At 39.5% G+C, this 72,089-nt stretch overlaps 1 long non-coding RNA gene and 2 pseudogenes across 1 annotated transcript; 2 read left to right on the forward strand and 1 right to left on the reverse strand.

Moving 5' to 3' along the window:
• Positions 1-19,256: 19,256 nt before the first annotated feature.
• LOC120417753 (uncharacterized) lies at positions 19,257-22,188 on the forward strand (annotated as a pseudogene).
• An 8,718-nt stretch (positions 22,189-30,906) lies between these two features.
• On the forward strand, positions 30,907-32,218 carry LOC120417775 (uncharacterized). Its single transcript, XR_005605506.1, has 3 exons — positions 30,907-31,175; positions 31,282-31,414; positions 31,513-32,218. It is a non-coding gene; the product is annotated as an uncharacterized LOC120417775 (long non-coding RNA).
• A 13,440-nt stretch (positions 32,219-45,658) lies between these two features.
• LOC120417771 (40S ribosomal protein S14-like) lies at positions 45,659-49,339 on the reverse strand (annotated as a pseudogene).
• Between the last annotated feature and the right edge of the window lie 22,750 nt (positions 49,340-72,089).

Here is a 72,089-nt window from a genome sequence, read left to right on the forward strand (position 1 = left end):
ATTTGAATCCAAATTTATTTTCAATAAATTTCTTCATGACGCATTGAAAGTTTTGTACATTGTTGTGTTGAGGAAATTGAACTTAAAGAAACTTGCATGGACCAATGAAATTTGAATGTTTCTAAAGTTAACACCCAATCGGTGGTCACATGATTGTAATACATGGCGGCATGAAAGTCAAGACCAACATTTCAAACGGGCCAAACATTCAATATTACACCCATTTGAAATGTTAGTCTTGATTAAAAAATTTTGAAAATATTTTTTTCGAAAAGATCGGAAAATTTTACGAATGTTTCATGTTTTATCATTGTAAATCGGATTTATAGTTGCTGAGATATCGACATTAGAAAATGGCGGGTTATTTGGGTGAGACTTAGAAAACATCAATTTTTTTTTGCATGGCAATATCTCAGCAACTATGGGTCGTATCAACAAAGTTCCATAAAGCAAAATATAGAGAATTTTCTCAGCTTTTCAAAAATATTTTTTTCAAAGGTGGGCAAACATGGGCACTAATTAAAAAAAAGGTGCAGGTGGTTATGTTCTAAATGACCAATATGACAAAGAACTTTGTACAAAACTCTTAAAATCATGCTATTTTTATTTATATTTTTTAATTCTTTGCCTATTTATTTAATCCTGATTAATTAATTCTAATTAAATTTATTCAATCAATGGCACCGGTAGAACCTTCCCTCAGGGCCATGGCAACTCCGGGTGTGGCCAATCCTGTCAAAATGGCCATTTTCATCACCAGGATCAAAAACCATGAATTTTGATACCCATATTGCCCCAAGTCGTATGGTTCAATAAATGTCCCCCGGTAGAACCTTCCCTCAGGGCCATAGCCACTCCAGGTGTGGCCAATCCTGTCAAAATGGCCATTTTCATCACCAGTATCAAAAACCATGAATATTGATACCCATATTGCCCTAAGTCGTATGGTTCGATAAATGTCCCCCCGGTAGAACCTTCCCTCAGGGCCATGGCCACTTCGGGTGTGGCCAATATCCTACCAGTTTGGTCCAAACCCCATTGCCTGAAATCATTCTGGTTTTCGAGTGTCCGATCTAACAATATTCGTTAGAACAGAATTCCTCCCTAGTTGGTGCACAACCTGTGTCTTTCAATGTGTGTATGTGTGTGTGAGCAATGAAATTACCACCGTCGATCCGTCTCTGACGGATTTTCGGTCAAAACTAACTGTTCAGAGGCTATCTGTTAGCTTATATAGCTCGCATGAAATGTGGCAACATGGTGCAAATTTTGCCTCGTCTCCTGCTTTCTTGGAACTGTCACGCGAGAATGCGAGAATGTTGCACCATTATTGCCACATTTCATGCGAGCTATATAAGCTAACAGATAGCCTCTGAACAGTTAGTTTTGACCGAAAATCCGTCAGAGACGGATCGACGGTGGTAATTTTATTGCTCACACACACATACACACATTGAAAGACACAGGTTGTTCACCACCTTGGGAGGAATTCTGTTCTAAAGAACATTGTTAGAACGGTCACTCGGAAACCAGAATGATTCAAGGCAATGGGGTTGGGACCAAACTGGTAGGATATTGGCCACACCCGGAGTGGCCATGGCCCTGAGGGAAGGTTCTACCGGGGGGACATTTATCGAACCATACGACTTGGGGCAATATGAGTGTCAAAATTCATGGTTTTTTATACTGGTGATGAAAATGGCCATTTTGACAGGATTGGCCACACCCGGAGTGGCCATGGCCCTGAGGGAAGGTTCCACCGGGGGGACGTTTATCGAACCATACGACTTGGGGCAATATGGGTATCAAAATTCATTGTTTTTGATACTGGTGATGAAAATGGCCATTTTGACAGGATTGGCCACACCCGGAGTGGCCATTGCACAGTGTTTGGAATGGCAAAATTAAGTGGAATAAATTGATAACTCTTTTATTTGACGTCCTAGCCAAATGGTGTCTTCGGAAGAGTTGTTGAACTTGATAAGTGCTATCTTTTGAAGTTATTGACATACAGGGTGACGACCTTCCAGGGTGTCAACCATAATTAACTTTGTTGGATGACGTTGTAGGGCTTTGGTGTCTTGGGCAAAGTTGTAGAGGAGAAAAAATCATGAAGGTTGGCCCAAGGCGCCAAATTTGTAGTTCTTAATCTACTCGAGATATACGCCAGTTTTGCAAAAATGGTCCAAAAAGCACTTTTTTGTGATAACTTAAAATGTTAGCGTTTTAGCGGCCTACTATGTTCTTATGACATGAGTTGTTTATGACATAAAATTACATATCTTTGCCGAAAACAGCAAAATGTTTGGAGCCTTTATTTAGGAGTTATAACCATTTTTAAGTGATTTTGAGCCTATTTTCAAGTTGCAATGTTTTCAAAATGGCGCATTTTGACGTAAAACCGAACAATGCACCTGAAAGTACACACTTTCAACTACATTTCCTGAAAATATCTCCGTGTATATATTTTTAGATATCTCAATTTGAATTTGCCGATTTTTAATCAATTCATTTATAAATGTTATTCGAAATCATAATGAATACAAGGTGAAAATCGGCAAATTGAAGGGTTAATTGATCGATTTTTATGGAAATTACATTGTCTATGAAAAACGACAACCTTTCCAGAGTGACCACATATAAAAGGAAATACTTAATTTTAAATACGAACAATTATTTAAAATTTTCACTTACATTATTTTTGGGAAAAACATGTATTTATTCAAAATTTTAAAATGTGTATCATAATTTTAAGCATGAACAATGTTTTACTGCGGGCGTCAATAATTAGAGTTCACGTGCGGTGATACGACCGCAAGATAATGGTCGCATGACAGCCGCAAGACAACCGCAGAACACATTTTTGGCTGTTGTCAAAGGTTGCCTTGAGTTTTGAGCTGACTTTTTGAAAAATATTCAAAACAAACCAAGTTGACAGCCAAATCAACCAGAATTTCAGTTCAACTTGCTGATTTTTACACTGCGGTAATAAGGCGGCAATAATCTCCTGTCACTCACAGCGAAGGAGAAACGTGATTTTATCTCGCAATAAGCAATATTAAAATCGATCAATTTACCCTTTCAATTTACCGATTATTACCACGTTTCAATAAGATTCCGCTTAAAAATTATAAATAAATTGATTAAAAACCGTCAAATTCAAATTCAGATACAGTGAACTCTTTTCGATATTGAAGGGACCGTCGAGAGCAGGAGTTATGAAATTATAGAACAAAAAATCAAAGCAATCTATTTGAAGGGACTGAAAAATTTATTGACAGCTGGAGTAATATTGATATCGAGAAGATCGACAACGAGAGAGTCCACTGTATCTCTAAATCGACACCGATAGACACGGAGATATTTTCAGAAAATGTAGTTGAAAGTGTGTACTTTCATGTGCATTGTTCGGTTTTGCGACAAAATTCGCCATTTCGAAAACATTGCAACTTAAAAATATGCTCAAAATCACTTACAAATGGTTATAACTCCTCAATAAAGGCTCACAACATTTTGCTGTCTTGGGCAAAGATGTTTAATTTTATGTCATAAACAACTCTTCAGAACATAGTAGGCCGCTAAAATGCTAACATTTTAAGTTATCACAAAAAAAGTGCTTTTTTACCATTTTTGCAAAAATGAAGTAGTAGATTAAGAGCTACAAATTTGGCGCCTTTGACAAACTTTCATGAATTTTTCTCCTCTACAACTTTGCGCAATACACCAAAGCCCTACAACGTCATCCAACAGAGTTAGTTTTTGGTTGACACCCTGGAAGGTCGTCACCCTGTATGTCAATAACTTTAAAAGATAGCCCTTATCAAGTACAACAACTCTTCCGAAGACACCATTTGGCTAGGAGGTCAAATAAAGGAGTAATCAATTTATTCAATTGCCCTGAGGGAAGGTTTTACCGGGGGGATATTTATCGAACCATATAAATTGGGGCAATATGGGTATCAAAATTCATGGTTTGTGATACTGGTAATGAAAATGGACATTTTGGCAGGATTGGCCTCAACCGAAGTGCCCATGGCCCTGGGGAAGGTTCTACAGGGGACATTTATCGAACCATACGACTTGGGACGGTACCAATTTTGATACCCATATTGCCCCAAGTCGTATGGTTCGATAAATGTCCCCCCGGTAGAACCTTCCCTCAGGGCCATGGCCAGTATCAAAAACCATGAATTTTGATACCCATATTGTCCCAAGTCGTATGGTTCGATAAATGTGTCCCCGGTAGAACCATCCCCAAGGCACTGCCCACTCCGGGTGTGGCCAATCCTGTCAAAATGGCCATTTTCATTACCAGTATCAAAAACCATGAATTTTGATACCCATATTGCCCCAAGTCGTATGGTTCGATAAATGTCCCCCCGGTAGAACCTTCCCTCAGGGCCATGGCCACTCCGGGTGTGGCCAATCCTGTCAAAACGGCCATTTTCATCACCAGTATCAAAAACCATGAATTTTGATACCCATATTGCCCCAAGTCGTATGGTTCGATAAATGTCCCCCCGGTAGAACCTTCCCTCAGGGCCATGGCCACTCCGGGTGTGGCTAATCCTATCAAAATGGCCATTTTCATCACCAGTATCAAAAACCATGAATTTTGATACCCATATTGCCCCAAGTCGTATGGTTCGATAAATGTCCCCCGGTAGAACCTTCCCTCAGGGCCATGGCCACTCCGGGTGTGGCCAATCCTGTCAAAACGGCCATTTTCATCACCAGTATCAAAAACCATGAATTTTGATACCCATATTGCCCCAAGTCGTATGGTTCGATAAATGTCCCCCCGGTAGAACCTTCCCTCAGGGCCATGGCCACTCCGGGTGTGGCCAATCCTGTCAAAACGGCCATTTTCATCACCAGTATCAAAAACCATGAATTTTGATACCCATATTGCCCCAAGTCGTATGGTTCGATAAATGTCCCCCCGGTAGAACCTTCCATCAGGGCCATGGCCACTCCGGGTGTGGCCAATCCTGTCAAAATGGCCATTTTCATCACCAGTATCAAAAACCATGAATTTTGATACCCATATTGCCCCAAGTCGTATGGTTCGATAAATGTCTCCCCGGTAGAACCTTCCCTCAGGGCCATGGCCACTCCGGGTGTGGCCAATATCCTACCAGTTTGGTCCCAACCCCATTGCCTTGAATCATTCTGGTTTCCGAGTGACCGTTCTAACAATGTTCTTTAGAACAGAATTCCTCCCTAGTTGGTGCACAACCTGTGTCTTTCAATGTGTGTATGTGTGTGTGAGCAATAAAATTACCACCGTCGATCCGTCTCTGACGGATTTTCGGTCAAAACTAACTGTTCAGAGGCTATCTGTTAGCTTATATAGTCCGCATGAAATGTGGCAACATGGTGCAAATTTTGCCTCATCTCCTGCTTTCTTGGAACTGTCACGCGAGAATGTTGCACCATTGTTGCCACACTTCATTCGTTGCTGACCCCTTCCGCAGTACCAAGCATGCAACATTTTCGTAACGCGCGACATTTTTCGTTTTCTGGATTGACACCTCACCAGAATAGAGCCCTTAGGACAAAGTTCTTTGTCAAAAATGAAAAACTGAGACTATTTTCAAAACAGTTCAGTTAAAATGGTTATAACTTGAAAACGGTGCACTTTATCCAAAATTCACTACAGTACTTTTTGATTGCAAATTCGATTTTACATCGAAAAATGAAGTTGAAAAATTTTTGCGACCGATATTTTGATTTTTTGATAAAATCTGTATTGATTCAAAAAATCATAACTCGGTCAAAGATTTTTTGCCCATTCTGGAAATTTCTGAAAAGTTGGCATTTTATGTCCTCTAAAACATATAAAAAAAAATGTTTTTTTTTTGCAAATCAAATTTTAGTGACATAAAGTTAAATTAAAAATCACCAAAAAAAATTTTACCGTGTATCATTTTTTTCAGTGTAGTCCATATCCATACCTACAACTTTGACGAAGACACCAAACCGATCAAAAAATTCCTTCAAAAGATACAGATTTTTGAATTTTCACATATCATTTTTGTATGGACAGCTGCCAAATTTGTATGGAAAATTATATGGACAAACTAATGATGCAAAATAGCTTTTTTTGGCATACCAAAGGCACCAAAAAAGTTTCAGCCGGATAAAAAAATACAAAAAAATCGAATGACCGAAATCTCAGAGAATTGCTCAGTTTGTCTTTGACCACTTTTTAATACGAAGCAACGGCTCCGAGATGCAGCAATATTTATAGTACGAATTACAAAAACATTGAAAACACTTACGCCCTTCCCAAATGGCATTATCGAGTGAAACTGACTTCATATACACAAAAATAGCTTATATAAGCGTAGGACAACATGTCTACAAAGTTTTACTGAAATCGGAAAGGGTCGGGTACAACCGATCCCCTATTTGACACGGAATTGCCCTGTAAACGCATTTTTGGACATTTCAAAAGTTAGGTCAGATTTCATAGATACCCCCAAGGGTATTATCCCGTAATTCATGGATTGTCCCCATCCATGTTATACCGTGATTTTTCTGTAAATATTTTTCTTTCTTTTAAAATCCAACATTTTTTTCATACCTTCCAAATCGCAAGTAAAAATCCCACAAATTTGATTTATGCACGGCCATCTGAATTTGAAATGCATTAATATCTCACGCGCTCTTTTACTTCATGGAAAAGAAGGCAACCCCACGTGGATTTATCCCTACTCTCGGGGTGGCACACAAAAAGAAGACAGCCTTCTGGCCGCTGTCTGCTTCAGGGCTGCACGCGGCTGGCCGGGTATAAGTCCCGGTAATCTACGTGTTCTCCATAATTCTTATTTTCTACGCGCTTTAATGAAGGGAACCTTATTTGCATATCTACCGGGTGGTTTTGAGTTGGTTTTTCACGCGGTTTTGGTTGAAAATTTCTTTTATTTGGATTTTCAGTAAGATGCAGTAGAGTCTTGGTGAGCATTTTCTGTCATGAATTTTAGCTCGAGTAGATTGAACTGTTAGGTGTCTCAGATGAACTGAAAAATATTCAAAAATATCCCAACTCTTAATTTAAAAAAATGATTGGAAATTTGAAAGACGTTGAAAAAAGTAATTCAAACACATAATTTAACACAAACCAAAATATATCAAAAATATATCTTTAAGAATTTTGTTTGTATTTTGAGAGTTTGAAAATTTCAAAAACGTCTCATTTCCACCATCCAGTTCAAAAAAGCAAATATAAATTAAAGCAAAAATACCGCTGCAATTCCCAAAAGATCCTCGAAATCGAGATGTCCTTCCGCGGATTCCCACTGGAGACGCTGCTCGCAAGTGCGTAAATAACCGTTAACGATGGTCCGCAGGTCCGCCCAGGAGGGAGGACCCCGGGTCGTCCAAAGTCCTCGTTCCGGCCAATTCATCGCGATACGGCGATGGCGTTCCGGGCGCAGCACAGCGGGAAGGCGTTTTTAATAACGGCAGTTAATCTGATTAGGTGCTTTGTTTTGTTGATTTTTTTTTTCTCTGTAGCTGTGAGTCTAGAGGACTTTGGGAAACAGGAAAAAATGGTGAACCAGCTTCCCATATTTAAATGTAATTTAAGTACTTTACCGTGTGCTATCAAGATGCGGGATTTTTTTTTTTTTGCTTTAGAGGGAAAAAGGTTTTCTGTTTTGTGATAAAATGAGGTTGTCTTAAATTTAAATGAACCAGAACGCGCTGATATCGATCTGGGGCAGAAGTTACAGAAGATTTAGGCAATAAAGCTGTCTTAAAGAGTGGCAGGGAAAGGAAACAAGAGCTGAATCATTTTCAGGTGTACATATAAAACAGCTTAAGCAGTTGTAGAGATATAATCGATTTCACATTTAATTTACATCGTTTATACAATGTTGAAAACAATTAGAAGATCTTTAGCATAATTGTGAAAAAAAAAAAACAAATTGCGGGGAAGGAAGGGGCAAGTTCGACAAGCTAAGGAAACGCTCGTTAAAACATTTTAAAACCGTAAAAATGAGATTTTGATAATCATCTTATTCTAGGTTTTGACAAAGACTTTGATAGAACAATTTTCTTTAAAAAAATGTTTTATCATAAAAAAATATTTTAAAATGATTGATATCCAGTACGTTTTAGTCAACTAGTTGGGCAAGACAAACAATTCGTTGAGGCAATTTGTTAACAATTGAACTGTTATCACTTAGATACGTCCGCTTTGAATATACTTGAACCCTTAATTTTGAGATTAAACAATAATATTTTAATCCTTCATTTTGGCATTCGTGTAATGTGTAATCAAAGCATACTCTTAAGTCCTTTTTATGTATACTAGCCTGTCCCATTTTGAGGTCATGTCGAGGAATTTTAGGTGCTCACTTCTTTAATGATAGATTATGATGTTAGGAACAATGTTTTCTCAGTCAATAAAAAAATAATAAAATACTTTCTCGCTTAAAAATCTGAAGCATTTTTTGATGGTTGTTACATATATTTTTTATGAAAAATGTTCGGAAATGTCTTCTACAACTTATTTCAATGCAATTTTCCAAACAAATAAATCCGAATGCAGCCACTTTTCCTAAAGTTGTCTCTCGTATTCTTTTTTTTATAAATCCATATTAGCTTAAGCCCCCGCCAAACAAAAATATGCGAATTCCAAATTATTTTAAAAAACATAGAACATAAAGAGTTCTTTGAGTCAAATATCAATCAAAGTGGAACGAAAACGATAAAAATAAGACCGAACTTGCAAGCGATTTAAACCTTTAAGATATATGTTTGCAACTTCGTGTAATGAGTAGGCCATGCTTCTGAATTCTGAGAAATGTTGTAAATTGGCATTTTTTCATTCACTAAAACTGAAATATCCCGGCACTGGAGGGTCGAAAATGCATTTTCTCAGAGAGAAAAATGTTTGCCGTGAAATTTTCTACAAACTACATGTATTGGTTTTACTGGGAAAAATAGGCTACCCTAAATTAAATGAGCATTTCTGAAAAATGTTTTAAAAAAATGCGATTTTTTCAGCATAAATCTGCCTGGGAGAGTGGGTGTAATATGGTTGTATGGAAAAAAAAGTTGTGTTTTTGAATTTTGATATTTATAAAATCCACGTTTCATGCTGTACTAAAACCGGTTTCATATTCGGATATTCTGGAAGGTGCTCTACAACTTTCCCGAAGAGAGTATGGTGCTAAAAACAACGTTTGACGAGTTTTAAGGACGCTGTATCTTCTTTCAGGGGCAAGCCAGCACCATACTCTCTTGGAGAAAGTTGTAGAGCACTTTCCAGAACATTCGAATATGAGTCCGGCTTTAGTACAGCATGAAACGTGGATTTTATAAATATCAAAATCCAAAAAAAAAATGTTTTTCCCATTCAAATTTCCATAGAAAATTGAATCGCTTTGCGCAAAGTGAGGATTAAACAATATTCCAAAACCTTGGGGAGTTGTTTAGGAACCCAAAACGAACTGAAAAAGTGCTGTGCTGGAAAATCGATTTTGATATTACACCCTACTCGGAGAGTCCAAAAACTGAAGTGTTGGTCCAATATTGATAGTTCATCTTAATCTATGGACAAAACCCTATCGTTTGAAGATAATACACACCTGATTGAAAAAGTTTTTGAATTGATTTCAAACAATTTTAGAAAATTTGCTAAAGAAAGTGACATTTTTTAGTAAATAGAAGAAAGGGTGCGAGAAAGTATTTTATTATTTTTTCTTGTCTATGAAAACATTGTTCCTAACAACATAATCTGTCCTTTAAGTAGTGAGCACCTTAAATTCCTCTACATGACCTCAAAATGGGACAGGCTAATGTATACGCGTTGTATTGAAATAATTGATTACATTAACTAGTGAGCATGAATTTTGGCCATCCCAAGTACTCCAGGTCATTGTACTCAGGCGGCCAGTGAGTTTGACAGGCTACTGTTCATAGCGATAAAAACATTCTGGGATGCTCTAGGTCATCCAAGAACTTCCAAGAATCCGCCAACCAATTTCTTGGTATACACTCAGATCGTACCTCCAGGGAAAACTTTCAGATTTCCTGATAATTGATTATTGTTCAAAGGAACGAAAAAAAAAAATACAAATATAATTCAATAATTCCCACTCTTTCCGCCACAAATCGCATTCGCCCTAAACCTCTCAAATTGATTGAATCAATTCAAATTTGGCTTTGTTTTCCTGTTAACCCAAAACCCAAACACCGGCGCGGTGTCGTCACCCCAAGAGAGCGCAGCCATAAAATATCAATCTTGCCGCGATTTCCCCCAGCACACACCGCGGCACGTGGAAACGCGAATCTCTCTCTCCCGTCGCTGATTGATTACAATCAATTTTTCATCAATCGCGAGCACTTCCCTCGCGGCGGTTGCCAAAATCGCGATTCCCTTCAAGTATTTATTTTTCCGGTAGGGTGGTGGGTTGTGATTTTGGAATAAGCTAACAATCCTTATTTTATTAAACTTTTTTTTGTATAACAAAATATATTTAAAAAAAATGCAGAAATGACAACCCTTCATCCTTACATTTCCATTTTCACAACCTAAAATTTGTAGATCGGTATCACTTTAAGTGCGATTTTGTTTGCACGCGCATGTTTTTTTTTCGCGTTTATAATCCTATCAAAACAAATTCTAATCTTGCTTTATTTTTCCTCTCTGAACCCGGTGAGGTGGCGCCAAATTGAGATGAATCACGCGGAAGCGAAATCTGCTTCTGGGGAGCGATGAAAAATTGAATTTGGCACTCATCGTACGGTGGGTGTCAGGTTAAGGTGTTTGTCTGGTAATTTGCATATTATCTCGTTAAGGGAGGAAGGGTAACGAAAACAGGATTAATTGGGAGTTTTAGATAGGATTTGGGAGCATGTGTTGGAATTTTTCATGATTTAATATTGAGATGTAAATTTTCTGTGTAGATCTTTTTTTTTATAGGACAGAATCTGGAAAAATAATCATATAGTTCCATTTTTTTCGGTTAATGTAACGCTCATAAATATATAAAACTTTATGTATTTTTTGTAAACTATCATTTCTTGGTATAACTTTGCCACAATTAATCGGCAGACTGGAATCAGTTAAATCAAAACGGTTAATTTCTATTTCTTCGGCTCTAATATGTATGGCGTTGTGATCATTAGAAATCCAATTCAAAAAATATAATAATTTTTTTCATTAAAATATTTCCGTGTGGAAATTAATTTGTAATTCTAAATTACTCTACATTTCGATGCATCTGTGCTCTTTTGTACAGTCATCCCACATATTCGAAACAGTTTACAGATCAGCCAATGTCAAAAAATCATTGAAAATTGATGATTCAACATAATGATTTGCTTTAACCTTCATGTGAAAGCATTCCTAGTATTTTTTTCCGATTGATGAATCGACTAACTGAATTTTTTTAACGTTTATATCGAGTATTTAAAGAAAATCATTGACTCTTGAAATCCACAAATTTGGATCATTTTTTTATGTGAACAAACTTTGGTTCTCTCCAGGAGTATATATTCTTGCAAAATAATGAGGCCGTTGCAAATATTTTTAAAAGTTTATGTCCCTCGACTCTGACCAAAGTCGAGGGGGGGGGGGAAGGGCAAAAAAATTAGAAAAGTATAAAAATTTAAATAACGAGCCCTGGTTTCAACACTTTCATGAAAAAAGTGTTTTAAAATGCATTATACACCTGTCCAGTTGTTTTGCCATCATTAGTTTCCAAAATATCTAAGTATTGACGAAAATTAGATTTTTTACGAAAAATATTTTTTTGCGGTGCTGTACATTGGAGTTTCATAAAAATTCAAAACATTTTTAAACAAGCCCAAACATGCTTAATATGACATTCAATGCAGAAAAATGCATTCTTGATTAGACTTCTATTTTCATGGAAATTTTGATTTTTTTTTGAATTTTTTTTGAATTTTTTTTTGCCCCCTTATTTTTTAGACCAATTTTGAAAGGGGGGGCAATTGCTTCAACTACTAACCACAAACCTAATTTTTCTTTTTCATTTTTAAATGTTTTTCCTAGCAACTCCTCAGGGTCTACAATGTCTAAGCCTAGTTTTCTAATTACGCTATTCCAAACTAATCTACTACTGCTACATAACTTTATCCGATGCTTTGATGTATCTAACTTATTACAATATTCACACAAATTTGTTTTAGTATCCCTAACCTTATGGCGAATAAGTTTTGCTTTTGTTGCATGATGAATAGCGAATGTATTTCTTCAGAGGAAATGAAATTCGATTGTATATTCTGCCAATGATTATGCCACGGAAATTCAGGGAATTTGGTTGCGATTTTGATTTTAATATTTTGCTTACTAATCAACAAACGGTAGATTTGTTTGCTTGTGTTGAACTAACATTTACTATAGAGCAATTCCAGCTCAAATCAGGAATTTTTCTGATACTTTTGTACCCGACCCTCTCCGATTTCAATGAAACTTTGTAGACATGTTATCCTAGGCCTATATAAGCCATTTTTGTGCATATGGAGCAAATAGTACTCGAGAATAACATTTGAGAAGGGCGTAAGGTATTTAAATATTTTTGTATTCTGTAATTTAAAAATTACTGTATCTCGAAGCCGTTGCGTCGTATCAAAAAGTGGTCAAAGACAAACTTGTAGGAAATTGGAGAATATTTTTTTCAGTGTGGTAGAAACCAGGATAGTAAATTTGATTACGTAAATATAAAAACGATATAAATCAAAAAGCTGTCAAAGGCAAACTTATGGGAAATTGGACGAGCTTTCCGGTAAAAATATTTACGAGACTAAAAAACCAAGTCTGTCATATAGAAAATGCCAAAAACCACCAAAAATCCAGTTTTTTCAACATTTTTATTTTTAAAACCGCTGTATCTTTCCAAGGATTGGACATAGGACAATGGTCAATATGGAGACTTTTATGTAAAATTATCTGGGGAATCGATTTTCACTACCGGTTTTTTTTTTAAATTTTGACGTTTAGACCACTTTTTAAAAAAACAGTTTTAGTAAATGATTTTTGTATTTTTTTCAGGAGAGACATACCATTCTGCATTTTTCGTTAGCCTTTTGGTAACATCTTAGGGTATTTCCTCAAAAATTTTGAGCGAAAAAAAATCGTGACATCACCTTCAAATTTATCTTTTAAACTTAAAAATTGAAAAATGACATAAAAGTGGCGTGTATTTTTGTTTCAGTGTATTTTTTTCAGAAATTCAAAAAATTGGACGGGCTAATTTCCTACAAGATTGTCTTGGACCACTTTTTGATAGGACGCAACGGCTTCGAGATACAGTAATTTTTAAATTACAGAATACAAAAAATATTTAAATAACTTACGCCCTTCTCAAATGTTATTCTCGAGTACTATTTGCTCCATCTGCACAAAAATGACTTATATAGGCCTAGGATAACATGTCTACAAAGTTTCATTGAAATCGGAGAGGGTCGGGTACAAAAGTCACAGAAAAAATCCTGATTTGAGCTGGAATTGCTCTATACACATGCTAGAGCCTTGAAATTTTCTGACATTAAATTTATAGTATAAATACACATTTCATAAAACAAATAAACCTTGGACGACCCCTAGGGGAGCGTCCATAACAAAAGTTACTTTAAAGGTATTGGGGTCCTTTTCGACCCCAAACTTTAAAAAATCGTCAAAAATCAAATTTTGACCGATTCCTGTTCTTTTGGTCACAAATGAAAGCTTAGAACGTCCCCTTTCCGAAACCAACCTGGAAAACCGGATTTGGTCACTGTGGCCACCGGGAATCGGCTACAACAGAAAAAAGGCCTTTTTGAGACCCCATCTTTGACGACCTCTATCTCTGGCAAATTCTAACCAATCAGGATGCTCTAGGTTGCATTCGACAGGTATTTACCTGTACTTTGACCACAAATATTAATATCAGGGCCAGGTGGCCTACCGGTTCCGAAAATCCGGAATATCCGAAAAGTTCATATTTTGCTGTTTTTCACGAATATGTGATACCAATACTCTCATGATAGTTTAAATTGATACATAAAACTCACTAAAAACACAATACACGATTGCCAGAACCACTCTGGAGTGTTAGTGGCCACTTCCGGGTAACCTGGAACCGGTTCCCGGGTACCCGATGAACGGCCAATTTGATTTTTTTTGTTGAAAACCCATCATGTTGCATATCAAACTTCATGAAATTGAAAGATATGTCCATCTTTGATAATGCCGTTATTCGCTGAGCCATCCTGGCTAATCTGGAACCAGTTACCGGTGGCCCCTTGGGGACACTTCCGGAATATAAGAGAATTCCTATCATCCGACATATCAAACTTCATGAAATTGAAATTTATGTCAATCTACGGTCATTCCGTTGTTCGCTGACCGTTGGTTGACATATCTTTCAATTTCATGAAGTTTGATGCGTCGGATGATAGGGTTTCTCTCATATTCCTGGAATGTCCCCAAGGGGCCACCGGGAACCAGTTTCAGACTTGCCAGAAAAGTTCAGCAAACAACGGCATGACCGTAGATTGACATAAATTTCAATTTCATGAAGTTTGATATGTCGGAAGAAGGGGTTTTCTCATATTCCGGAAATGTCCCCAAGGGGCCACCGGTAACCGGTTCCAGATTGGCCAGGATGGCTCAGCAAATAATGGCATGATCGTAGATTGACATATATTTCAATTTCATGAAGCTTGATAAGTCGGAAGAAGGGGTTCTCTCATAATCCGGAAGTGTCCCCAAGGGGCCACCGGTAACCGGTTACAGATTGGCCAGGATGGGTCAACGAACATTGGCATGACTGTAGATTGACATATCTGCTGTCTAAGATTTAATCATTTGTTCTTAATCAACACCAAATAACCGGGAATAGTCTCATCCGCATCATCCGACTGTTTGCCTTGAGAATTCATAATCCATGACACTATTAAACAAAATTTATTGATTATTGGGTCGCATCATCATCCTCTATGATGAATCCTGGCCATTACCCATACCCACTAACAAAATCCCAAGTATAAGTAGTTTTTCCTGCACACGTGGAGGTGTGCACTTCGTATAGAACCCACCCTTGGTAGCAACCTGTGCTAACTAACATTCCCGTCCCAATCCCCCGAGATCTACAAACTGACATGGCGGGTGCCGTTGATGACCAAAGACTGTTACATATTTGCTCCAGTTCTGGTTTTGCTGATATTGATGTTTTATCTTTTCAGCGCATTTATACATGCTGTTGATAAGTGAAACACCATTAGATCATGCTCATGCTCATATAAAAATAACCCGTAGGAAATTATGGCATTTTAAGATATTGACGAAAAACACCAAATTAGGGGTAAACGAAACTATTGGCACTACGCCCCCCGGGGCATGGCCTTCCTCTAACGTGGGATTTCTGCTCCAGCGCCTCTGACGAGACAGGAGAAACCGGGACCGACGTTTTACTTCACCATCCGATAGAAGCTCAGTGGATAAGGCGGGAATCGAACCCGCGTCTCATAGCATCATCGGGATCGGCAGCCGAAGCCGCTACCCCTGCGCCACGAGACCCACATAAAATTAAATTAGGGGTAAATGGGACAAAATGCGATCAATAAAGATGTCACCAATCGATTTTGCGTGATTTTTCATATTAAACAACATACTTTAAAACTGTAGGAAACTACATCAATTCAAGATGTAAAAGAAAATCAAATATAAAAGAGGTAATTGTAGCAAAATGGGCCCTTGCCGTCATTTGCTGCCAATAAAGATGCCACCAATCGATTTCTTATGACTTTTTACATAAAATAACATACTTGAAATCTGTAGGAAATAACAGCAATTTAAGATTTTAAAGAAAAACAATTGAAAATGGTAACTGGGACAAAATGGACCTTTGCCGTCATTTGTCGCCATGAAAATGTCACCAATCAATTTGTCGTGATTTTTTTTTGCGGCAGACTACGGCAGCTGAAGATATTCAAGAAAAAAAACCCTAAAAAAGGCTAAATGGGTTAAAATTGATCACTTCCCTGTCGTAGATTTAGAGCGCCGCAGCTCTATCTGCGATATTCCCGTCATTTGCCGCTAACAAGAGTACCACCAATCGATTCCTAAAAAAATACATTAAAAGTTATACTTTTGATAGGTGGAAACTAACGGCAAAAGACAACTCCAGTACTTCTAACTAACGTGAAATTTTCCGAGGATTCCGAATATGAAAAAAATGAGACCAAAAGGTGCCGCTATAGAAGCCTACAGGGCAAAAACTAACGTTGTGAAAAGTTTGTTATAGAAAAATCGAAAAACTATGAGAAAAACTGCGATTGGCCAAAACGTTATTACCGTAGGCTTATAGTCCATGAAATTCCCTAACTTTTGACCTATGGGAGTATAGGTGTTGGAGGCTGTTGCAAAAAGATATGAAGGTTTTAAAAAAATCCATTTTTAACAGTAATTTGCAAAAGCTATGAGAAAAAGTTAAGCCAATCCTGGATGTCTATGGCTCATTTTGAAGTGCTTCAAAAGACCTTTCGAATGCATCTAAGATAGTTGGAAATGATGGAGTTTTACTGAAATGCGAGCAATTTTAAGATTTTTTATGTTTTTTGGACCTCAAATTTCAATGTCCGTTTTACCCCACTTCCCTTTGTCGTAGAGGGCTCATATTTGGCATGAGTTCATCTCATGTATAGACAAACAAATGCTGAAAGTTTCATCCAAATCGGAGCACCTCGATACGACCTCTAGAACAAACCGAGCAATATTTACAAATACTGCCTCTTAAATAATTATTTCAAAAATATATACATTTGGTTTTTCGAGGTTCATTATTTCGTATGAAAATAACCAGAAATTTCAAAGAATTCAGCCATTCTCGGAACCCATCCGGCTTCATCCCTCTTTAATTAGTCCATATCACGATGGCGGTTGAACAAACTTTTGCATCCCTTCCCCTCTTACCACCCCCAAAAACTGCCATCAAGAGTGACAAGTGCCAAAAAAGTGTGAACAAAAATCGATTCCCTACTAAAGACGCTCCTTCTGTGCAAGAAATCAGCTGATTTCTACCAAACCGGCTCATCTCGGCGACTCTCTTAAAATTTTGTTTGAAAACAATTTAAGTTTTCGCATAAATTTTAACAACTGCCACCGGATTTTCGCTGAATGGCGGCGCTGTATTAGTGAGCAAGTGAGAGAGGCGAGGACTTTCCGGCGGCGGAGTCGGTCTCACTCACTCACTCTCACTCTGGTGAGACTGTCGGCGGCGGCGGTGACTTTCAAAAGTTTTGATATATTTGCCCAAACGTTGAAAGTTTTTGTGTTAAATTTAAAATTGAAACTTTTTCGGGGGCCGGCTTTATTAAACCCGTAAAACTTTGGATCAGACGCTACTGGAAAAGGGAGGGGGGGGCTTGGCCGGTTTGGGTGAAAGTTAGTAATAATAATAGAAACTTGCTAGACAACTCGCTCAACTTTGGCGCGAAGCCCATCGCTCTCTCATTCTCTCTGGAGGAGGAAACAAAGTTTAGGGAAAGTAATCATATTATTTCCGATGACTTCGGCACACTTTTCAAGGTCGCCACGTGGCTGCGATGTGTACTTGAAAAAGTGGGTTAGAAACCCTTGTTTTTGCCACCCCCTTTGGTGAGTTGGTGTTTGCGACAGGGGGGTGAAAATGAGACTAAAGTTTATTTTTAGCCCTAATAACGGCAGTTTTAACCTGGAAAGAAATTAAAGTAGAGTTGAGACACCTTTAAGAAATGTCTGCTACCAAAGCGGAAACTTTGAGGAAACAACACTCGATTTCCCCTTTCGATTAAATCGTTTCGTAAAGTTTGATTGCACTGCAAGGGGTTGACAGCTCTGAAACTACCCTCTTGGTGGCAGGAGAAAAAAAAAGAAGAAGTTTACACGAGTCATCATCGTTCGCTTCATAAATCTTCTATTCTCAGATCCGTACGATGTGTTAAGCTCAATTGCCATTAAAATCGAATAAAAATACAAATGTTATCAATAAAATGTTCCCCCATAACCAGTAGTTGCTAGAATCGATTCAGGCGCCTTTTGTCTAGTGCGGAAAACTCGAAGAGGAAATTTTCCCCGATAAAGTACAAGGGAAATTGCCAACCATTCACATGTGCTGCACACGATTGAGAGAGGATGCGATATGTGCCGATAGACAGGAAATGCATAAATCATGTATCTCAACTTCGGGATGGAACCACTTCCGCTGGTTTTGCAGCGGTCGGGCGGGGAACGAGGCTACTTTATTGAAAGAATTTGAATGGAATTTGTTGTATATTTTTTGTTGTTTTGGGCATTTTGTTTAGTTTTAATGCAATTTAGTTTAACAATATGCAATATTGTCTCGTATGGAATCAAAACAAATCAATTCATTTGGCAACTCATTTTGTTATTCCGGAGCCGATTGCCCATTACCCTGACCAGAAAAATTGTTTTTTTTTTTATCTCAAGTGGTACCCCCTGGTTTGATTCTCTAGGCCAGTGGTCACCAAACTGCGGCCCGCGGGATGGTTTTAAATTGCTATGTGATCCGGGCCACTTAAAAATCATCATGCCAAGCTCTCTAAAAAAAACTTGATGAACTAGTTTTCTTCAATAAAAACAGGGCTGCGGAGTCGGGTCATATTTCAAACGACTCCGACTCCGGCTTTCTGAGATTTACTGACTCCGACTCCGACTTTACTTTACTGACTCCGGCTTTCAGCTCCAACCAACTCCGACTCCGACTCCAGCTTTAAACAAATGGTTGGCTCCGACTCCGACTCCACACATTTTTAAATACTAGACAATTTTTTTTAAAACATGGATAAATAGTATAACCGTCACCTGGGGCGAATCGGGACTACAGTCTGAATAGGGACAGTATGTTTTAGAACACTTAAAAGTTTAAAATTTGGGAATGAATGAACACATTTTGTTACTCTGAATATTGCTTCAACTGCTGTCCCAATTCGACCCATGTGTCCTTCCATCGGATGAGGAAGTAAAATGTCGGTCCCGGCCTTGGTTGTTAGGCCGTTAAGTCATTCCAGGTGTAGGAGTCGTCTCCATGCCATAAGTACAAACAACACACCAAACTAAGCCCACTCCGGTGGAATCGCTGGCGGTGGTTGGACTCGCAATCCAAAGGTCGTCAGTTCAAACACTGGGGTGGAAGGTTCCTTGGAGTAGAAAGAGGTTTGGGTGCTCTCCCCATTCAAGCCTTCGGACTCCTAGGTTCGAGCAGAAACTTGCAATAGAGACCACAAAAGACCCGGGGGCTAGGGGGTGGACATATAGGTTAATAGACCATTAACATATTAAAATAGATGGTTAAAGTATTGATATTTCGTTAATTTATTGACGCAAACCCACCTTTTCATTTTCACCGTTTTGACAAATCTTGGTTTCCCATCCTAATTCTTTGAGCGTGTGCGAAAAAATGAATGCGTGTGGGACGCCATATTCCATTGTTGTTGTTGTGCTCGGGCGGTAAAGAAGTGTAAAATTGTTCGGTGTTGTTTTTCTTCAAAAAAATAAGTTTGAGTTTGATGTTTCCGCAGAGATGGTGAGTAAATTTGTGTGCCAGCAAGGAAAAATATATATTCATAAGTCCTTGTACCAAATTTAATCCTACTAGCCACGGTCAGCCCGGCCGGAAGATTCCGGGAATCAACAAACCCGCGAATGGTTGTAAGAAACAGAACCAGCGATGGGTGTCCGAAAGCGGCCCACGGAAAAGGAGCAGTTGCTGGAACCGGTGCCGGTGTTTTGCCACGATGAGGACAAACACGAATGGAGCGACCTGCGCGTTGACTGGGGCAACATTGCCATCCTGTTCTTTCTGTACCTGCTGCAGGGTATTCTAATGATGCTGGTGGCGGCCTTCCTGATGATGTTGCAGAATCGCGGCGCCAGCTACAAACAACAGGTGCATGTTGAATGTTGGGCCGGTGATGCGTCTTATCTCGATGAGGTTGTTGAGATGAGTTGCAGGCATAACGCGTCGCGATAACAATTGTTAAACATTTCAGGCCGAGTTCAGCTTTGCGCACTAGTCGTTCAGTATGAAGCTGCTGTGGGCGCCGATCGTCGACTCGCTGTACTGGTCGCGCTTTGGCCGGCGCGTCCCTGCTCATCCCGACGCAGTACCTGATGGAGTTGTTTATGCTGATTCTCAGCCTGCACGGTGATCTTTTTGGCACTGCGGCCGTCGTCTGGTTCACCCCGGCCATGATCTACGACCTCCACGTTCCGTACTACTACTATCTGATCCTGCTGACCAAGTACGGTCTGTATCAGATCGCTCTCTACAGTATGTTTGTTGCGGTGCTGGCGTTCTTTACGCGAACTAGCGGCTGTCGGCGGAACGTACATGACACTGCTCAACACGCTAAGCAATCTGGGCGGAAACTGGCCCACCACCGTGTGCTGTGGATGGTCGACGTGCTGACGTAGCCGCTACTGCTGGTGAGGAGGGGAAGAAGGAGGAACCGCCTACGGCCGGCAACCAGTGGCGACAGGGTAGTGGCCGGAGCCGGAGTACGCGTATGCGACTCGGTTTGGACTGCTGCTGCAGGTTGCGTCGGAAGACACCGAAAACGAGCAAGTTTCTGAGCTTGACGGATCGAACCGGGGTGACGGTGTCGATGATCCGTCGACAGATGGGTTGGACCGATAGTGAGGAGCAGATTAAGGCGACGCCGTCACCGATCAACCGATCCGTGGCGATTGAAGCCGTTGATGAATTTGCGGATGGTTTGCTAACGAAGCCAATTCAGTGGAAGAACATTACGACTCGGCTGCATATTCTGGCTCAAACGGCTAAGCAACCGTTCACGGTAAAAAGTTCTACCCGCACACAATCTTCTCTTGATCAAGCGATCCCTCCGGTGTCGTCAGTGCGACCACAACGCGACCAAGTCCGAGTACAACCCGAGCTCGATCGAGTACCGCATTGCGAAGTTCTCCGCGCTTCATCCGGTGCGAGCCGCTCATGTTCAACCAGAAGGCCATCCTTTTGCTGAATCTAATCAATCCAACCATCAAAGACATGACCATCACGATAATGGAACCGAACCAACCGACGAGGAGGAACGTCGCATGATCGAAGAGCTCAAACTGTCCGCGGACCATCTCATCGTTGTCCTCTTCGCTGATGCTGGTCGGCCGCGGGGTCGAATAGCAGACAAAGAAAAAAGCCAGAACGAAAAATTGAAAAAAAAAACACAGATTCGAACAGCTTTAAATTATGAATGTATTCAAATAAAGTAATGTTTTCGCTTTTTGATAATTAGCTAATAAAAAAAAGGGTGTGGAGGGGCATGTTTCCATGTGCATCATGTCAAGGGCCTTGAACACCTTGGCAAGAACGCTAGCGATGATGGGTTCATGGCCAGCGGACAAAGCTACACCGGAAGTCGTGCTAAGGACATGTCTACCTGTTCTCATGCGTTCTTCCTGAAGGAATTTCTTCAGATTGGTCTGTAGTTCTGAGCGCCTGGGATTCTGAAGGCGGTTCCTAAGAAGCCACAGCAAAAGTCTAGCCGGGGATGCTGGAAAAGGGGAAGGGGAATTGTGGGGGAACGAAATAAACATACAAGTTTTGCTTTTGATTCAAGGGCAGCTTGATGGGCTCCAACAGAAAACCATCTGAAAAAGGTTTTTGGCCTCGTTGATGAGCTTCATTGCACATCGCCGCGAAAGTTTTTGGGCTCCACAGGACTCAAAAAATATGATGGTGGACCGTTCCGAATGCTAGATTTTTCTTTGCCAGACGGCCCACGCAGAATGAGCATAAGGTGCCGCCGGTTTTGGCTCTGATGAACCTCTTCTGGCACTGCACGACTCAAAAAGCATAACTGTTGACCGTTGCGGATGCTTCCACGAACTCCCCGTCTTCGTTTTTGGTAAAAAAAAATCTACCCTTTCAGGCGGCCACCACCATATCCCCGTCCACGTCTTTTCTAAAGATATTTCTTCCTCCGACGGCTCAGGCATGGCACACAGATTCCGTTGATTCCGGATCAGATCCGTTTTTAACTTTCCGAAAAGGCAAGTACATGTTTTTGTTTGTCAGCTGTCAAAATGTACCGAGATTTATAATACACGGTGGGAACGCTAGCTCAACTATTCGTCAGTCTATTGATAAAAATATCAAAACCCCGTCAATAGATTAACGAATAATAAAAACATTAATTCTGTCCAACCCCTAGCCCGGGGGTCGTTAATGTGGATGGTTTGATTTTGATTGATTTTTTGTCCTGATTTGCCCCAGATGACGGTATTTAAATACTCTCTAAGTGTCATATTTTTCTGAAGGAAAATCAGTTCGAATCACAAAACGGAAATAAAGTTTTTTGGTTACAAGTTTTATACGTTATTGAAATAGTAATCAAAAATTATCTCCAGTTTTGAAGGCATTTTAAGAAGAACAGTTTTGTAAGTACATTTTGATTTATTTACTGAACCTCAAATTTACATTTAATTTAATCAAAGCTTATAAATTTAAATATTAAATTGTTATTTTTTTAATCAATCATTAAAAGACACCTAGCCTTAATGATCGATTTAACATATAAATTCACGCTTAAGAGGTTCTTTTCAAATATCCGTGACCTAGACAATATTTTACCTAGGAATATGTGATTTGTTTAAATTTTCAAATTTTCTATATATTTTAAAGGACGAAGCGTTATGAATGATCGTTCCGTCATATTGGCGTTGGATATACAGTATGCGAAAATTCTTACTGGTTGAATAATATGTTGAAAGTATTAGAAAAATTAATTAAAATGCTATAATTTTCTATACTTTTTATTATCAGTTTCTATTTGGTACTGAAATCTTGATATTTTTTCAACGATAATTTGCAACGATATCAAAAAAGATTGCCTGCGGATCAACATTAGCAGATTTTAGTAGATAAATAGTAAACATTAGGATATATTTATCATATTTAGGCTTAGTGATTTTTCACGCTCGAAAATTGCAAATTTCACGGCGACCTCTATTTCAAAATACCAAATTTCACGAAAATTTCGCGGAACGTGAAAAATGTTAAAATAACTCTGAAAATCTTGCGTTTAAATCACAAAAATAACGTGTTATGCTTTATTATATATTATTCTTTAATAAACTAAAAATCTTCACTAGATTTGAACGTGACACAAAAAAAAAATCTCCTAATTTTCAAAAAAGTTTCCACTTGGTTTATGGATGGATGGATGGGATGTTTTTATTTAAAAATAAAAACAAAAGTGCTCGGATCGGGCTCAAAATTTTTCTGGGGGTTCCCTGGCCGAAATAATTTGACCCGTTTTTTTGTTTGGCCATTAGGGTGACCTACGCCGTGTTAAGGTGGTCTAAAAAATTGCCATTTTCATCGATTTTCGCAAAAACCACTTTTTTCGAAAAATCGTAACTCCTCGCCATTTCAACCGATTTCAATTAACTCATACGCATATGAAAGGTGATATGTTGGCCTTTCAAAGAAAAGTAATAAGAAGTTTCTAAAATCTAGCCTAGCATATGAAAAGGGCGTATGAAACATTAAAATGCCGTTTTGACGGTGTCTGGACCAAAGAGCCTATGTCTGAAAATATTTTTAACCCGGATTCCCCAGACATTTCTACATAACATACTAAAAAATGGGAGGAGTTCATTAACAGGATTCCGAGTTATGAAAAAAACGAAACTATTGGCACTACGCCCCCCGGGGCATGGCCTTCCTCTAACGTGGGATTTCTGCTCCAGCGCCTCTGACGAGACAGGAGAAACCGGGACCGACGTTTTACTTCACCATCCGATAGAAGCTCAGTGGATAAGGCGGGAATCGAACCCGCGTCTCATAGCATCATCGGGATCGGCAGCCGAAGCCGCTACCCCTGCGCCACGAGACCCACAGTTATGATTTTTTGAAAATAAATCCGCGTTTTTCGACGCGCCGCGCGCAAAACCGGAAAAAGACGAAATCGGCAAAAAAGTCAACTTTTTCACTAAAACTGCGATAACTTTAAAATTTCAGCGATGACCTATACATGTAATTTTACATAAAAGTCCTTTTGACACCAAATTTTTATCTCATCACCGTTTCAGGCTGCAAATTATTGAAAAACACCTCTTTTTCGAATGTTCAAAAATGAAAGGGGTTGTACCGCCCCTCCGTCACAAGATATCAAAAACGGACCTCAGATTCGTGATCAGGGACAAAAGTTACCCCTTAGGACAAAGTTTCACGAAAATCGAAGAGGGGTCGGGGCAACTGCTGTGTGAGTTGGCGGAGAATTACCCATAAGAGTTTGATAAATTATTTTGAGAAAAATGGTTACATTTTCACGCAAACATAAAATTTCACGGGATTTCTAATTTGATCGAATCTTATCAGACCCTAGCGCAGCCAACCTTTCGAAGGGATCCTGGAGAGTGCCTTAGGTTAGATGACGCCTAGCTCTCTTCTTGTCATTTATTAAAATTTGTAGTGTGCCATTGCATTGGAATGCATTGAAACATCACAAGCGTTAAAGCGGCCTACTGAGTAAAGCCGTATCACAAAGATGATTCATAATTGGGTTGAGTTTGAGCACAGAGTGTTCGAACAACAACAAAATTCTGAATCGACAGGGGAGGAAGAAGCGTGGGGACATACCACCATACGCTCCGAGATTTGGTTGTATTCGTTGGGAGCACCATGCTAAGAAGGTTTGGTACTCCGGGACCCTCTGAGATGGGACATTGTATTTCCACGAATAGGGGGATGGCGTCGCTATTTTTAGACCACATTTTCCACTTTTTCGCATCGAAACCGACTACTTTATCGACTTCATTTTGCTGGGCGAGATAGGACGCCGTCTATTTTTAGACGATGACTCAGCACTTTTCCACTTTTGCACTTAAAAAAACCAGGTGGCAGCACGATGTAACGCCACGTCCCTATACCCTGGATACTATTTGCCGTGATTATAGCGCCACAGCTCGCTCTCTGTAACAGTATTCCTAATTCCAGTTCACGTTCACCAAGTCGTCATGTCCTAGTGGTTAGCATTTTTGCTTACCAATCCAAAGGACGGAGGATTGAACCCCCGCCTCGAGCGACTTTGATTTTTCGTTCATATTCATCATTTCAGATTTCTATGTTCTTAACTTTTTCGTTGGAAGCAGATGGGAATCGAACCTAGAACCATTCGCTTACAAAGCGAACACCGTAACCAGTCAGCCACGGCCGCTCCTAACATAAAATTTCACGGATTTCACGCTGTCCGCGAAATCGTGAAATTTTACTAACCCTAAATGATTATATCAAAATTAGTTGCAACTTTTTTGATATTTTTTGCCAGTGTCAATTATTTTAAATGCAACACTCTCATTTTTTTGTACTTAGTTATGAACAAAATGCTCATGTTGAGTTCCAAGTAATAGATTGTTATAATCGTTGATTATTTGTTGGAAGAGTTAGTATTCAGTGACTTTTTCCGATTTCCAAAAACAGTGATTATTATCTGTGATCCTTTTATGAACCTCGTTACTTTTTTCCATAAAAAAAAAACATTTACTAAAAAACTCTAACACATTCGATTTTGGCGTAAAAGATGACGTGAGTGTGTACTTTTTCAGAAAAATACATACTCAGCAAAAAATCCGATGGTAAAATCGCATGCAAAAGCATGCACATCACCTTCGTCAAAATAAACACTTAATATTACACACTGCATGTACAATTTTTGCAAACACAAAAAAAAAAGTTGCAACCGATGGGATTCAAACCCAGCACCAACAGTAAGGACTGGCGCCTTAGCCAATCGGCCATCGGACCGATGAAGAATGGAAAGCATAAACACATATATCCGCTTGACATTTCGGTCGAGTAGGTTTCCCATACTGATGTTCTACTTATTTCAGAGTGTAAAATCACATAAAATTCCATAAAATAATGTAATATTTATTTTACAACCAGGTCTTTTACACGCAGCTGGATTACTACTTTTCTAGCTGTGTACCAATACCATACCAATCAGCTTATCAAGAATGTTGTTTCATGTTGCTCGGTTCTGGACTGCAGCTCGCCAGTCTCCTAATATTTTTTTCCGTTTCCCGGGAAATTCTGAACCCGGAAAAATTAGACGCTCTACATGCATTGGTTAAAGTCGGTTAAAGGTTAAGTTCTAGTGTTTGCATGAATTAAGATTGTGTTCTACCTTTTTTTTGGTTTGAGTTATATAATCTGCAAATACCAAGATTTTAATTTAAATTCTATATGTTTGATATCACGTAAAACTTAAGTGAAAATTTAATTGAAAATCAAAAAACCTTTAAATTCAATATGAGCAACAACAATCCCTACGCACCTTGCGCTGACACACACTCAATTAAACTGCAACCCCTCGTGTTTTTTAACGCGTGACTCACCCCTCGGGCAAAATGTGCGTGCAGTGCGTAAACATATCACACATCCCTTCCTTTGCACTGCATTCGCAGTGCAGCATAAAATCCCTCCCGGGAACGCCGGGGGAGGGGAAAATGACTGCCGATGACTTCTGGGTGGTGCGTAAAATACACGCATGTTCGTGCGTACGGGATGCTTCATTCAAGAGTGCAAAATGCAAGTTTTCCCTCTAGGGGGTTTGTGGTGTGTGTTGTTCAACAAGTTGATTTAGGTAGGCCAATGAAGTCAGTCAAGAGCAGCACATGCGACGACATAGACTGCAGTAATCAAAACCACTTGAAAAGCGATTATGATAAACCACCCCCACTCGAGAGTGTTTATGTATTTTGCATGTGAGTTTGTTTTCAATCCACACCCCACCAAGGAATGTTTATATGGGGACGAGAAATCGTAAACTGTGATGTTATTACCGTGAGAAACTTGCTTGACAAATTGATTCGAAGGGGGTTGTTCAGAATACCAAGCAGAAAAGTATTAAAAGACAAAAAATCGAATGTCTTTGTATTGACAAACTTTTATTGTGTGTTATTTGTATTAATAATTTCAAAAACACTTACAACCCTCAATATTTTTTGTCTACTAAAATTCATGGCTTTGGATATGTCTTCAGCTTAAATAATCCATCCAAAACGTAAAACAATTGACTTTAAGGCTTCCCTTAATTCCACAAAATTTCTAATTTAAAACAGCCAGCTCTCCCGCGCTCTTTCTATAAATTGCACAAAAATCTAATCAAAAACTCAATCTCACGTCCCCTATAAATGGATATTCATATTTTTAGCAGCAGCTCGAGCTCTGGCAGAAACCATGCTTAGACGACGACTGTCGTTATGATTATGCTTTCTGGACTGTTGTGTGTGCTGTAAGTACATAATATTCATGATTTTCTCGCCGACTGGAGGACGCAGTCTCGGTCGGAACAGATGCGGATAATAAGCTGAGTGTAAATTTGATTCGTTTGTTTTAAGATGACGATTTTTGGGGGAAGAAGTGAGGGATTTAATTTTCCGTTTTATTTTTGCCACGGAGATTGCAGAATGAAATTCGTTACTGCCAAGTATTATTAAGATTATTTTTAAGTAAAATTGTAATGAGATGTTTTAAAAAAATTATCATTTTTAAATATTGAAGAGCCGGTTTGACCCTTTCCAATCCAACCCCGCACACGAGCTTCAACCTTAAACTAGCAGAAAATCAAAGTAACTATATCAATTCTTAATTGTAATAAAGTGTTCAGGCCGTGACTAATATTTTTCTATATTTATGTCCGTGACTTTTTTTTTTGTTTTGTGAACTTCGCCAAGAAAGGATGGATTGAAAAAACAAAAATCAGTTTGTAGCCATTAACCACACTTAAATTTAATAATGAAATGAAAAAAATAACCTTCTAATTTATCATACAATACTGCAAGCATTCTTGTTTATTCCTCAAGCATTCGCTTTCCTTTTAAAATTATTTGCATACATTAAACAAAGTCATAACTCAGCCGTGAAAAAATACCCAAGCAGGTCACATTTGCACCAAATCTAGAACTGCAACTTTAAAATACTCTCCCCTCCCAACTCCACCCCAAAACCCATTTCATTACACATTTCCCCAACAGTTCCAGCTCGTTTCCATGGGAGAAGGTTTGAAGACAAGCATTTTAATGAGCAATAAATTATGCAATTTGTGCAAAAGGCTTTGTACTGTTGCTGCTGCTGCCGCCGTATATATGCATATAGAGCTACGCCAAAAGAGTTGGGATGGGTTGGAGAGGTTGTTACAAGTTCCAGCCAGCCAGCAGAAATTTCACTATTCTGGTTCACCACCGCCCAAAAGCGTTGATGACGGTGTGTGGTGTGCAATCAACGTGGTCGGTTCCTTGTTCTTGTTGCTCTGCTGACACACCCGACGATGAACCTAATAAACACGTACTGAACATTCATAAAGATTTATTTCTTATGTTTAATTTGCGTATTTATCCTCGAGGTTAGTCTGCGGTCGGGAACGGATGAGCTTCCAGACAGTAGTGGCTTCTTCAGTTAGGTACAGTTATGTGCTGTAGATGAGCTTTTTGTATTATTGCCTACATTTAGGCTTAAAGTAGGTTTTTGATCGCGCCTAAATGTATGCAGTCTTAGAGTATCATCAGAAAATCATAAATAAATACTCAAAATCGTAGGTCTACTGTACAGGAAAGATAGTTTATTAAGCAGACTGTCTTAAGAGCTCCAGGAATCAGAGATTGCAAATATTAGATCTGCATTCATTCATATGATGATTCCCAAAACCGAGCAATTCTCATTTCGGTTGCACCTTTTTGAACCTCCCGAAACGACTTCCATCCGGTGTGGTTGTTTGTCGTATTTTTTATCGCAGCAAGTGTCACTTTTGATTGCCAAGAAAAATTCCCCCACCCACAATCGTCCCAAAAAAATCAAACTTTTCCCGTGCACCAAAATCTGAATGCCACCACTCCAAACAACAACGCCCACGACGACAACATCGAGCAAAAGTAACAATCGTCTCCGGCTGATTGCAAAGTCAATAAGGTTATCGAAACTTGCCCGGGGAGGTCCCCTCCTTCTCCTCGCTGTTGGTTGGGGAAATCTGTCCCCGCACCAGATTGGAAACATTTCCGTCCCGCGGCAATGATTGAATTAATTTCCCCGCAGGAGAAAACATTTTCAATTGAAAATGCGGGATTGGCCTGTTCAAGGTTTTTTTTTTCTCCTGCTGCTTGTTTGGGAAAATTGATTTCGATTGATATCGACGTGCAGTTAGGAGGTCGGTATAACGGCCACCGCGGAGTCGAACTCTTAATGAAAATGTAAATATTTACGAGCCGCGGTGGTCTGACTGTTTGAGAGAGGGGGACTTTTGGTTGCACTTTTATTGGGGAACATTTTGCTTAGAAGAATGTTAAAGTTTCAAGAATGCTAGGAATACTAGAAAAAGTTGATTTATTTATACTTCTTATACAAACAGTTCAACTCCCAAACATATTTTTTTAATTTGTGATGTTTTTAATTTGTTTTAGGATTTAAAGGATCATCTTATTTGTTTCAATTTAACCCTAATGTTTATCTTGTTTTATTTTTAGTATTTTGATATGCATTTATATTGTTTATTTTATGTAAATTTTTTGTAATATTTGGCCTACCTCCTATCATTACATATTGCCTTTCTAATTTGTTCATGTTTTTACAGTTACATTTTCAATTTTTTGCTTGTTTTACACATGTTCTGCTATAAAATGGCACTACTTTAGAGCCTTTCTTACTAAAAGATATAACTTCTTTCATTTGTTAACATCGACTTTGTTTATTGATAACGCCAGCACAAAAGAAAGTGACATGATACACAAAATCTTACGATGAAAGCAAGGTATTATTAATTATGTGTTTTCCAAAAGAAATTGAAAAAGCCATTTTCACCAAAACAATATTTTTAATCGTACAAATTCTTAATCAAACAAGCGTTTATGACAAACGACGCACACCGCTGTTTTGGTGTTCTAGTTTTGATACGAGCCCATAAACCGAATAAAGCAGGCACAAAGCAAAACCGAGGTACAACCCGGTCGGAAATTGCGGGCGCAATTCTGGCGTTCGTCTGGGGGCTTGCGCCAGCCATCTGACAGAATTTCCCCCAGATTTGCCCCAGATTTCTGCCATGATTTCTGGCGAATATGATACAAACCGGTTGTGCCCGACCGGTTTGTATCATATTCGCCAGAAATCATGGCAGAAATCTGGGGCAAATCTGGGGGAAATTCTGCCAGATGGCTGGCACAAGCCCCCAGACGAACGCCAGAAATGCGTCCGCCATTTCCGACCGGCTTATTGTTATGAGTGTCTGGCCCCGGTCGGAAATGGCGGACGCATTTCTGGCGTTCGTCTGGGGGCTTGCGCAAGCCATCTGGCAGAATTTCCCCCAGATTTGCCCCAGATTTCTGCCATGATTTCTGGCGAATATGACACAAACCGGTCGTGCACGGTTCAACCGATTGAACCGGTTGATTTTTGTGATAGACAGCTAGAAGAACTTTCGCCCGATTTTCGCCAGATTCATCTGGCGTTACGCAAATCTTGTCTAGGATAAGTGTGCCAAGTGTGTCTGAACTGCACGACAAACGTCCGCCAGCGCCAGACACTCAAATTTACCAGATTATTTTCCGAGTGGGGCACAGGCGGACGTTTATCATGCAGTTCAGACACACTTGGCACACTTATTCTAACCGGAAGTTTTGTGGAACGCCAGACGAATCTGGTGAAAATCGGGCAAAATTTCAGCCAGTCGTCTGGCAACAAAATCTACCGCCCGGTCGGAAATGGCGGACACAATTCTGGCGTTCGTCTGGGGGCTTGCGCCAGCCATCTGGCAGAATTTCCCCCAGATTTACCCCTGATTTCTGCCATGATTTCTGGCGAATATGACACAAACCGGTCGTGCACGGTTCAACCGATTGAACCGGTTGATTTTTGTGCCAGACAGCCCAATCAAACGGTTTTCCGCCTGACGGGTTCATTCCGCTTCGAATTCCGCTTCGAAAATTGTTTCGAAGTTTTCTAAACGGAATCTCCGGTTGGACTCCGCTTCGATTCCGTTTAATCATTTTTGCACTAGGGCGACACCTACTGGTGTGCGGTGGAACCTCGATGACATTTCGCCGCGATTCGCCAAAGCGGTTTTGGGTCTCGTCACAACTCAGGACGGTGAAGGATCCGGGCATTCCGGGTTAATTTTGGTCCGTTTCTTGCGTAAAAATGGTAAGATTTGTATTTTTTAATGTTTACAAGAAACTTAGTGACCGTATCGGAGCAATGTTCACGTTCACGACAATCGTGTAATTGTTTGTTTTTTTTTTTGTTTCAGGTTCCCTTTTCAGTGGTCCTTCGCCCAAAATCCTCTTGTTTGCATGGTTGCACTTTTTCTTTTCTCCAGCTGGAGGAGGAAGGCGACGCGGACTTTTTTTTGGGGCTGAATTATTGCTGCTGATTCTTAGGAGGTAAGTTTTATTGATAGATATTCCAAATGCCATGCTCGATCCTAAAACAAATGCTCTCTGGACCTATCCTAACCTAACCTAATGACAACTTCTTCCAGAGAGCTGCCCCCAGTACGCCCCAGTAGGACGAAAAGGAAACTACTTCCAGTTGATTTAGAATCGGCGAGTGTCCGGTAGCTGGTGGCGGCCACTGCCTTACAGGAATAAGGCCACGCTCCAGATTTTTACTATATCAATCGTCAAATCCGATAGCGTTGGATCGCCAGCACCACGATGACCACCACCGCAGTCGGTTGATGGCAAGGTCGCGATGATCAGGCCGTTGCTGGGAAACCTGCTGCAGAACGAGAGCGCCAGTACACATAAGTCCGGCAGCTGAAGAACCAAAACCCAGCGGATCCAAGATCCGGAAAAGGACCAGCTGCCTGATGCAAACCAAATAGCGAAACTCCGCGGAACGACTAGATTCTGCCAGCCAAAAAGAATGGAATGTCGAAATTGAAGGTCGTGGAGCTGCGGGAGAAGGCCGATCGGTCAACTCGCGGTTGCCTCAATGAGCGAGGTCGAATGGAGGTGGTGCAGATGACGAAGATTGGAGCCGATGATTGTGACCCGGTTCTGCGAGTGGGTGGTGACTCCGGAATGTAACCGAGACGGTAGAAAAGATCGCATCACTTTGGTCACTACTTTTATTGTAAAATCTTTTATATGAGATTAAAACTAACTATGGGATTTATGTGGTTTGGGGCTTTGTTTTCATTGTTTGCATTTTAAATAAAAAATTTTAAACCTTAAAAACACTCAGGCATTTTTTTTCTGGTTGAATACTTATTCAACCAAAGCAAAACAGAAAACTAGGAACAAAAAATAAGAAGAAGAAGCCGCTGTCAAAACTAACCCGTCCATTCCGTTTCGATTCCGTTTGAATTCCGCTTGAACCGATTTGCGGCGAAAATTCAAACGGAACCGGTTGTTGCGTTTGAAACGGAATACGTTTTAGAATCTAAAACGAACACTGTTTAGAATTCGAATCGAACTTTTTTCGCTCAAGCGGAATTCTAAACGGAATTCAAACGGAACGCGCTGAGTGGGAGCTAGCAGAACTTTCGCCCGATTTTCGCCAGATTCATCTGGCATTACCCAAAACTTGTCTAGGATAAGTGTACCAAGTGTGTCTGAACTGCACGACAAACGTCCGCCAGCGCCAGACACTCAAATTTACCAGATTATTTTCCGAGTGGGAATATGTGTACCATTTTTCGGAATGTTCGGTTTAGTCCGGTCAGAGGTCCGGTCCATTACGTCCATGCGATTCCCAAATACAAGATTACGGCAGTTCCTGTTTCCCGGGCTATCGTGGAATCACAGATCTGTGGTGGAATCAAATTTTGATGATTTCCGGGCTTTCTCCAGAAAAGCCGAATTGTTTATTTTCCTGTTGAAAAAAGTAAAAGATTTATTAGTATTTAGATTCAATTTTATTGGACAAGTAGCTCACCAAAATTTCATGTTGCAGGAAAATACGTCTTCCTCCTCCAACAAAAGAATAAAAAAGAACTTTTCGGTTTAGCGAAAATTACGTCATTTTCGACAGATTTTTTCTGTGAGAATTTTCTAATAAAGTTCTTACAGAGTTCTGATAGGCCCGCTAGAATCATTCAAGCAGAATTTTAGCAAACCCAATCTTGCTAGAATTTCTCGTGTCTGGGGCAGGGAAGCTTGCCAGCATCTACGAAAGTGAGAGAGTCAGAGATAGCTATTTTTTAGAACCGCACCACTACACACTCAAACGCGATACCTTAGGTAGATAGCCATAGAGTTATCTAAGCCCGATCTCACGCACACTAGCACGCCATTTGTTTTGCTGGCCGGTACAAAATTTAACCTCAATCTTTTTCATTTACGTACACGCAATACATGCGCACGTAGATAACTCTATTGGCGTCGGGAGCATTGAAAACTTTGAAAACGATACAAACGATGAAAAGCTTAGAAAGCTCCTATTGGAATCCAATGAACTTTGTTAATGTGCGTGTGCGATTTTAGGAGCACACGGGAAACACATTGTTTGTAACCGGATGAATGTCCTACACCCAAAATTCAGAATCGAGATAATCGTTCTCTCAAAATTTATTGAGGGCTCAGTGCCAAAATCGATAGAATAATGGTACCAACTCACACCATCATAACAAATGAGTTCATTCGTTAGTTGAATCAATAAATCTCCAACAAGTGTCATACATCGACTTCTGACTTCTCCTTGGTCACCAAACTGTGGTGGCCGAGGCAGCTAAGTCATTGGATTGGTTTGTCAAAGGTCTCTGGTTCGATTACCGTTGTCGACACTTTTAGTTTTTTGTTTGACGGATGAACTTTTTTTGCAAATGAACCTCGAGAGAATAGTTCTATCGCCCATCTCGAGCTGTGTTCTCTGCGTCCGTGAATGGTACCACTATTCTCTCGACTCGAGACCATCATTCTCTCGGACTAGCGCTGCCAGTTTTGGGTGTATGTCACAAAAGTTTTTTGCATAAAATTAGGGCAGTTATGCAAAATCGGACAGGGCAAAAGAAACCGAAAAGCTACGATATCTTGCATGTTGTAGGAAACATCGGTAGATAAGCTACTAAAAACGAGTATATCTCGAGCCACAAAATATTGTGAAAGCAGACAAAAATCGAAACACGAGCGCAACCTGTCAAAGCCTGTTGCGCCACAGACTGATGTACACGCTTACGATAAACCGCTCCATTTTTGTATGGCGCAACAGATTGTTTTGCGCAACAGAAGAGATGCGCACTTCGGTTTGGTGGAAGCTGCATAATATATGCCCCAGCATTCTCGCGCCAGTATTCGAAGCTCAACTTGGCTACTTGTCGACTCGGCAGTGATGCAGTGTGATTTTTTAGAGATTTTTCCGATTACAATTTATGCTGAATCGTCATATTTACGAAGATGAAAATGATGTCCTGCCTGCCTGCCATAAAGTAAAACCTATACCTTTCTTTAGTAAGAAAGGCAAAACAGAGCCAACATTGATCTCTAAAAAAAACATCGGCAAAGTCACATACAACAGGTAAAACTTCGAACTCATAGATTTTCTAAAATTTAAAAAGTTCTTCTTTCCAATGCTTTTTAAAAATCAATAATTGGTTGAGAAATTTTGATTATTGGCGATTCTCTGAATCGAAGCCCGTCTAAAGGCGGTTTAAGAGCTCTTCAAAACAAACATTTTTATTTTTTAACAGGTCAATGTAGTAGAGTCAAAAGCTACAGCCATTTTAAGGCAAAATATGCAAATTTAAAACTTAAATATCTCAAAAAGGCGCTGGCCAAATTTTAAGCGCAAGGTTGCATTCGAATAATGAGATCTAGCACTAAAAACGTTGAAAATATCTCAGGGGTTTTTCTTAAAAATCGATATCTCTTCATTTGAAAATGTATTATTTCCAAGGTTCGAAAAATCGACAAACTCTATGGTTTTCCTTGTATTTTTTCCGCTGAATCTGAATCTGCGCTCAGAATTGAGCCAAAGTATCAAAAAAATTAAAGGACATATTTGGGGATTAGATAATAATTTTACATATAAACCTGAAATATGACGGAAGCCAATATAGTTTCTAAATTCCTATTGTTATTTCTCCAATTTAAGTAAAACTCTGCAAAATGGTTATTGAGCAAGCATGAGCATGAGCATGAGAGATCACCCATGGTTGCCCCTCCATTGCTGAACAGAACCGTAATATCCTTTCAGCACTACTGATTATAGGCTTCGACGATCTAGTGGTGTTTCCCTTATCAACAGCATGTATGAATGCGCTGAAAAGATAAAACACCATGATTGCTAAAGCTAGATCAGTTGCGAATAGGTAACAGTCATTGGCCACCAACGGCGCCCGCCATGTCAGTTTGTAGACCTCGATTTTAAGGGACGGGAATGTTAGTTAGCGCAGGTTGCTACTAGGGCAGCTGATTTACTCTGTGCTTACACCCCACGAGCGCCAGGAACCTGAAAACTTGTTAGTAGGATAGGGTGTTTGGTCAGGATTCATCATAGAAGATGATGATGCGACCCAAAATCATAGTGTTTGTTGAACGGTATTTTGTATTATTCTCAAGGCAAGCAATCGGAGGCTGCGGATGAGACATTTCCCGTTTATCTGTTGTTAAATTTTAAATGAAATGGTCTAGTCTTAGACAGCTGGCTGTGGAAAGATAGAACCAAAATCATTTGTAATTAAAACTGAAGGGTTAAACAGTGTAATTTTTAACTTGAGATGATTTCACGAGTTTTGAATGATTGATGTTTAGTGAGGTACTGATTAACTTTGCGAACGACGAGTTACGATGTATCGAGATGAAATGGTATGATAGGGTTTTGTTGTTGTTGCACATCGACAACGGACGCGAAAAATTTACCGACCCGACGAAAAGGCATCGCAAATCGAACTGACTGTCATCGGGACAGTCAAAGCCAGCCGCACCTTCACACGCACACACGCACGCGAAAAAAAACGAAAAACACACTGCGATGGACGCGAAAAATTTTGCGACCCAACGAAAAGGCATCGCAAATCGAACTCCCGGCTGTGATGTGTATCAAATACATCACTAACGAGAAAAACACACTGACGACGATCGACGAAACCGGAACGCGAAAAAAAAATGCGGCCCGAAGGACAGGCACCGCGAAACGGACTGGCTCAGCTCTGCTGTCATCGTGACAACCAGAGCTAGCCGCACCTTCACACACACGCGCACGCACTCACCCGAAATACACACCGACGACGATCGACGAAACCGGAACGCGAAAAAAAAAAAAAATGCGTCCCGACGGACAGGCACCACGAAACGGACTGGCTCAGCTCTGCTGTCATCGTGACAACCAGAGCTAGCCGCACCTTCACACACACACGCACGCACTCACCCGAAATACACACCGACGACGATCGACGAAACCGGAACGCGAAAAAAAAAATGCGTCCCGACGGACAGGCACCGCGAAACGGACTGCACTCTGCAAAATGGTTATTGTAAATGCTTTAAACTACTTTTTAACAAAAAGTTCTTCTAGAGAGATTTGTAACAGTTCAATCATTCAACATTCAATTGGCGATAGTCATTCCAAGTCTTCGAGTAAAGGGTTGAAATGCTAGGAAATAGTTCCCATCATCGTATCAACTTTCACAAGAGAGAAGAACAAAGACTCCCACATCTTGCTACAGCATTCAGTTGAGTCTTCTCAACGTTCCCCAGGCATCAGCAATAATCGAATTTCATCCTACATTAAACTACACAAATACCTGCCTTTCCCATTTGAAGATCCTGAGATGGTACGGTTCTCTCTCCTCGGAACATTGAAAATTGATTCGAGTCTTCTGCCTCACAAATTGTGCGTCTTTTATTGGTTCTCGGATGAGCGTTCCGGAACCACATCGACCGGAACCGAACCGACATCGCTGTGTGGGGCCAGGATTTGTCTTATTATTAGTACACCTTCTTACCTTTTGCCGAATTCCAAATGCAGCATCCAAATCGAATTCACTTCAAAAAGGGATGGGGTGAGTCGATGTACGGCAAAAGGATTTTTGCAGCTTGCGAAATGATGGTCCTCGGAACGAATTTGATGGTGATTGGAGTGAGCGGAGCACGAGGACTTTTTTCGTCTTTGCCGCCGTGTCGATTGACGATTGGATTATCGTGTTTTATCGCCATTGACAGACTTCTTGCAGGGATTCACAGCAGCAGGATTCGATTAAACGTGATTGCTGCTGCTGTTACACAAAAAAGAGTTTCACATAACCGTGAATCAGAGGGATGAAGCTCGAGCGACAAGTTTCAGATTTATTCCGGAGTATTACCTTACGTGCCAGCAATTGAAAAAAAAAAGAAAAACAAAGATTTTCAGTTTCAGTTCAGTTTCAGTTCAGTTTCAGTTCAGTTTCAGTTCAGTTTCAGTTCAGTTTCAGTTCAGTTTCAGTTCAGTTTCAGTTCAGTTTCAGTTCAGTTTCAGTTCAGTTTCAGTTCAGTTTCAGTTCAGTTTCAGTTCAGTTTCAGTTCAGTTTCAGTTCAGTTTCAGTTCAGTTTCAGTTCAGTTTCAGTTCAGTTTCAGTTCAGTTTCAGTTCAGTTTCAGTTCAGTTTCAGTTCAGTTTCAGTTCAGTTTCAGTTCAGTTTCAGTTCAGTTTCAGTTCAGTTTCAGTTCAGTTTCAGTTCAGTTTCAGTTCAGTTTCAGTTCAGTTTCAGTTCAGTTTCAGTTCAGTTTCAGTTCAGTTTCAGTTCAATTTCAGTTCAGTTTCAGTTCATTTCAGTTTCAGTTCAGTTTCAGTTCAGTTTCAGTTCATTTCAGTTTCAGTTCAGTTTCAGTTTCAGTTCAATTTCAGTTCAGTTTCAGTTTAGTTTTACATTTCACAAAAATATTTCAAGATACAAAACACTCGACACTCGACCTCCAATCAACCTAAAGAATCCAAAAATCTCCATAATCCGGTTTCAAACATGCTCCTTTAATAACCCTGCCTGTCACAACATTTGCATCGATTTGTCGTTCCAATGGATGCCGACAGCCAGTAATTCCAGCCAAACCGACCCGGTTCCGGTCAGAAACTTCAGTTCGTCCCAAAAACCTCGACCGAGACATGTCCAAATTTGAAAGCAGCAGGTTTGCATATTGGCACATTTTGGGTTCACCACCAGATTTGTCGTCAAAATCATAAATTTCAATGAGTTTCGCCCGGGACAAATGAATAGAAATTGTTACGGCTTTTCACCCGAAGCATAAATCTATTTATTTATTCACATATGTATGAATGGAACTCTTTGAAAGACGGCGCTGCGCTGTCGTCAAGTTCTGGACCCTCAATTTTTGAACACCCGTAAGATGCCGCTTGCTGAAGGGGAAATTTAATTTGCATCTATATGTTTTCTTCGCCCCGGCGAGAGAGTCCTTTTCAGAGTCGTCCACCAGATCTTCCACTTTTCCTGTCGGTGCTCACCCAGCGGAACTCCACCCGGCAGCGGACGTTGATTTCTGTGAATAGAGAAGTCCATTTGCTGCCAACCCCAGCTCAAAGTCAGCTTTCTTCCATTGTGTCAACCAACTCTCTGGGACGCACAGCGGAATGTGACTCACATAACCGAAAAGTTGGTTGAAAATTTCGCTGCGAAAAAAAAGTGTCCCGGAATCCTTTAAATATTTAATTCTACTCGAATTCATAAATGTAAACTTGTACCGCAAAACGTTGCCGACGACGACGACGAGCAAGAAACAGCCAAGAATCGTGTCAAGCATTCTAATTAGTCCTTCCTGATACCTGAGTAACAAGCTCAAGAAAGAAAAAAAAACCTGTAAAAATTCCTCCTAATCACTTGTACAGTGTATGTTGTAACAACAACAAGCAGCTTGAGAAAAACGCCCGAGACTTTTTAAATTGGTGTAATGACTTGATGTAGTCAAGCTGCTCCCTTGCAGGATTTTTCATCCCCAGCTGAAAAAAGGACGCCGACGATGGCACGAAAACTACGTGCTACAACATTTTGGGTGCGATTTGGTATGCTCATTATAAAATTACACATCACGTGAAGTGAACGCGGGGAAGCGGGGGAATTTCAGTGAAGAGCTTGGCAAAATTGTTAAAGTTGAATTTTGGGGAATCACAGATAAGGAACATATTCTCTTCTTTGGTGGTAAAACAGCCACTTCAAGAAATGTTCTGTTTTGATTCAAACAAGTGAATGTAAGAAAACCTAATTTGTTTTGTTTTTGGAAATTGGAAATTAGAAATTGGAAATTGGAAATTGGAAATTGGAAATTGAAAATTGAAAATTTGAAATTAGAAATTGGAAATTGGAAATTGGAAATGGGAAATTGGAAATTGGAAATTGGAAATTGGAAATTGGAAATTGGAAATTGAAAATTTGAAATTGGAAATTGGAAATTGGAAACTGGAAATTGGAAATTGGAAATTGGAAATTGGAAATGAAAATTGAAAATTGAAAATTGAAAATTGGAAATTGGAAATTGGAAATTGGAAATTGAAAATTGGAAATTGGAAATTGGAAATTGGAAATTGGAAATTGGAAATTGGAAATTGGAAATTGGAAATTGGAAATTGGAAATTGGAAATTGGAAATTGGAAATTGGAAATTGGAAATTGGAAATTGGAAATTGGAAATTGAAAATTGGAAATTGGAAATTGGAAATTGGAAATTGGAAATTGGAAATTGGAAATTGGAAATTGGAAATTGGAAATTGGAAATTGGAAATTGGAAATTGGAAATTGGAAATTGGAAATTGGAAATTGGAAATTGGAAATTTGAAATTGGAAATTGGAAATTGGAAATTGGAAATTGGAAATTGGAAATTGGAATTGGAATTGGAATTGGATTTGGATTTCTGCTACAATATAAAATGATTTAATATATTTCTATTCATGATTTTTGGTTCAAAGGGGGGACTATAAGCTATTTGATACCACAGAACATAAAAAGACGTGAACATGTAGAAAACATATTTTAACGAATCTATTCTTTTTTTTAATTTTTGTCAGAAACAAAACTAAGACAAAGAACGAGTTTGAAGAATCAGGCTTGACATTTTAATAAAGGTATCAGCTAATTATAAACACCATCAAATAAATTCAATATTAGCCCTTTCCCCCGGAAGACAAATCACTGTTAAAAAATACCTCTTTAACATTTTCCCCCCGCCGGAAGCGAATCGTCCTCTCTGCAATCGAAGCCGGAAGCTGCCGGCAGATACCGGCACCAACGAGCGGAAAAGAGTTGCCTACGGTAGGAAATTGATTCATTTGCAAATTTCCTTCCCCCTTTCCTTCCTGCCAACAAAGAGACTTCAGTTTTCCACGGATCTCAGTGCAGATTTTGCGCTTTTTCCAGTTTCCTTTGATGATCAGTGGAAAACTCTGCGAAACGCTGCTGGTTGCACTGAGAAATTCAAAGTTCAAATTTTCTTCCACATTCTACACAGTTAGAAGACTTTTGGAAATCTGCTCCTTTCCGTCCCAAGTGGAATCCAGCCGGCGAATATTGATATTTAAACAAGCTGAACTTTGGACAGGATTTGCTCGCTAAAAACCGGAGCTGTTGCTAACTAGCAGCAGACAGGGTTGTTATCTGAAGCAGATCTCTCTGCCGAGGAGCAAAATCAGCAAACGCTTGCAGAAAAACTACTATAACACACAGACACAAACACTTTGAAAAAGAGTTATCGGCAGTGGGAAATCTTCTGTAGGAAAAGGGAAGAGCAGCATCAGACTGATTTTGCAAACGTTGTCAGAAGAAACTGTAAACATGTAATCAGTCGGATGTTTCTTCAAAAAGTGCCAAGTTTTTGGGCCCGGTCTGCAAATTTCAGGAGGGGAAGGTTGTTTGTGCTGATCGAAGACATTTCCTTCTGATTAATTACCGAACTATAATGCTAGGATTTCGAGGAAAGACGATGGCAAAATTGTGTGGATAAGCATTCAGACGGTGTCTTAAACTGAACTGAAACTGAACTGAAACTGAACTGAAACTGAACTGAAACTGAACTTGTCATATCTTGGCAACACTGCGCGCCAGGATTGGCGTCACCTGTTCTGCACCACCCTGGTCGTGCGCGCTGACAGCTGAGCTGCCGCGCAACCAACAACAACATCCGTCATTCCACCATCAACAACAAGAAGAGCAACAACGTGCAAACTATTCTCTGTACTTAAAACCTAGTTTAATAAATGTATTAATAGTTAGTTGCTTGTTAATCTTTGCTGCCATCCGTCCCGCCTTGCCTCCGCCACCCTCGGATACAACAGTTGGCGACGAGGTAGTGGATTCGCAAGGGAAATACGGACTTTGCGGAACCTGAAAGTGCGATGGTGCTGGAGGGGGAAAATGCGGCGCCTGCTGCGCCATCAACGTTAACGTTCGAACCTTTCGACCCGGCCGCAACGAAATTCGATCGTTGGGTCAAACGGCTGCAAGTGTCGTTTCGGATCATCAAGGTTGCGGAGGCGGTCAAGCGGGACAACATCCGACACGAGAAGTTCAAGCCCGGAACTTCGAATCATCAAATCGAGCGAGTGCACAAACCAAGCTTCAAACCGGAGGGAAACTACACAACTCGCCAAGGAGCATGCGGTCTGCTACGGGGCGACACGGATTGTGCGCGTCGAGAAGATGCGGAACTCGGCGGCCATGCTGCAGCTGTGGGAAAATGCAAACTACTTTCCACGCCAGACATCCGTTACGACCAGTTCGTACCTGGTAAGTTTCTGCGATGCGATTCTGAACGTGTTGAGGAAGACGGCGTCCAATGTGATCTCTGGGGTGATCTTCTCACATTGCGCCAATACGTTAACGATTCGAAGAGACACTTGCGTGCGGTCAGCAGGACCAATCTGCGGAGGGGCACCTGCGCCTACTCCAACTGCTCTAGGAGCAACTTACGCTGGATCTTCCCAGCAACTGCGAAGCGGCATCTACGCCACCTTCAACTGCTCTAGGAGCAACTTCCGCTGGACGTTCCCAGCATTCTGCGGAGTGGCAGCTGCGCCATCTCCAAACGCTCGAGGAGCAATCTGCGCTGGACTTGCCCAGCAATTTGCGAAGTTAACCTTCAACCGCTCACGGAGCGAACCTGCGCTGGACGTGCCCAGCAACTGCGAAGGATATACGAAACCCTTCAAGGGCTCATGGAGCAACTTCTGCCGGACGTGCCCGGTAATTCTTTCTGCGGAGAGGCAGCTGCGCCAACCAATCTCCAACCGCTCGTGGAGCGAACCTGCGCTGGATGTGCCCAGCAACTTCGCACTGCTCAAGGAGCAACAACCGCTGGACGTGCCCAGCACCTGCTACTGCTCGGAGAACAACTTCCGCCGGACTGCCCGGCACCTTCAAGAATTCGGATACGAACTTACACCGGACGTTCCCGGTACCTGCGGTCGTACTACCGACGTCATCCTACGGAAGCTTCTACCGGATGAGCGGAACCAGAAGTTCACCACAACGGAGGGGAGAGCTGTCATATCTTGGCAACACTGCGCGCCAGGATTGGCGTCACCTGTTCTGCACCACCCTGGTCGTGCGCGCTGACAGCTGAGCTGCCGCGCAACCAACAACAACATCCGTCATTCCACCATCAACAACAAGAAGAGCAACAACGTGCAAACTATTCTCTGTACTTAAAACCTAGTTTAATAAATGTATTAATAGTTAGTTGCTTGTTAATCTTTGCTGCCATCCGTCCCGCCTTGCCTCCGCCACCCTCGGATACAACAGAACTGAAACTGAACTGAAACTGAACTGAAACTGAACTGAAACTGAACTGAAACTGAACTGAAACTGAACTGAAACTGAACTGAAACTGAACTGAAACTGAACTGAAATTGAACTGAAACTGAACTGAAACTGAACTGAAACTGAACTGAAACTGAACTGAAACTGAACTGAAACTGAACTGAAACTGAACTGAAACTGTACTGAAACTGAACTGAAACTGAACTGAAACTGAACTGAAACTGAACTGAAACTGAACTGAAACTGAACTGAAACTGAACTGAAACTGAACTGAAACTGAACTGAAACTGAACTGAAACTGAACTGAAACTGAACTGAAACTGAACTGAAACTGAACTGAAACTGAACTGAAACTGAACTGAAACTGAACTGAAACTGAACTGAAACTGAACTGAAACTGAACTGAAACTGAACTGAAACTGAACTGAAACTGAACTGAAACTGAACTGAAACTGAACTGAAACTGAACTGAAACTGAACTGAAACTGAACTGAAACTGAACTGAAACTGAACTGAAACTGAACTGAAACTGAACTGAAACTGAACTGTAACTGAACTGAAACTGAACTGAAACTGAACTGAAACTGAACTGAAACTGAACTGAAACTGAACTGAAACTGAACTGAAACTGAACTGAAACTGAACTGAAACTGAACTGAAACTGAACTGAAACTGAACTGAAACTGAACTGAAACTGAACTGAAACTGAACTGAAACTGAACTGAAACTGAACTGAAACTGAACTGAAACTGAACTGAAACTGAACTGAAACTGAACTGAAACTGAACTGAAACTGAACTGAAACTGAACTGAAACTGAACTGAAACTGAACTGAAACTGAACTGAAACTGAACTGAAACTGAACTGAAACTGAACTGAAACTGAACTGAAACTGAACTGAAACTGAACTGAAACTGAACTGAAACTGAACTGAAACTGAACTGAAACTGAACTGATACTGAACTGAAACTGAACTGAAACTGAACTGAAACTGAACTGAAACGGAACTGAAACTGAACCAAGGTTGAGTTTCTTCTCATCCTTCAAAAATCTTACAAAAATTTCAATCATCGTCCTTTCAATCATTTGTCTCTCATTCCATTTCCAAAAAAAAAACGAATAAAACAACAGCAAAAAGTCTCAAAAGGGAATCCAACCAAGAATTTGCATATTATGATTTTTATTTTCCTTGTAATTTTCATCAAATTAGTAGCAGCACCACACCAAACCAAACAGAAGGGAGAGCCAAGCAAACAAAAACAAAAAGAACCATCAACAGAACCAGAAAAAAAATCCCGAGAACCGTCCTAAGTCGAATAGGTAAGTCAAGCTGGGATGCTGGTAAAATTCTTCTCGTTTTACTCACCCCATCTAAATTAAACCGCCAGATTTCCACCTTGGATCTTTGGCAACAGGGGCGCGGAATGAGTGACGTTCCTTAAGAGAAAGAACCAAACAAGAAAAAAAAATGAGCAAATGAAATTACATCCATCTATGCTAATTATTGTTTTCTTGGCTCTTGAAATTTTATGGATTTTTTCACTTGCAATTGGCGCGCACAGCACGCTTCTGAGTTTTAAGGAGCCGAAATAGAATCAAATGAAATGGAAATGAAAACAATGACCTGAGAAATGTTAAAACATGGCGGGGAGGGGAAATTTTTATTCTGATGATTTTTTTTTGTCCTCAGGAATGGGAAATGTTATTGTTTGTCGAACAAACGCCGTTCAATGTTGAGTGGTTGTTTTAGGAGGGCAATAATGATTGAACAATGCAATTGAATGCATAATTGCAGGTATTTACAACTTTTTTGTTTTTAGGGAGGAGTGAACAATGTTTAACGTAAAATTGGGAATAATTAACCCTTCAGTTTGAAGTCTGTTAATTTACACAATTATTTAACATAAAAATGATAGAAATATTGTTTTGAACAAAACTTTGTTTAACTGCATCCCGTATTTGAAACATTTTAAACTTTGTGTAAACACTTAAATTCACAAGATCTGAATCAAAATGTTTTTAAAAGATTCCATAAATTGACAAAATTTTATATTTTTTCATTGACTGTAAATTGAAATACAATTCCAAATTGAAATTTTTGCATTTTTCACTCCTCTGAAAACCATTCTTTCTTATTCAACGAAACAGCATAATTTCATCACACTATATCATCAGTACTATATTTTCGTATACTAATGTTGTTTTTATAATTTTATTATATTGTTTGTATTTTATCATATCTCCTTAACTGCCCATAATTGAAAATTCGGCTATTATGCCAAATCAAGTATTCCGAGAAAAACGCGTTTTAGTGTTTGTCACAAAATCTCCGTCAAGGCAATTTCCCATAAGAGTGGCATATTAGCCGTTTGGTTTTTCGCATCGGCAGCCAAGTCTAAACACTATTTCAGTAAAATTCAAGTTCCAGAAGATGCGTTGGAACATCCTCTACCACCTGGTGCTAATATCTCGTTTTTGCCAAAAGTGGATATTAGCCGTTTTTTCAATGGTGGGCAGTTAACACGGAGAAAAAAGAGTTCCCAAAATCGTGAACAAGCGTCCATGAATATGGAAACCACGAACCAAGTGTTCAAATGCCATACCCAAGTAACCGCGGGACTGTATAAGGTAACTTTAAATCCCCTCTATATCAACATATAAAGTTTGTCTATAGAGTCTTGAAACTTTATATTCACTTTATACGCATGGAGGTAAAATTGAGTGGCGAAGTCTAGAGTTGATATAAAGTTATACAGCGGTAAAACGTCAAAATACTACTTTACCGACAGAACAAAAATAGAAAAATCAAAAAGCTTTGCGCAGCTCTTTCTCTCTCTTGGGAGAGTGCTTTTACGCTGGGATGACGATTTTGAAAGTTTGTTTGTTTTTTTTTTTTGCTGTGTTGCTTTGCTTTCGAAATTCTAAACTGCTTGTACTCTGAGATGTTTCACCTAGATGCCCTGCGCCAACCGTCTCGTCCGTCCTGAAATATGTTTATTCAGATGATTTTTGCCGACTAAGTCTCCCTTGAGGAACAACTTCAGGAAAAACTGAAACACTTGCCAGATCAAAACAGAGCATTTATTTATGTTTATACTAATAGCACTAAATCACCAAAATTATTTGACGAACAGGACAGAGCACGGTGCGTCGACTGAGCACCCGGTCCCGGGGTCTTGGTGCGGTTTCCGCCCCAAGTAACCGCGGGACTGTATAAGGTAACTTTAAATCCCCTCTATATCAACATATAAAGTTTGTCTATAGCTAGGGGTTGGACAGAATTAATGTGTTAACAATTCGTCAATCTATTGACGACGGTTTTGATATTTTCGTCAATACTTTAACGAAAAGTTGAGCCGGCGTTCCCACCGTGTAGTTTAGACCTCGGGTAAATTTGACAGCTTATTTTTTATAAACAAAAACATGTGTTTTTTTGACTCGTGCTCAACAACAGGTAAGTTATGTTTTATAATTATTTTAGATTGCTGGAAAAGCATTTAATCTTCACAATTTGTTTAATGATTTCACAGGTGCCACCTCTCCGGTGGAAATTACGACCTCAACAAGTGTCCCGAAGAGAAACCCACTGCAGGAGGAAATCGGTGGGTTGACGCCGGAGCACGAACCGCGGTCGAGTCGACGAGGTGTTCAATAGCTGATCATCGTTCTGCTGACCACACTATCTACCTGTACGGCGGATGTGGAGGAAACCACCGGAGACTACAAGTACTTGAGAATGTTCTCGTACCACATCAGCACCAAAACGTGGAACCACATCCAGGGCGACTGCTGCCACCCATCCGTCGCCAGTCCATACGTGCAGAGTACCAAGTCGCTGGACGCACTTGATGCTGTTCCATCATGAAAGTGAACTCGATGTACATCTTTGGCTACAAACAGTACATCTTTGGCAGCAAGCGTAGCGAAGACTATGGTGCCCAGCTGACCAGTCTGATTCCGGAGAATGACGGTACGGATGCGATAGACTGTGACAAGGGACCTTGGACCTGAACATCAACTCATTTTGATTGTATCCACAGATGCACCAGATCTTTTACGATGCCGCGAAGCAGGTTCTCTTTTGGTTCGGTGGCAATCTCGGCATGAACTATAGAACTTCCGGCTAGACGTTTTCTGGATGCAACGGCTGGAGGAACGCATCGAATCGCCAAAGACGGCCGCCGCCGACGCCGATGATTCCAGAATTCCGTCCGGCTTCCGGCCGCTGTTCACCGTCGTCTTCAGCCCTCTTCCTCCAGCAAAGCTAACGACCAGCTGATGAAGTTCCTAGGTGTTCAACAAACTCGCAAAGGGTCTGTGCCAGCTGAAGAAGAACATCAGCGACTTTGTGCTGCTGTAAAAGTCCTAGAAATGCATGCATCACCCCGCGAATCCGCAATTTGCGAGACGAGACTGCTGATCGTATATGTGTTATATTTTTTTATATCGATTAAACTAATCAAAACAAAGCCCAAACAAACCACCCTCCCCGCCCCCCAGCCACCATCACCAAGATTTTTATTTTGTTAAGATTAAAAGATGCATTCCGTCTATCTATGTTAGTGCATTTATCCTAGATAATTCGAGCAATTTTAAGAATTTTTGAAACATTCAGTCACTGCCGGTTCTTGCCAAGACCGCGCCAAGACGATGATTCGTTCAGCTTGAGGTGATTTCGCTTTTCGACGAGCTCGGCTAGGAAGACCAGATTCTCGGGGAATGCGACCGTGCTGGGACTTGAGTTGAATGTTTCGTTCGCCAATGCAGCCGACCTGCTTCCAGTCCGTGTACCAGCCGGATTTGGCAATTTGGTAGCTTGAGAGACCCCGAAGAAGAAGCCAAACTTGAGCACCAGAATGCTTTCTGCGATCTCGCCAACGAAGTGCATCTTCAACACCGAGATGTCCTGGCAATTCGGACTCGACATCCCAGGCAGCAGGCGTGGCCGAATGCTCCAGCCTTCCGTCGGATGGGGAATTAAAACGTCGGTCCCGGCCTTAGTTGTTGTTAGGCCGTTAAGTCATTCTAGGTGTAAGAGTCGTCTCCCCCGTATTAGAACAAACAACACACCAAACCAAGCCTGCTCCGGTGGAATCGCTGGCGGCGGTTGGAATCGTCATTCAAAGGTCGTCAGTTCGAACCCTGGGATGGAAGATTCCGTGGAGTACACAGTACGTAGCTGTCCAAACAAACTCGCAAGAAATGGAATATCTGCCGCGATGCTTGATTTTTCAACGGAATTCGTGTTTGCTGCCCCAGGTCGACCGTTTAAGCATCCGGAAATCTAGGCCGGGACCGGCGTACAACACAAATGTGCGGTTCGATTCGCAACCGATTAGACACCACACTGTCGTTGTTCAAGCAACTTTCCGATGTTTCCAAAAACCCTTCATTTCCCACACTGCACTTTTGCGGCGGATGCGAAGGGTTACGTTCCCGGCATCGACACCACCTTCCCCGGATGTTTCCAACGGTTTGGAAGTCGCTGACACCGTTTCTCCGGTATTTTATATTTTTTCTGGAACGACTTCGTGAAACCGTGAACTAGAAATTTGTTTTGTTTTGATTTTAATATGACATTTCAACTCGCCAAGGTTCTAAAGGTCATGGTGGGATCGCGTTAATATATTGACGAAATGTCGATCTGTTAACAAAGTATTTTAATGCATCGATAATGTATTGACCGTTCTGTCCGACCCCTAGGTCTATAGAGTCTTGAAACTTTATATTCACTTTATACGCATGGAGGTAAAATTGAGTGGTGAAGTCTAGAGTTGATATAAAGTTATACAGCGGTAAAACGTCAAAATACTACTTTACCGACAGAACAAAAATAGAAAAATCAAAAAGCTTTGCGCAGCTCTTTCTCTCTCTTGGGAGAGTGCTTTTACGCTGGGATGACGATTTTGAAAGTTTGTTTGTTTTTTTTTGCTGTGTTGCTTTGCTTTCGAAATTCTAAACTGCTTGTACTCTGAGATGTTTCACCTAGATGCCCTGCGCCAACCGTCTCGTCCGTCCTGAAATAAGTTTATTCAGATGATTTTTGCCGACTAAGTCTCCCTTGAGGAACAACTTCAGGAAAAACTGAAACACTTGCCAGATCAAAACAGAGCATTTATTTATGTTTATACTAATAGCACTAAATCACCAAAATTATTTGACGAACAGGACAGAGCACGGTGCGTCGACTGAGCACCCGGTCCCGGGGTCTTGGTGCGGTTTCCGCCGGTGGCACGCAGCGTGATTCCGAGCGACTTGCACTTATCGGCGACGTCCTGAGCAGCCAACAAAGCGGCGTAGGGCGAGGCCTCGTCACGATCGGCCTTGGCGTTCATGTTGCCGGTGACGTTGTTTCTTTGCCCGAAAGATCCGTGACGTGGACGAAAGTGTCGTTGAAGCTGGCGTAGAGCGAAAACTCCTCCTTTCTAGTTTTGTTTTTGCAGGAAGCCATCGTAACTAGAAAATTGTATCTTGCGACGATAAGGAGCTGTTCTGGAAAAAAGAATAGTTTAATACTAAGCCCAGTTAAACTAAGTATAATTGACTCACATTTTTATAGACGCTGAACCGTGCGCCGAACGATTTTACCTGCAGCAAACATAAACATATCACGAAATACTGCCAAACTTTTATTGCCCTCACTAGTGTTAAGTTAGTGTTTTGAAACATTTTAAGAAATGTCAAAATTAAAAGCTTACTCTACAGTGATATATAAAGCTTACCACTAATGCTTCGAAACATTGTTGTGCTAAATGCTTCGAAACTTTAATTGGCTGTTCTATATGTCATTATACGGTAAGTAATAATGTTTCAAGCTACAAATGTTTCGAAACATTTGGAAAGACTATTTAAAGTGCCATAGCATCGGGAATGTTTATTTAGAGTGAATTTAGAGTTTTGATTTAGTGCTTGTGGTTACTTGGGTAGTCACGGCGTGTTTTCTTGGAAACCTTAAGGAGAAAAAATAGTCATCGCTTCTTTCAAATGTGTCTTATAGGAATTTTTCTCAGCTTTCCAATGCTTCTAAGAGCGAAATGTTTCATCGAGAAATTTCTGAGATATCTTTATTTGTTTTAAATCCCTTCATCATTTTTTGGAAACACTATATCAACAGTTCAGGAAACTTGTCAAAAGATGCGTTTTATGTGAAATTTACTCAAAATAAGACAAGAAACAACTATTTAAAAGGTTTCAAATAGCTAAACATTTTTAAAATTGAGTTTTAACCGAGTTTTTGAATATGCAGGATTTATTCAGAAAACGAAATCAGAAAACCGTATTAAAAAATATGTTTACAACAATTGATAGATTATTACATAATTGTGTGTAAAAATATCAGCCGTCTGCTCTGATTAAGCTTGGATTTAGCTGAAACTACCAAAATTTGTGCATGTTTGAAATTGTTAAGGATACTCAAAAAGATTTTTATGAATAAATATCATATTTCCTTAACCAACATTAAGCAGTTGCATTCCAAAACATGTTATTTACTCGAAATTGAACAACAAATTACTGTGTAGAGTTTCAGGGGAAATACTTTTCATGAGTATGATAGGTTTTTTTTTTTAAGTTGCAGCAATGTTATAGAAGTCTTATCTGTTTTAAAAACCGTTTTACAAGTATCTTGATTTTTGTTCAAATAGCTTGTAATGGAGGCTTCCGTTTGATTTTTGTTTCAACAAAAAAAATGTTTGTGAAGGTGTTTTCAACATTCCTAGTTGAAACTCACTAATTGTATTGCTACTATCAAAGGCATTTTCAACAGTAAAACATTTAAAAATATATTTACCTTATACTCATGACTTTTGAAGCATGCAACAGTAATTTGTAGTACATTTTCGATTTTGTATCATGTTTTGTGTCTGTGTTCCTGGTTAATGTTTGTTTAAGGAAATATCATATTTATTCATAAAAATGCAATAATACTCTTAAAAATCTAAAAGCTGCAAAAGTTTGGTTATATGAGTTAAATCATAGCAGGCACGTGATACAATTATGTAATAATCTATTAATTCTAGTAAAAAAATTATTTGAATACGGTTTTATGATTTTAATTACTGAATAAATCCCACAAATTCAAAACTCAGTTAAAAAATGTTTGCACATTTTGATGAGTAAATAACATATAAAACACATCATTTGACTAGTTTCCAGAACTGTTATTAAAAAGTATTTAATAAATGATGAAGGGATTTATAACAAAAAACTTAAAATTAGGATATCTCAGAAATTTCTCGATGAAACATTTCGCTCTTAGAAGCATTGGAAAGCTGAGAAAATTTCCTATAAGACACATTTGAAAGTAGCGATGACTATTTTTTCCTGTTTAGGTTGTTCTAGAAAACACGCCGTGTAGTACGTTTTTCAAAACCGTACCATGGGATTTTAACAATTTGTTCGTGGTTCCCATATTCCTGAATGCTTGTTCACGATTTTGGGAACTTTTTTTTTCTCCGTGTAATCATTCCAAAAAAATATTAACTACTGGTGGGCCAAGCAATAAAAATTATCAGAAAAAGTTGAAAATATTTATCACAAACAATTTTATCAGTCAATGTCACATTAATTTTTAATGATGCCGATGACATTTTTTATTTTAATGTCAAGTTAGAGGGTTATTAAAGATTCAACTGAAACAAATCATGCTCTTTGTTGATACGATTCAACACCACGATTTACTTCCTGCCCAGAATGCTAACAGATTGGCCAACAATTTTCCAACCATTTACCAATAATGGGTAGGAAATTAAATAAATTGACCATTTCTCTTCTTATCACCTGCTTCCGGGAAAGGTGCCACCATCCTTCCCGTTGATATGTGAGCAAACCCACCACCACCACCACCACCGTTCAGCAGCTGGGGTCGAAACGTCTTTTCCGGTTAGCGCTGAGTGGAAATTTATTGCCCCCTGACTGACTGACTACCGACCACCCACCCCCCGTGGGGTGGTGGGTTAATTGCTCCGGCAAATGTCCTTATCAACCGGTCGTAAATAAGCACATCACGTGCGTTAAGCAGCAATGAGGGCCCCCACAATCCTTACCCGGTGTGCTGGCAATAAAGTATTTCCGCTCTAGCTGATCTATTTTTTTCTCGCTATATCTGGAACTGAAGAAGGAAAGGAGTCAAATCGAATTGACACAACAATTTAATCGGAATGGTTCCCCGGGGACGGATAAATCCTTCTCCCGTGGAATGCCTCAGCAATTGGAATCCAAGTTGCATGGGAGTGACACAGTCAGGACAGCCGGGATAATTCAATTCGCAATGAGCAATCGGAGATGAGAAAATGAGAACTGTCACCGTCAGCCAACCAGGAGATATGGTGCGAAGGTGTTGATGCGTCGGGTTAACGAGTTTCTCAGACACTCTGTGTCATCGTTCTAAGGTAAATTAGACTTAATCTTAGATGTGTACAATCAGTAGATTTAATATGAAAATGATAAAATAAAAATCTAATACCTGAAAAATTTCATTTGGTTTTCTCAAATATTTGTTAAATATTCTGCCAAAACAACCGAACATTTAAAAAACCCACGCCTTGTCTTCAACATCAATCCCTTTCCTACTAACCCCGAGTAGGCCGCGGGTAATCGGCTCCCCTCCCACTAACATTTACACACAAGATCCTCTGTAATTATTAAGTCAAATGTAATTACAAAAGCCAACTCGGTCCTAACCAGGTCCCAGTACCGAAAAGGACCTAATAAAAATAATTTTATGAAAAAAAAAAAACATTTAAAAAACAGGTGACAATTTTTTTTACGAAAAACCAATCCAGTTGTTACACATATTGTTTAAACTTTATTTGTCATATCTAAGCTTACGCAGGTATTAGACTATGGCAAACAAACAAACTCGCACTTTTTGTGTTTTACAGTTTGCCAAACTCGCAAACAAAGCAAATTGTATGCAGGCTGCAAATAAACAAAGTAGGCGTGTGTGTGTGAGTGAGTTTGTTTGTTATAGTCCGATACCTTCTTTAGTGATTAAGAGGCCGTTTTTAGTAGATTTTGGCCGGTTTGTTTTAGAGGCCGTATCGAGGTGCTCCGATTTGGATGAATCTTTCAGCGTTTGTTTGTCTAAACATGAGATGAATTCATACTAAATATGAGCTCTACACGACAAAAACGTGCTTTGAAGTTTGAGGTTCAAAAATCATAAACAATCTTAAAATTGCTCGCATTTTCGCAAAACCTAATCAATTCCAACTAGAGGGTGATGAGCGGGAATTCCCGGGAAAAATTTCCCGGAAATCGACCAATTTTGGACCTCTCGATTCCCGGGAAATTTGGTCGAGACTCCCGGGAAATTTTAGGCTTATGAATATCGAAGCAAAATTATATAAACTAATCAGCTAATCAACTAATTCGAAATTATTTTTGTCATTGGATGTTAAATTTAATATTCGGTGTTCAAGTTTGAATAAACCAATGCATCTCTAATCTTCTTATTCAGAAAGTTTAAATTTTAACTTAAGAGCGAGTTTTTCACCGATGTGAAACAGGTCGTATCGAGGTGCTCCGATTTGGATGAAACTTTCAGGGTTTGTTTGTCTATACATGAGATGAACTCATGCCAAATATGGGCCCTACACAACAAAAACGTGCTTTGAAGTTTGAGGTTCAAAAATCATAAACAATCTTAAAATTGCTCGCATATTCGCAAAACCTAATCAATTCCAACCCTTTTTATTACATTCAAAAGGTCTTTTGAAGCCCTTCAAAATGCACCATAAACATCTGCGATTAATTTGACTTTTTGTCACGGCTTTTGCAAATTACTGTTTAAAATAAATATTTTTAAAATCTTAATATCTTTGTGTAACAGCTTCCAATACCCATACTCTTTTAGGTCAAAAGTTTTGGAATATCATGGACTAAAAGTCTACGGTTTTTTTAGCCAATTGCAGTTTTTATCATAGTTTTATAATTTTTCTATAACAAACATTTCACAACGTTAAGTTTAGCCCTGTAGACCAACAAGACGGCACTTTTTTGTCTCAATTGTGACTTATTAGAAATCCTTGGGAGATTCCACGATTGTTTTTTGTTCATGATTCGAATAGGTATCTGAAGTTCCATGCTCACCATCGGATAACCAAACTTCGGATAATCGACCTCAGTGAAAAGTTTGGCACTCTTTCGTCAAACTTCAGATTGACATGTGCCATTATATTTGTGCGATGAAATGTTTCCAGAAAATCCACCAAAATGTTATGTTTAACAATACAACTCAAATATCACCGGACGTGATTCATTTCAAAATAACCTTGAAAATCATATGTTAAAATTGAAGTACTTTCTTTTATACAAACGGTAAACATCAACCATAGCTTTTGTACCCAGATTTCTGTTACAGACATTTTAGTATCTTCAAAACTATCGTTATGTTTTTTTAATCATCCCCTTAATTACTGCCTTCAAAGTTATTGACAACAAAGTTTGACTATTTTTACAAACAGAATCTTGCAGGATTGGGTCCGTAAGATTGACAAATTCGGAATAAGAAAACAACAACTTCCTTGGTTGATGTACACCCTTTTAATTTGAAATATATTTCTAAATTGGCATACAAATGATCATAACATGAAATTATCTACCTAAGAACTAAAGTGATGAATTATGTAAAATAAATATGTAAAACAGACTTTTAATACCTGCATTCACAGTAGAAAGCCGAGAGAATAACTCTACCAAAAATAAATGAAAGAATAAACCTCTCGCGGGTGAACCACCACGAAATTGTGTTCATTTGTTCATTGAAAAAGTTCATCACATTGAGTGGCTTATATGGCAAATTTACCATCTCATTTTCATCGAACTTTGGTGGCCGATACGGCAAAGGCGCGGTTTGATATGTCAAAGGTCGATAAAGCACTATTTCTATTTTATTTTTTGATTGATGAACTGTTCTGAAAATGAACGCCTTTATACTACCAGATTGTGTTCCTTATTCTCTCGGATGGCGCTTCCCAACTGTGGGTGTATGCATTGCAAAACAAGTTTGATCTTGTTTAGTTGTAATAAACAACAGTTTTGTCTAACCAAAACTTTTAATACCCAATAAAAATTTAAATTTAAATTTCCCAGGGCACCATTCAACCAAATAAGCAAATTTTCTGAAAATTTACGAAAAGTAGGAATTTTTTTGAATATTTTGAAAAGACCCAATTATTTAAATCAAAAACTAAATCTTAAATAAACCAACTTCTAATTAAGCATGAGCTTGAGCATCAGAGACCACCCATGGTTGCCCCTCCGTTGCTAAAAAGAACCGTAATATCCTTTCAGCACTAATGATCATAGGCTTCGACGATTCCGTGGTGTTTCCCTTATCAACAGCATGTATGAATGCGCCAAAATGGTAAAAACACCATGAATGCTAAAACTAGATCATTTGCGAATAGGTAACAGTCATTGGCCACCAACGGCGCCCGCCATGTCAGTTTGTAGATCTCGATTATACGGGACGGGAATGTTAGTTAGTGCAGGTTGCTACTAGGGCAGCTGGTTTGCCCTGTGCTTACACCTCACAAGGGCCAGAAACCTGAAAATTTGTTAGTAGGATAGGGTGTTTGGTCAGGATTCATCATAGAAGATGATGATGCGACCCAAATCATAGTGTTTGTTGAAAGGTATTATATATTATTCTCAAGGCAAGCAATCGGATGCGGCGGATGAGACATTTCCTGTTAATTGGTTGTTAAATTTTAAATGAAATGGTTTAATCTTAGACAGCCGACTGTGGAAAGATAGAATCAAAATCATTTATAATTATAGAATGAAGGATTAAACAGTGTAACTTTTAAATCGAGATATAAACCAACTTCTAATTAAGCTAGAAAATATGTATTACTTAGTATATTCCAAGGTATATTCTAAATGAAACTTATCCAAACTTGATTTTGAAAAAAAATAATTCAACTAAATGTCAATGGTTTACCATATAAATGCTAAATAAACTTGTTTGAGAGGATATAACAAAGTCATGGTGGCTTTGGGTCTATAAATTTGTTTTCTGAATACTGTTTACTCAAAAACTTTGTAGAAGATCTATGCACTGTAAAAAGTAACCCTGCAAAGTTATACGTGTAATTTTTACGGAGCACATCAATCAGAGCTTATGCACAAAAACTTTTGTTACAGACAATTGAGTATCTTTGAAATTACGGGAACTATTGATATGATTTTTAATTCATCCCCTAAATTACAATCTAGGAAATAGTTTATATCCAATCAAACCATTCACATTAACGACCCCCGGGTCTTTTGTGGTCTCTATTGCAAGTTTCTGCTCGAACCTAGGAGTCCGAAGGCTTGAATGGGGAAAGCACCCAAACCTCTTTCTACTCCAAGGAACCTTCCACCCCAGTGTTTGAACTGACGACCTTCGGATTGCAAGTCCAACCGCCGCCAGCGATTCCACCGGAGTAGGCTTGGTTTGGTGTGTTGTTTGTACTTATGGCATGGAGACGACTCCTACACCTGGAATGACTTAACGGCCTAACAACCAAGGCCTGGACCGACATTTTACTTCCTCATCCGATGGAAGGTTGCAGCAGATGGGAATCGAACCCAGAATCATCCGCTTACAAAGCGGACAGCGTAACCATTCGGCCACGCACTGCCACTCTATATCCAAGTTTGACTCTATTTACAATCAGATTGTTGCAGAATTGGGTCCGTAAGTATGACAACTTTGGAGTAAGAAGACAACAACTTCCCTGGAATTTAATTGTTCTATGTATATGAAAAAATGACCTCTCTGGGTTACTGCAGATTCGAAAAGTAAAATAAATTTCCCATAAAATGACATGTCTCACGATTTTTGACAGTTGAGTAACGGGAAATGGTAGCGATTTAAAACTATTTTTTAACGTTTTTTGATGATTTTTTTACTTTTGAGTACCCCATCAAAACGGGCGCCCAATTTTACACAAAAGGCCCTTTGTCACCACCAAATTTCTATCTCTTCACGATTTCGAGCTACAAATCTCTAAAATACGAGTCTTAGTAAAAATCCAGAAAAATTATAGGGATCTAGGGTATGAGTTTTCGGAGAACGTTCTTTTCAATACCTACAATTATGCCAAATACATTAAATCGACCATAAAATTCCTCCAAAAGAAACAGGAGGGAGAGAAAGTAATGGCGACGGTGCGGACGCTGTTTTTTATCGTCGCGAATTTTTCGGCCGGTTTCGGGTGTTTTTGAAATGTTGTGGATCGGAAAAGTGCATCTAATTGTCGAAGAAGTGGCGGGCTATCCGCATATAGTGATTTTTTAGCATTTTTGGGCATAATAAGTGTTGTTTCATCGATTTTAATTTTGTACTGCACAACAAAATTAGAAATCCGGCCATTTTCGGTGGTTTTCTCTCTCAGTGAGCACAGAAGAGAGGAGAGCGGTGTATAAGTGTTTGTGCTTTTTTTGGTTCGCCGATGACCAACATGGCTCGATATTTGTTAAAAGAGGAATCGTGTTATTGTGTGCGTGCTCACGGAGTTCCTTTTCCGAGGCAAATCGTAGCAGGCTGCTGAAGAGCTTTTGATCGTGGATTTGGCGGACTATGTACAGAGGAAGGGAAGTAGTGTGTATTTGGTGTGATGGTGCGGGGGCGTGAGGGTGGAAAGTTGAGAGCGGTTCAGACGGAAGTGGGCCGATTGGTGTTGGCAGAAGTGAGACGGAGCTGCCTGCTCACCCGTTAACGCTTTGGGTGCTGCGTCAGCTGCAACATCCGTCGTGAAAGAGGACGTGGGATTACATTGATGTACTCCAGGATCGACGCTCGAGATCAAAGTTTCTTCCGGGTCTTGCGGCCTTGCGGCCGACGGACCTGCGGATGACGTTTGAGACAGCTGCATGCAGACGCGGGTGAGCAAGTTCCAATAAGAACATTATTTTGAAATGTGTGAATGATTATGCGTGTGTGGGTGAGAGGTTAAAATTGAGCCGAAACAACTTGTCTAGATAACTTTTAATTAGGGGAGCGGTGCCATGTTTGGGTGAAGTCAAGTTGTGGGTGTTGAGAAAGATTTTTCTGTTGTTTCGGCTTAATTGAGAATGTTTGTGCGAGTGTATCTGTTTATATTTTATTAATGTTATTGCTTTGTTACAAAATGATTTCAGCTTACAGATACATAAAAAATCGAGAGTGGACTTTGGGAGCATTTCGTTGCGCGTACAAATTATTCAAACATTACCGTCGCAAGGTTGGTTTCAGTTTGTCGCGTTTCGCTGGTCGGGAAATCTGTTTCATCATTATTGCTCTCAAATGAAAAATTGAATACGAATCGCAACGCGTTTACGTCGGATCGATTTTGTTTCATCTCGCGATTTAATTTCTCTCATAATTGCAATTTAGCTCATTTAATCCGAAAAACAAACAAAGAATACAAAATCACTCTTTAAATTAATACGGTGTTGGCTTTATCTTTCCACAGCCGGCTGTCTAAGATTGAGCCATCTCTTGATTAATCAAACAACAGATAAACGGGAATCTTGGAACTTTAAAAACGGAATTTGAACGGTGTGCGTCGCGGTCCTCGCGCAGGATTTTCGTTGCCGTTTCCGTCTTTGTTGTCCCCCCGATTGTGTGTGTGTTTCGATCCGGGCGGTTTCGGGATGTTTGACAGTTGAGTTGGAGAATTTGAACGGTGTGCGTCGCGGTCCTCGCGCAGGATTTTCGTTGCCGTTTCCGTCTTTGTTGTCCCCCCGATTGTGTGTGTGTCTCGATCCGGGCGTTTTCGGGATGTTTGACAGTTGCGTTGGAGAATTTGAACGGTGTGCGTCGCGGTCCTCGCGCAGGATTTTCGTTGCCGTTTCCGTTTTTGTTGTCCCCCCGATTGTGCGTGTATTTCGATCCGGGCGGTTTCGCGTTTTCGCATTTTAGTTGGTTTTATCTTTCCACAGCCGGCTGTCTAAGATTAAATCATTTATGCTAAACTCAACACCAAATAACCGGGAATAGTCTCATCCGCATACTCCGACTGTTTGCCTTGAGAATGCATAATACATCACACCATTAAACAAAATTTATTGATTATTGGGTCGCATCATCATCCTCTATGTTGAATCCTGGCCATTACCCTTACCCACTAACAAAATCCCAAGTAGAAGTAGTTTTCCGGCACACGCGGGGGTGTGGATATCGTATAGAACCCACCCTTGGTAGCAGCCTGTGCTAACTAACATTCCCGTCCCGTTCCCTCGAGATCTACAAACTGACATGGCGGGCGCCGTTGGTGGCCAACGACTGTTTCCTATTCGCACCGGCCTTAGTTTTGATGATCGTGATGTTTTATCTTTTCAGCGCATTCATGCATGCTGTTGATAAGGGAAACATCATTTGATCGTTGAAGCGTGTGACCGGTTGTGCTGATGGGATATTATGGTCCTGTTCAGCAACGGAGAAGGACAACCATGGGTGGTCTCTCATGCTCATGCTCATGCTCATAAAATTCCTCCAAAAGAAACAAATTTTCAAACAATTACGTACGAACTTTCATATAAACAGCTATTAAGGCGTCATCCATAAAGTATGTCACGCAAAAAACGGCCAAAATTAACCTCCCCTCCCACCTATGTCACACTTTGTCACACAATGTTGAACCCCTTTTCAAAAAGTACGTCACATTTTGCCAGACCAAACCCCCCCCCCCCCCCCGCCCCTCTTGTTTTCGATTGAATTTTTTTATAGTTTTTATATCTTTAAACTCTCATAATTTTGGTATTTTTGGCAATTTTTATATGAAAAAAATAAGTTAAATCATTCTAACTATTCATTTTTTATAATAAACATTGCGATATAAAAAAACAGTTTTGTATCTTTAAAAAATTAGAAGACACAGCTTTGTATCTCATAAGTTCATACCATTTACAGCAGTTTTCTTATGAACACCCTGCTTTCAAAACATTTATTTTTATCAAGCAAACCCCCCCTACTCCCTTCGTCACATCTTGTCACACCTTCGGTAACCACCTCCCCCCCCCCCTCCTCCCCCCTAAGAGCGTACGTACTTTATGGATGACGCCTAAAATAGTTTGACAACGACAAAAAATGTTTTCTTTTTTTTTGATCATAGGAAAGGCCCAGACAAAATTTGAGCAAAATCAAGAAATAATAAAAATTGAAATGCTAAAAATTGCTCATTTGTGTGTAAAGATAGAAGTTTGTTTATTCTTTACAATTTGTCAAAATCTATTGTAAGGTATCCCGAAACAAAAAATATCCTGAATAACAAAACCTTGTTAATTATAGAACATTAAATAGCCGATTCAACTTGCTGTTACACTAAATCCATCTTCCCATAAAAATCTTTTACCAAACAGTTAAAGCCCCTCCCGGATGGATCCTCTTCCAGATTGCGCAATTCTCACGCTGTTAAAACCCTGCACCTTTTTCCCTTTTTCGCTCTTTCGACTCCAGTTCCATGTCGTGCAACACCTCTCCACGAACTAGCGTGTCGTTTGAAGTCGACCCCGGAGAAAGGTCCGTTTCGATACCACTTTCCCGGAAGTAAACAGCAAATCCAAAAGTGGCCAACATGGAAGTTCACATGGGGTGGGTGGGTGCTATATGCGAAGAAAACACACATCCGTGACCCTTTTTCTCCTGGCGGTCATTCGCAAACAAGGATCCGCTTTACCGAAGGTGGGATCATCTGGGAATTACGAGGTTTACCCGTTACTTCTCTTTATTTTTTTTGTTTTCAAATGATCAAATTTATCTGTTATAAATCTTTTAGTTTTTATTGAAATTCATTCTTAATTTTCAAAACAAATCATAAATCATTGACTTGAGTTACTTAAACAAAGATTTTCCACGTAGTTCATGAATAATCCATAGACAAACATTCGAAAAACAAACGACACACTCGCTTCCACAAATCCAGTCCTGGCCGGGCAACTCTTATCTAATCTTCATCCCGAGCAGTTCATTTCACAACGAGCTTGGAGTGTCCTTATCTCTGGCGAATCCTTGATCCCTTCCCGGATCCACCCACACCCCTCTTCGTGATGTGGTCGTCCCTCAACCCGCATATGTGGGATCCAATCCGAGAAAGAGGTTTTTAAAGGGATTCATTTGCGTAGCCATCGGAGATCGGAAAAGTGGCACGTTAAAGCTTAATTATACCCCGTTGGAATGACTTTTTACGGGCCCGAGATTTCATTTGAGAATCGCAAGGGGAAGAAGGAAAGAGGGTTTGCTTTCCTTTCTTCGGGTTTGACTTCAAAAATCAACACACGCTCGCACTCTGATTTTAGGGAAATTTGGCGAGGGATTTGGCGTCTGTTTGGTTTGGCCACTCTGCTGCTGAAGGACTGGGCCGCGCAGGATGTAACATGGCCATGTCGTGTTTGGAATAGTGGGAATGGAAGTGATTGGAAGTGGTCAAATGTATACCAAATAAACCACACTGTTACGTAAAACTGCAAAAGCATAATTCTGCCTTCACAATAAATAGTCAATTCTATTAGCACTTTAAAGCTCCAAATTAAATATTTATAAAAAATCAAAAATAACAAAATACTATGCAAATCGTGACTAAAACAACTGTTCCAATTTACACCATGTGTCCGTTACGAAGGTACTGTTTGTCAGAACGTCCTAAAATTTCGTTCTGCTCAAAAATTAAGCTCTTTAGTTTAACCAATTATTTAAAATGGTTGCTAATTTGTTGAATAACAATGCCCACTTGTCCAGATCACAAAATCAAGTGAAAAATTGATTTTCCGAAAAATTGTGAAGTTTTGGAGCTCTGGCGTCCTCAGATAGGAAGAGGAAAATTGCCAATCCAAGCAATCTTGTCGAAGACCCTCAAATTTTAACTCGCAATCTACGCCTTCTAAGCCTAATTATATCAGCAAAAAACAAAGCAATCAACTTTAACGACCCCCGGGTCTTTTGTGGCCTCTGTTGCAAGTTGCTGCCCTTTTCTTGGGCGTCCGAAGGTTATCTGTGGTGAGTAGGGTGCCCAGAATATGGGAGTTTTTCTCAAAACCTCGCTCCACAAGCTAAATATTGTTCCTTGAGCTGTTTTAGGACTCTGGACCAAATATGAGCAAATTCGGTTAACATTTACACATTGATACTCGTAGGTGAAGTTTGTATGAGAAAAATCAAAAAAAATGTATGGAAACCCCAACTATCTTACGGGTTTGTCTGCACGGTGCCCAAGAGTAAGATTATCATTGGAAATTTAATGCTCTACAACTTTGTAGAACATACCAAAGCCGCAAAACTCGATCCTGAAAAGTTATAAGCGATTTAAAAAAGTCATTTTTGTATGAAAAACATTTTTTCACCGACTTTAGGCCAACCAATTTTGTTCAAAATTTGCACACCCAAAACTGGCAGCGCTAGTCCGAGAGAATGATGGTCTCGAGTCGAGAGAATAGAGGTACCATTCACGGACGCAGAGAACACAGCTCGAGATGGGCGATAGAACTATTCTCTCGAGGTTCATTTGCAAAAAAAAAGTTTATCCGTCAAACAAAAAACCAAAAGTGTCGACAACGGGAATCGAACCAGAGACCTTTGACAAACCAATCCAATGACTTAGCTGCCTCGGCCACCACAGCTTGGTGACTAAGGAGAAGTCAGAAGTCGATGTATGACACTTGTTGGAGATTTATTGATTCAACTAACGAATGAACTCATTTGTTATAGGGACGTGGCGTTACATCGTGCTGCCATCTGGTTTTTTTAAGTGCAAGAGTGTAAAAGTGCTGAGTCATCGTCTAAAAATAGACGGCGTCCTATCTCGCCCAGCAAAATGAAGTCGATAAAGTAGTCGGTTTCGATGAGAAAAAGTGGAAAACGTGGTCTAAAAATAGCGACGCCATCCCCCTATGATGGTGTGAGTTGGTACCATTATTCTATCGATTTTGGCACTGAGTCCTCAATAAATTTTGAGAGAACGATTATCTCGATTCTGAATTTTGGGTGCACAGATGCTTAAAATAACCCAAAAAACCGTTTTCCGCTTGTGGAGCAGGGGATCATTTTTTTGGGTACCCTACGTTGAGTCACCCAAAACGCAAATGGACCGACGTTCTACTTCCTCATCCGTTAGAAAGCATGATAAATGATAAATGATCAGGCAAATCTCGTCTCGAAAAATGCCACCAGGTCCGCCTGTGATTGAACCCAGACCTTACTGGGGTGATAGACTACTTCGCTAACCACTACACCACTGGACCCGGCAATAGAAAAAGTTTTTTTTAACGTAGCAGTTTGTGGTTATGTTTTCCTCAAAATCAATAATCTTCATTGGCAATGTCAAATTTTCAAGGAAAAAGTGTGCATGGAACCACCCTAACCAAAATTGAAAATTGCCCAACTACAGTCCAGACTTCGGATAATTAAAACTTCGGATAATCGTATCAAGAAAAAAAAAATTGTCTTATTTTTGATGCTTGAGTTAAAGTATGACGCATGAACTAAATACTCTAAAATAATTTAGAATCTTTAAATCCGAGATGGCGGCCAAAATGGCAGTGATAACAAATTGAAAAATTGCATTCTCAATTTTAAAGGCAATCAAATATTCAAATTTTACTAAAGTGGGGTTGCAGAACTCGAATTTAGAGTAAAATTTAAGAAAATAAAAAATACGAAAATAAATCATTTTTACGATTATTCGAAGTTCCATACCTTCCGATAATCAAAAGTTCGGATAATCGAGGCTTCGGATAATCGAGTCCGAACTGTATATGTTTTTCCACGTAATTATGCCCACTGAACCTGAATCTGACCTCAAAATTTAGCCTGAGTGCCAAATTTTTCTGTGTAAGATAATCATACTCCAATACCCTAATCGTGAACCACTCTAACTTTCAATCAATCTAAAAGTATATCTTTCTCATTAGCAATAACACTTCTGTAAAAACATCACAATTTGTCATAAAATCCATTTTTTCAAAATTTTACGATCAGGACCACTGAGCAATGGCAAATTTGTAACAAAAACAACAAAAAAATTGAAATAGATAACAAATAATCTAAAATCTGAAATCAACAGAGCTCCAACCTGTTTCTAATATAAAATTATTCATATTTTTCAGACACAAAATCTGTTTTGAAATATTAGTACATCATCTATATCACTACATTTTTTCGCTTAAAACCTACTCTGTAAGAACACATTTGAGAAACGCGTAAACACGCGACTGTCGAAGGATTAAGGCACGGTTACATTGAAACCATGGTTGAAATATTTGAAAAATTATCAAATCCAACAATTTCCAAATATCTTTAATTAAATAATATAGCTGTCTTCTTTCAAACTTCTAGTTTCCTAACATTATTACCCAATTCATTTTATCAGATAGAGGGTGACTGTTCTCGAGATTTTGAATTTCCCGGGAATCGAGAGATAAATTTTTCATTAACTCGAGAATTCCCGGGACCCGGGTGTTAATTTTTTTTGGCAAAATAAACGATTAAAATTCAAAGAAACTTAAACAAATAAATAACGTTTGTATAAATTTAACATCATGAAGTAATAGTTAAAAGTAGAAAGTTTAATGTCAACATTTGATTTACTTTGTGGAAAACTAACTACGTGTTGAAAAATCTTCACAAATCTGCTGGTATAAGTTCAAATCAATAGCTTATTGGGACTCAAAACTGTACCGAAATTGTTTTTTTTTTCTTTCAATTCTAAATTCTCACTAAATAAGTTTTTTCTGAGTTTAAAGAATTTGTCTGTGTCGTGATTGGTGCTGGTAGACATCAACTTTTCATTTGGATTATTGCTATCAGACAATTTAGCAACATTTCAAAAGAGTGTTTTCGTTTCAACCGTTACTAAGCAGTAAAGGAATATTGACAGTTAAAGGAAAACTAAACTGAATTTGATCTGTAAGCTTTCCTAAACATTGTTGAAAATGCCTTTACGGAACATGCCTCCTAATTTAAAAGTAACCTTGAAGAAAAGAAATCTACTTATTTAAATACCTTGAATTTCAATTTTGAAGCTGTGACCGATAGTTTTTTAAAAGGTAAATTTGTGCTCCCCAACTTGGTCCTTCTCTTTACTAAGTGGTCGCGTCATCAATTTCAAATGTTGGATTTTTTTTCAATTTCAATTTTCACTTTCTGAATTTGCAAATCAAAATTGAATTGAACTTAAAAATGGCTTAATGTTTGTCTTTTATGTATGGAATTTAACTCTTCGTTTGTCGCTGATTGGACTTTAAATATTTTGCCTCAATATTTTTAAGTATCAAAATTCCCGAGAATCTCGACCAAATTTCCCGGGAATCGAGAGGCTCACAAATTGCCAATTTCCCGGGTAATTTTTCTCGAGAAGTCCCGCTCGTCACCCTCTATATCAGACATACCCGAGCATGGGTCAATATCAAGGGAAATGCGTAGTAAGACCTTTCTCTACTATAAATACCAAATTTTGGTATTCCTGGACTCTTTAAAATTTGTCTCAAGGATTATGCAAGAGCAAATGTGGTATCATACAAATTTAAGGTACTGTTTTGAAATTGTTAAATTGCAGAATTTGTCAATGGTCGAACACCACATTTTGGTATTCTTTTGGTATTACAGTATTTTATCGAATTCCACTGAAACTATGGGAAAATTTTGACCAATTTTGACAAAATAATTAATTTTGCGCTAAAATGATGTCTCAAAGCGAATGCTTTCATTAAAAACCTGACATTTCAAATTTGATTTTAAACATTTTTGATATACTCCCTAAAGAAATGACTTGAAATTGTGGAAAATTTTCTAAGTCAGGATGCCACATTTTGATATTATTTTGGTATTGAAGTGTTTCATCAAATTTCTCTGAAAGCTATGGGATTTTTTTTATAAATTTTGACGAGATAATTAATTTTCCGCTAAAACGGCTTGAAACCCAAAAATGTTGAAGCGGATTTTCATTTTTTTATAAATACCCACTAAGATTTTTTTTTTCCAAATCGTTCAAATTTCTCTAAGTCGAGATATCCAAATACTTTGAAAAACGAGTCAATCGACAAATTATTGAATTTTTATGAATTTTAATCCAGTTTCATTTAATAACATTTATTTTTCAATCTTGTTATTTTTCAAAAGCTTCATGAACTTCAAGCACAGGCCGTTCATCAATGACAAATGCATTCGATGTGGTGAAGAAAATCACTAAGAACAACATGGAATCATCAGGTGAGTAGATTTGGCTGTTGCATATGGATCATTTCCGTTTTTTCACTAACTGCAACTACTGCACTAAAATTGTATGAAAATATCAAATTTTGGTATTACTTGTGCAAATACCAGTGACCAAAATGTGCTGGTTGCCCAGTAATAGATTTTAAAATACCATGAAATCATACCAAAATCTGATTTTCCTAAAATCACTAAAAATAAAACCATGGCAATTCCAAGTTTTGGTATTCAAGCAATGTTCAAAATCCAGAAGACCTCAACATGGTATTGAAATGGTTTCATTTTGAGGCATTATTTTACCCTTGGAATAACATGGTTTGGTATTGTTGTGCTCTTCCACATACAAGACTTTGGCATGATTTCATGGTATTTTACCATATTACTGGGCAACCAAGGGCACATTTTGGTTCATGTTATTTGCCCAAGTAATACCAAAATTTGGTATTCCCGTGATGTTTACCCCTGCTCGGGTATAGACTGTTTGTCATTGAGAAAATGAAATTTTTCGAAGAAAGAATTCAAATACCGTCGTCAAGGGTAATATTGGGTCATACACAACTGCTGAAATTTGTATGACCCAATGTCACCCCTGATGACGGTATTTAACAAAAAGTTTTCCAGAGTTTGGATAAATCCACTCAAAATTTAATTTGAGGAAGTTATTTTTTACAGTTTTTTTAATCTTTTCATCTTAACATTGGATGTTTCCAGGGGTCAGAAAGTCTCCAGCTTGTGATGAACTATCTTTAAAAAAATGCTTTCGAATTATCTTTACCTGCGAAAGAGAGAGTAGGCGAAATACACAATAGAAAATTAATACCGAACCTTCGAAGAAAATCAACCAGTAGAAGAATTTTTGGGAATCTCATTGTTAGAAGCACTTAAATTAATTTATTTCATTTGGTTTTGTTTGTTCATCTGAGAAAAATGACAGGTCATTTTTCGACGTGTGACGTTACATCTGCAAGTCTAATAGTGAAATTTGTGTTCCGCCGATTAATCCAGGTGATGACTTTTGGAGATTTATTTTATCAAGGTAGCATAAACCTGTAACATTCTTCAGAGTAAACGAATCCTTTCACACTCTTCAACAAAATTTTCTTCTGTGACACGACCTCATTAAGGTGATGCCATCAATCATTTTCAAAGATAATTGATCATAACTTTAAAATGCTTTGTATTCTGTTCAATTTAACGGATTTTTGCACCATAAATACATCTAGGAGGATCATATCCTGTAATGCCCGCAAAAATGAGTGATTTTCTTACATCCTTTCCATATTATGTATATTCCATAGTCCTTAAGAATTTATTCTCTACTTAAAACTGCAATCATATAACTTCATAAGATCTACAGTTCAACAGATATTGACCAAAATCTCACCCTTTGTGAATTTCACCATCGTTTTGCAGGCCAGATGAAAATTGTTCCTGCCCCACACACCCCGGATCCAAAGGGAAAATCCACACCCGTCATGTTGATGAAAAGTGACGCCGTGGAGCGAGAAAAGGGTCGGCTGGGAAGCCGGCATCAAGTGTTGAAAATTTGAATGACCCCCGGGTCGTCCTTTCGGCCATCGTACGGAGTGTGTGTGTGTTTGGTTTTGGAATTGCTGCTCCCGAAAAAAAAGAAGAACCGATTTCGAAGGACGGCGACGACGAATGTGTTTATTTTAAACAACCAGCCGGAAGTCAGGATGTGGCAGAGCAGATGCTTCTTTGGGGGGGATGTTGATTTTAAAAGGTGGAGAGGGGAGATTTTCGGCAAACGGTCGAATTCTCTAAGATTGTTTGGAAGATTTTCGAGTAGGGCTTGCTTCAGAACGATGGTCATTAATTAGCTATGGGTTCTTAACGTTTGATGCTATTGTGGTGCGGAAAGTTTTGAAGTGAAGGGAGATTTTGGTGACGGTTTAGCAATGGTTCAACTGATGTTCTGGTTCAAAGACATCAGATTGAACTAATTAAACCGATAGGATGACATTGTGAATACATTGAAAATATCTTCAAATTTAAATTACTCAGTGTTTTTTTTTAACCTGAATTCTTGGCAATTTCAAAACATTTTTGATGAAAATTTCATATAGAAAATTCAACTAGAATTAACTGTATTGCATTATTTTGGAAAATTCGTGTTTAACAATCGTTTGTTTCATCACAAAAAAAAAAATCTGCAAAATTTCGCACAAATATTTTTCTTTTAGTTTTCCGAAATAAAAACAAAAGGGGTTACGGAGCCACCTTTGCCAATAAGTCGAAACTATTTTATTGTTATCGAAGTTATGCCGCCCACCGAGTAGCTGCTCTTCCCAACCCCTTCGCAAAACTTAAGCGAGGTATCAAAAAAAAAGAGTTGAGGGAGTTATGCTCGTCTAACAAATCGAATAATACGGTTCAAATGCCTCACTACCCACCCCCGGACTCCGGGATCCGGTTTCAATTTCAAAGCAAAAGCCCGTTCCGCTCGAGAGGACGTCCTATCTCTTTCTCCGCTTCTTGGATGAGATCAAATGAAGCGAGCTGATGCGATTGGATTCGATTTAGCACACCATAAGACGATACGATCTGGAATGCTCCTGGACCAGAACTAGGTAACCGAGTGAGTTTGTTGTGTCCGGTTAAATGTCGTATGAAATTTGATCATTGTTTGTTTGTTTTGGGCTGGGAGAAACAGAGAGAAACTCTGCCTTCAGCCCCCGGATTTAGGCTTGTTGCATTACGTCGTTTTATGATTGGATTATATTACTCAATTTGCGCTTCTAGGTGCGTTTGGAAGAACAACTTTTTAGCAAAGTGTTTTGTTTTACGAAAAAAAAATCCGGCAACACCTGAACTCTGAGTTGAGAAACTGTTCCTTTCATAAGCATATGCTTTAATAGGCCTATCCATTTACGAGCTCCGGATGGTCACAAATGGTGCCTTGTCACGGAAAAATGGGTGCACCCGATAGCAGCAGTACGGAGCACAAGTTGGAACAATTTTAATTGCATTTTTATGGTTCTTTGGCATACAGAGGAGCGAGTGAAAAGTTTTTTGGGTAAGGATACGGTACATCATATTGCCGTTGATTTTACCGGTCGGTGTCGATTAATGGGTAGAGTCTTGAGAAAAAACTGAAAATAAGTCCATATGACGAAGTCGTTAAGTTTGTTTTTGTTTGCAATTTTATGAGATTTTTGCAGGTTTTTTAATCATCAAACCTTATGTTGAAACTCAAAATTATTATTTGGAAGATGTCAGTTTTTTTTTTTGTTTTAGCTCCAACTCCAACCCCAACACATGACATTGTTTCTACAAAAATCTCAATTATTTGTTACATTCAAAAAGGCTTTAAAAAATCTACTTTATAGTCTCCAAATACCTCCTTCAACCACAGTAAATCTGTCATCTACAGAAGTTAAACATCTCGCACATTAGCACGTCTTTCAACACCCCTGTCGAGCGACGACTGTCAACACCACCTTTGTCGTCCGAAAAACGGTCAAGAAATGAACCCGGCCTCTCCCCCCGGGTCACTTGCAGTCCACACCTCGCTCATTTCCTTTGAACAAACACCAACACCCTCCCAAACTTCTCCTCCTCCCTTGCATGCATGGTTGGTGGTAATTTATGATGTGAATAAAAGTTGAACCGGAAAATGAGCGTTGCTTTTCCAAGGATCTGGCGAAAAAAAAAGCTTAACTCCGGAGCATATGTGGTGCCCACGAGGGGTGGTCACTGTGGTCGCCGAAATCGTAAAAATTTTCAGGTTGAAAGGAAGGAAAAGAAATGTTATACACCAAATTTTATGTAAACCCTTTTTTAATGATTGGTTTTAAAACGCTTATTAAAATTGAAAACCTCTGTGAAACACATGTGTAACCTTTGTTAAACTTGTTTGTTAGCAAAAAGTTTCATATGGTTTTTAACCGGCTCCGTGGTTGCGGCTTCTGCAGAAGGTTCATGGATCAAATCCCGGTCGGATCCCTTGAAATTTCAAATCAGGAATTGAACTTTGAATATGAACAAAAAACCTTTAAGTATCAGGAGGGATTCGTACTCACAGCTTTGGATTGATGGTCTTGGAAGCTAACCAGTCGGCCATCATTGAGTTAATGCTCTAGAACTGAATTGATCCGTAGTGGCGAAATAATTTCACAAGGTATAATATATCAAACCATTATTTAACTACTAACACCGTCTCAAAACAGTCCAGGGCCACCTCATATACTCATAGGGACGTGGCGTTACATCGTGCTGCCATCTGGTTTTTTTAAGTGCAAGAGTGGAAAAGTGCTGAGTCATAGTCTAAAAATAGACGGCGTCCTATCTCGCCCAGCAAAATGAAGTCGATAAAGTAGTCGGTTTCGATGCAGAAAAAGTGGAAAATGTGGTCTAAAAATAGCGACGCCATCCCCCTATGAACTGGACGAGGGAGTCGTCGATTGCCTAGCCCGAGTCATCTGCATTACCGATCTATGTCTGTACAATTTCAGACGAAATCGTTAGCGATAGGGAGGTATTTCGCTTCAAAGGTTCTTGAGATATATGGTGATTACTAACCAAACCATCTCAGTTGAAATATACTGTGGTCATGGCCAAGTCCTGCCAAGACGGTGGTTCAAATACCTACAAAAAGTTTCATAAGGTTTTTTTTTACAAAATGTCCAATTTGAAGCTCAAAAAGCTACTTTTAAAAGGTTCTGTCAAAATTTCATAGCCATCTAAATTTATTTAAAAAAAGGTGCAGGTGGTTATGTTACACATGACCAGTATGACAAAGAACTTAGCAAGATGGTTGTTGAAATTTTCGATAACATTGTCTGGTCCAAATTTTTCCAAGATTCACTAGATTCATAATTACCATAAAGTTTGATACCCATATTGCCCCAACTCTTATGGTTCGGCAAATGTCCTCCCATCGGAACATCCCCGGGGCCTCCTGCCACTTCGGATTGTGGCCACTGCTGCTGAAATGTCAAATTTCATATCCAGTATCAAAAGTCATAAAGTTTGATACCCATATTGCCCCAACTCTTATGGTTCGGCAAATGTCCCCCCATCGGAACATCCCCGGGGCCTCCGGCCACTTCAGATTGTGGTCACTGCTGCTGAAATGTCAAATTTCATATCCAGTATCAAAAATCATAAAGTTGGATACTCATATTGCCCCTACTCTTACGATCTGGCAAATGTCCCCCCATTCGGAACATTCCCGGGGCCTACGGCCACTCCGGATTGTGGCCACTACTTCCGAAATGTCAAATTTCATATCCAGTATCAAAAACCATAAAGTTTGATACCCATATTGCCCCTACTCTTATGGTTCGGCAAATGTCCCCCCATCGGAACATCCCCGGGGCCTCCGGCCACTCCGGATTGTGGCCACTACTGCCGAAATGTCGAATTTCATATCCAGTATCAAAAACCAGAAAGTTTGATACCCATATTGCCCTTCTCTTATGGTTCGGCAAAGGTCCCCCCATCGGAACATCCCCGGGGCCTCCGAAAACTCCAGGTGGTGGCCAAATCCAATTATCGACTCCTTCTAATGCCGGCTGGCATGTCTTGGCTGATCCATGCCATCTGCTCCCGGGCCACCAGACCATCTGCTCCTGATGTTGACTCGTCGACGTCCAGCAACAGAATGAATTTTCGGGACCAACCGAGCCGAGTTTTGTTGGTTTAGGTTTAGTTTTGTTGCCCCGTCGACGATCCGAAAATTATGAGGTGGAGTGGGGGTAATTTTAGATATTCAATCTCACGTCTCTCGATTGACTGATTGGGAAACGTTTGTTCGACCAACCAGCGTGTACCTAAGAGGGGAAATTTGCCGAGAGGGGAATTCGTCACGTAACGTTTTCGCTTCTCGAAAATTTTGGATTGACACCACGTATAGAAACTTTAGGACAAAGTTCTTTGTCAAAAAAAACATTTTAAGAGCGAAGTGTTCTATCCAGATATCAACTCGGTACGACCTGCAGCTTGTAGGACTACCAAGAGTCTGAGAACGCTGTGGTAAGGCAGTTTAGCATATTAAATTGCCCCTTTAGTGAATTTTTTGGTTGTAAATATTTGCCCGGGGGACCCCTTAGATCCAATTTTCTGGTGATAGTTTTATCATATTCGTGTTCTTGAGATTATTTCACAATAGAAACATGCATAAAAAAATTATTGTCATCAATTTTAACCCTTTAAAAAATTAAAAGTAAAAAAATAAGATGCCG

This window comes from Culex pipiens, chromosome 1, assembly GCF_016801865.2.
Source record: "Culex pipiens pallens isolate TS chromosome 1, TS_CPP_V2, whole genome shotgun sequence".
Lineage (NCBI taxonomy): Eukaryota > Metazoa > Arthropoda > Insecta > Diptera > Culicidae > Culex > Culex pipiens.